The sequence below is a fragment of the Labrus bergylta genome, chromosome 1 (assembly GCF_963930695.1).
Source record: "Labrus bergylta chromosome 1, fLabBer1.1, whole genome shotgun sequence".
Classification (NCBI taxonomy): Eukaryota; Metazoa; Chordata; class Actinopteri; order Labriformes; family Labridae; genus Labrus; species Labrus bergylta.
Genome location: NC_089195.1, coordinates 32,366,581 through 32,438,669, shown reverse-complemented (window position 1 = coordinate 32,438,669; position 72,089 = coordinate 32,366,581). Strand labels below are relative to the sequence as shown.

General features: G+C 37.5%; 2 protein-coding genes across 2 annotated transcripts; both read left to right on the top strand.

Annotated features, from left to right (window-relative positions):
* Window positions 1-14,932: 14,932 nt before the first annotated feature.
* On the top strand, window positions 14,933-23,624 carry LOC136180341 (titin-like). The gene is made up of 4 exons (XM_065959379.1): window positions 14,933-15,632; window positions 19,047-19,172; window positions 21,664-21,692; window positions 22,407-23,624. Exons 1-3 carry the CDS (start codon window positions 14,948-14,950, stop codon window positions 21,684-21,686), a joined length of 834 nt encoding a protein of 277 aa, XP_065815451.1. The 5' UTR covers window positions 14,933-14,947; the 3' UTR covers window positions 21,687-21,692; window positions 22,407-23,624.
* A 22,572-nt stretch (window positions 23,625-46,196) lies between these two features.
* On the top strand, window positions 46,197-52,129 carry LOC136179066 (CD276 antigen homolog). Its single transcript, XM_065954112.1, has 6 exons — window positions 46,197-46,260; window positions 46,339-46,680; window positions 47,178-47,489; window positions 49,376-49,489; window positions 50,120-50,167; window positions 50,874-52,129. The coding sequence occupies exons 1-6, from the start codon at window positions 46,197-46,199 to the stop codon at window positions 50,906-50,908; spliced, it is 915 nt and encodes a 304-aa protein (XP_065810184.1). The 3' UTR covers window positions 50,909-52,129.
* The last annotated feature ends 19,960 nt before the right edge of the window (window positions 52,130-72,089 follow it).

The following is a 72,089-nucleotide window of genomic DNA, read 5'->3' as shown; positions in this document are numbered from 1 at the left end:
ACAAAATCAAGACACCACAACCAAATCAAGACAACACAACCAAATCAAGACACCATAACTAAATCAAGACACCACAACCAAATCAAGACACCATTAGTAATCAAAAAATCATAACTAAATCAAGACATAATAACCAAATCAAGACACCATAACCAAATCAAGACATCATAACTAAATCAAGACAACACAACCAAATCAAGACAACACAACCAAAGACAACACAACAAAATCAAGACAACACAACCAAATCAAGACATCATAACTAAATCAAGACATCATAACCAAATCAAGACAACATAACCAAATCAAGACACCATAACTAAATCAAGACACCACAACCAAATCAAGACACCATAACCAAATCAAGACATCATAACTAAATCAAGACACCAAAACTAAATCAAGACACCACAACCAAATCAAGACACCATAACCAAATCAAGACATCATAACTAAATCAAGACATCATAACCAAATCAAGACAACACAACCAAAGACATCATAACCAAATCAAGACACCATAACCAAATCAAGACATCATAACTAAATCAAGACAACACAACCAAAGACAACACAACCAAATCAAGACAACACAACCAAATCAAGACACCACAACCAAATCAAGACAACACAACCAAATCGAGACACCATAACTAAATCAAGACACCACAACCAAATCAAGACACCATAACCAAATCAAGACGTCATAACTAAATCAAGACATCATAACCAAATCAAGACACCATAACCAAATCAAGACATCATAACTAAATCAAGACAACACAACCAAAGACACCACAACCAAATCAAGACAACACAACCAAATCAAGACACCATAACTAAATCAAGACACCAAAACCAAATTAAGACAACACAACCAAATCAAGACACCATAACTAAATCAAGACACCACAACCAAATCATAACATCATAACCAAATCAAGACATCATAACCAAATCAAGACACCATAACCAAATCAAGACATCATAACTAAATCAGGACATCATAACCAAAACAAGACACCATAACTAAAGACAACACAACCAAATCAAGACAACACAACCAAAGACAACACAACCAAATCAAGACAACACAACCAAATCAAGACACCATAACTAAATCAAGACACCACAACCAAATCAGGACACCATAACCAAATCAAGACACCATAACTAAATCAAGACACCACAACCAAATCAAGACACCATAACCAAATAAAGACATCATAACCAAATCAAGACAACACAACCAAATCAAGACAACACAACCAAAGCAAGACAACACAACCAAAGACAACACAACCAAATCAAGACAACACAACCAAATCAAGACAACACAACCAAATCAAGACACCATAACCAAATCAAGACATCATAACTAAATCAAGACAACACAACCAAATCAAGACAACACAACCAAAGACAACACAACCAAATCAAGACAACACAACCAAATCAAGACAACACAACTAAATCAAGACACCACAACCAAATCAAGACAACACAACCAAATCAAGACACCATAACTAAATCAAGACACCACAACCAAATCAAGACACCATAACCAAATCAAGACATCATAACTAAATCAAGATACCAAAACTAAATCAAGACACCACAACCAAATCAAGACACCATAACCAAATCAAGACATCATAACTAAATCAAGACATCATAACCAAATCAAGACAACACAACCAAAGACATCATAACTAAATCAAGACACCATAACCAAATCAAGACATCATAACTAAATCAAGACAACACAACCAAAGACAACACAACCAAATCAAGACAACACAACCAAATCAAGACAACACAACCAAATCAAGACACCACAACCAAATCAAGACAACACAACCAAATCAAGACACCACAACCAAATCAAGACAACACAACCAAATCAAGACACCATAACTAAATCAAGACACCACAACCAAATCAAGACACCATAACCAAATCAAGACGTCATAACTAAATCAAGACAACATAACCAACTGAAGACACCATAACCAAATCAAGACATCATAACTAAATCAAGACAACACAACCAAAGACACCACAACCAAATCAAGACAACACAACCAAATCAAGACACCATAACTAAATCAAGACACCAAAACCAAATTAAGACAACACAACCAAATCAAGACACCATAACTAAATCAAGACAACACAACCAAATCAAGACAACACAACCAAAGACAACACAACCAAATCAAGACAACACAACCAAATCAAGACACCATAACTAAATCAAGACACCACAACCAAATCAGGACACCATGACCAAATCAAGACACCATAACTAAATCAAGACACCACAACCAAATCAAGACACCATAACCAAATAAAGACATCATAACTAAATCAAGACATCATAACCAAATCAAGACAACACAACCAAAGACAACACAACCAAATCAAGACAACACAACCAAATCAAGACATCATAACTAAATCAAGACACCACAACCATAGACAACACAACCAAATCAAGACACCACAACCAAATCAACACAACACAACCAAAGACAACACAACCAAATCAAGACAACACAACCAAATCAAGACAACACAACCAAATCAAGACACCATAACCAAATCAAGACATCATAACTAAATCAAGACAACACAACCAAATCAAGACAACACAACCAAAGACAACACAACCGAATCAAGACAACACAACCAAATCAAGACAACACAACCAAATCAAGACAACACAACCAAATCAAGACACCATAACTAAATCAAGACACCACAACCAAATCAAGACAACACAACCAAATCAAGACACCATAACAAAATCAAGACACCACAACCAAATCAAGACACCATAAGTAATCAAAACATCATAACTAAATCAAGACATCATAACCAAATCAAGACACCATAACCAAATCAAGACATCATCACTAAATCAAGACAACACAACTAAATCAAGACAACACAACCAAAGACAACACAACCAAATCAAGACAACACAACCAAATCAAGACAACACAACCAAATCAAGACACCATAACTAAATCAAGACACCATAAGTAATCAAAACATCATAACTAAATCAAGACATCTTAACCAAATCAAGACACCATAACCAAATCAAGACATCATAACTAAATCAAGACAACACAACCAAATCAAGACAACACAACCAAAGACAACACAACAAAATCAAGACAACACAACAAATTCAAGACATCATAACTAAATCAAGACATCATAACCAAATCAAGACACCATAACCAAATCAAGACACCCTAACTAAATCAAGACACCACAACCAAATCAAGACACCATAACCAAATCAAGACATCATAACTAAATCAAGACACCATACCTAAATCAAGACACCACAACCAAATCAAGACACCATAACCAAATCAAGACATCATTACTAAATCAAGACATCATAACCAAATCAAGACAACACAACCAAAGACATCATAACTAAATCAAGACACCACAACCAAATCAAGACACCATAACTAAATCAAGACATCATAACTAAATCAAGACACCATAACCAAATCAAGACATCATAACTAAATCAAGACAACACAACCAAAGACAACACAACCAAATCAAGACAACACAACCAAATCAAGACAACACAACCAAATCAAGACACCATAACTAAATCAAGACACCACAACCAAATCAAGACACCAAAACCAAATCAAGACGTCATAACTAAATCAAGACATCAAAACCAAATCAAGACACCATAACCAAATCAAGACATCATAACTAAATCAAGACAACACAACCAAAGACAACACCACCAAATCAAGACAACACAACCAAATCAAGACACCATAACTAAATCAAGACACCAAAACCAAATCAAGACAACACAACCAAATCAAGACACCATAACTAAATCAAGACACCACAACCAAATCAAGGCATCATAACCAAATCAAGACAACACAACCAAAGACAACACAACCAAATCAAGACAACACAACCAAAGACAACACAACCAAATCAAGACAACACAACCAAATCAAGACATCATAACTAAATCAAGACACCACAACCAATGACAACAAAACCAAATCAAGACACCACAACTAAATCAACACACCACAACCAAAGACAACACAACCAAATCAAGACAACATAACCAAATCAAGACACCACAACCAAAGACAACACAACCAAATCAAGACACCACAACCAAATCAAGACACCACAACCAAATCAAGACAACACAACCAAATCAAGACACCACAACCAAAGACAACATAACCAAATCAAGACACCACAACCAAAGACAACACAACCAAATCAAGACACCACAACCAAATCAAGACAACACAACCAAATCAAGACACCACAACCAAAGTAAACATAACCAAATCAAGACAACACAACCAAATCAAGACACCACAACCAAATCAAGACAACATAACCAAATCAAGACACCACAACCAAAGACAACACAACCAAATCAAGACACCACAACCAAAGACAACACAACCAAATCAAGATAACACAACCAAATCAAGACACCACAACCAAATCAAGACAACATAACCAAATCAAGACACCACAACCAAAGACAACACAACCAAATCAAGGCACCACAACCAAAGACAACACAACCAAATCAAGACAACACAACCAAAGACAACACAACCAAATCACGACAACACAACCAAATCAAGACACCATAACGAAATCAAGACACCATAACCAAATCAAGACACCATAACCAAATCAAGACATAATAACTAAATCAAGACACCATAACTAAATCAAGACACCACAACCAAATCAAGACACCATAACCAAATCAAGACATCATAACTAAATCAAGACATCATAACCAAATCAAGACAACACAACCAAAGACATCATAACTAAATCAGGACAGCACAACCAAATCAAGACACCATAACTAAATCAAGACATCATAACTAAATCAAGACACCACAACCAAAGACAACACAACCAAATCAAGACACCACAACCAAATCAAGACACCACAACCAAAGACAACACAACCAAATCAAGACACCACAACCAAATCAAGACACCACAACCAAATCAAGACACCACAACCAAATCAAGACAACACAACCAAATCAAGACACCACAACCAAAGACAACACAACCAAATCAAGGCACCACAACCAAAGACAACACAACCAAATCAAGGCACCACAACCAAAGACAACACAACCAAATCAAGGCACCACAACCAAAGACAACACAACCAAATCAAGACAACACAACCAAATCAAGACATCATAACTAAATCAAGACACCACAACCATAGACAACACAACCAAATCAAGACACCACAACCAAATCAACACAACACAACACAACCAAAGACAACACAACCAAATCAAGACAACACAACCAAATCAAGACAACACAACCAAATCAAGACACCATAACCAAATCAAGACATCATAACTAAATCAAGACAACACAACCAAATCAAGACAACACAACCAAAGACAACACAACCGAATCAAGACAACACAACCAAATCAAGACAACACAACCAAATCAAGACAACACAACCAAATCAAGACACCATAACTAAATCAAGACACCACAACCAAATCAAGACAACATAACCAAATCAAGACACCATAACAAAATCAAGACACCACAACCAAATCAAGACACCATAAGTAATCAAAACATCATAACTAAATCAAGACATCATAACCAAATCAAGACACCATAACCAAATCAAGACAGCATCACTAAATCAAGACAACATAACTAAATCAAGACAACACAACCAAAGACAACACAACCAAATCAAGACAACACAACCAAATCAAGACACCACAACCAAATCAAGACAACACAACCAAATCAAGACACCATAACTAAATCAAGACACCACAACCAAATCAAGACACCATAAGTAATCAAAACATCATAACTAAATCAAGACATCTTAACCAAATCAAGACACCATAACCAAATCAAGACATCATAACTAAATCAAGACAACACAACCAAATCAAGACAACACAACCAAAGACAACACAACAAAATCAAGACAACACAACAAAATCAAGACATCATAACTAAATCAAGACATCATAACCAAATCAAGACACCATAACCAAATCAAGACACCATAACTAAATCAAGACACCACAACCAAATCAAGACACCATAACCAAATCAAGACATCATAACTAAATCAAGACACCATACCTAAATCAAGACACCACAACCAAATCAAGACACCATAACCAAATCAAGACATCATTACTAAATCAAGACATCATAACCAAATCAAGACAACACAACCAAAGACATCATAACTAAATCAAGACACCACAACCAAATCAAGACACCATAACTAGATCAAGACATCATAACTAAATCAAGACACCATAACCAAATCAAGACATCATAACTAAATCAAGACAACACAACCAAAGACAACACAACCAAATCAAGACAACACAACCAAATCAAGACACCATAACTAAATCAAGACATCATAACTAAATCAAGACAACACAACCAAAGACAACACCACCAAATCAAGACAACACAACCAAATCAAGACACCATAACTAAATCAAGACACCACAACCAAATCAAGACACCATAACCAAATCAAGACGTCATAACTAAATCAAGACATCAAAACCAAATCAAGACACCATAACCAAATCAAGACATCATAACTAAATCAAGACAACACAACCAAAGACAACACCACCAAATCAAGACAACACAACCAAATCAAGACACCATAACTAAATCAAGACACCACAACCAAATCAAGACAACACAACCAAATCAAGACACCATAACTAAATCAAGACACCACAACCAAATCAAGGCATCATAACCAAATCAAGACAACACAACCAAAGACAACACAACCAAATCAAGACAACACAACCAAAGACAACACAACCAAATCAAGACAACACAACCAAATCAAGACATCATAACTAAATCAAGACACCACAACCAAAGACAACAAAACCAAATCAAGACACCACAACTAAATCAACACACCACAACCAAAGACAACACAACCAAATCAAGACAACATAACCAAATCAAGACACCACAACCAAAGACAACACAACCAAATCAAGACACCACAACCAAATCAAGACACCACAACCAAATCAAGACAACACAACCAAATCAAGACACCACAACCAAAGACAACATAACCAAATCAAGACACCACAACCAAAGACAACACAACCAAATCAAGACACCACAACCAAATCAAGACAACACAACCAAATCAAGACACCACAACCAAAGTAAACATAACCAAATCAAGACAACACAACCAAATCAAGACACCACAACCAAATCAAGACAACATAACCAAATCAAGACACCACAACCAAAGACAACACAACCAAATCAAGACACCACAACCAAAGACAACACAACCAAATCAAGACAACACAACCAAATCAAGACACCACAAACAAATCAAGACAACATAACCAAATCAAGACACCACAACCAAAGACAACACAACCAAATCAAGGCACCACAACCAAAGACAACACAACCAAATCAAGACAACACAACCAAAGACAACACAACCAAATCAAGACAACACAACCAAATCAAGACACCATAACTAAATCAAGACACCATAACCAAATCAAGACACCATAACCAAATCAAGACATAATAACTAAATCAAGACACCATAACTAAATCAAGACACCACAACCAAATCAAGACACCATAACCAAATCAAGGCATCATAACTAAATCAAGACATCATAACCAAATCAAGACAACACAACCAAAGACATCATAACTAAATCAGGACACCACAACCAAATCAAGACACCATAACTAAATCAAGACATCATAACTAAATCAAGACACCACAACCAAAGACAACACAACCAAATCAAGACACCACAACCAAATCAAGACACCACAACCAAAGACAACACAACCAAATCAAGACACCACAACCAAATCAAGACACCACAACCAAATCAAGACACCACAACCAAATCAAGACAACACAACCAAATCAAGACACCACAACCAAAGACAACACAACCAAATCAAGGCACCACAACCAAAGACAACACAACCAAATCAAGGCACCACAACCAAAGACAACACAACCAAATCAAGGCACCACAACCAAAGACAACACAACCAAATCAAGGCACCACAACCAAATCAAGACACCACAACCAAATCAAGACAACATAACCAAATCAAGACACCACAACCAAAGACAACACAACCAAATCAAGGCACCACAACCAAAGACAACACAACCAAATCAAGACAACACAACCAAAGACAACACAACCAAATCAAGACAACACAACCAAATCAAGACACCATAACTAAATCAAGACACCACAACCAAATCAAGACACCATAACCAAATCAAGACATCATAACTAAATCAAGACACCATAACTAAATCAAGACACCATAACCAAATCAAGACATCATAACTAAATCAAGACAACACAACCAAAGACAACACAACCAAATCAAGACAACACAACCAAATCAAGACACCATAACTAAATCAAGACACCACAACCAAATCAAGACAACACAACCAAATCAAGACACCATAACTAAATCAAGACACCACAACCAAATCAAGACATCATAACTAAATCAAGACATCATTACCAAATCAAGACACCATAACCAAATCAAGACATCATAACTAAATCAAGACATCATGTGGTCAAATCAAGACACCATAACCAAAGACAACACAACCAAATCAAGACAACACAACCAAAGACAACACAACCAAATCAAGATACCATAACTAAATCAAGACACCACAACCAAATCAAGACACCATAACCAAATCAAGACATCATAACTAAATCAAGACACCACAACCAAATCAAGACACCATAACCAAATCAAGACACCATAACTAAATCAAGACACCACAACCAAATCAAGACACCATAACCAAATCAAGACATCATAACTAAATCAAGACATCATAACCAAATCAAGACAACACAACCAAAGACAACTCAACCAAATCAAGACAACACAACCAAATCAAGACACCATAACCAAATCAAGACACCACAACCAAAGACAACACAACCAAATCAAGACACCACAACCAAAGACAACATAACCAAATCAAGACAACACAACCAAAGACAACACAACCAAATCAAGACAACATAACCAAATCAAGACATCATAACTAAATCAAGACATCATAACTAAATCAAGACACCATAACCAAATCAAGACAACACAACCAAATCAAGACAACACAACCAAATCAAGACATCATAACTAAATCAAGACAACACAACCAAATCAAGACACCACAACCAAATCAAGACAACACAACCAAATCAAGACACCACAACCAAATCAAGACAACACAACCAAAGACAACACAACCAAATCAAGACAACACAACCAAATCAAGACATCATAACTAAATCCAGACATCATAACCAAATCAAGACACAACAACCAAAGACAACATAACCAAATCAAGACAACACAACCAAATCAAGACACCACAACCAAATCAAGACAACATAACCAAATCAAGACACCACAACCAAATCAAGAGAACACAACCAAAGACAACACAACCAAATCAAGACAACACAACCAAATCAAGACAACACAACCAAAGACACCATAACCAAATCAAGACAACATAACCATATCAAGACACCACAACCAAAGACAACACAACCAAATCAAGACACCACAACCAAATCAAGACACCACAACCAAAGACAACACAACCAAATCAAGACACCACAACCAAAGACAACATAACCAAATCAAGACACCACAACCAAAGACAACACAACCAAATCAAGACATCACAACCAAATCAAGACACCACAACCAAATCAAGACAACACAACCAAATCAAGACAACATAACCAAAGACAACATAACCAAATCAAGACACCACAACCAAAGACAACACAACCAAATCAAGACACCACAACCAAATCAAGACAACACAACCAAATCAAGACACCACAACCAAAGACAACATAACCAAATCAAGACAACACAACCAAATCAAGACACCACAACCAAATCAAGACAACATAACCAAATCAAGACACCACAACCAAAGACAACACAACCAAATCAAGGCACCACAACCAAAGACAACACAACCAAATCAAGACAACACAACCAAATCAAGACACCACAACCAAATCAAGACAACATAACCAAATCAAGACACCACAACCAAAGACAACACAACCAAATCAAGGCACCACAACCAAAGACAACACAACCAAATCAAGACAACATAACCTAATTATTATTGATGATGATGGTAGTGACGATGGTTTTTGTTTGATAACGATGACTTATAAGATGGTTTCTATATTGATTGAGCTCCCAAGAACAGCTGTCAATGTTGTGCTTTGCCTCTGTGCACTGCCTGTCAGCATTAGTGTCCGATCTGATTTAAAGCTGTTAATTTGCATTTACTGACATTGTTTTCCTCCTCTCTAGATCCTCGCTTTTGTTTTACTTACTCTCTGATGTATGTTGCTTTGGATAAAAGTGTCTGCTAAATAAACTGTAGAATTGTAGAAATGCATTCAACACAATCAAATACAGCAAAATAAAGGCAATCTACAAATGATAGACAATACTGACACAATAACCACATGCAGCCAATACATCAAAATGCAAGGAAAAGGCATTACCATCTACAGGCAATCCAGCCACAGACAATAGAACATAGCTAAATGTATTTTCAAACAAAAAGGTTGTGAGTTTGGTTATATGTTGTCATTTTTCTTAGAATAGATTATATGAATGGAGAATCCGAAGGGGACTATTATCTTTGGAGGCAGGGCAATGTTGATCAGACGCTAAATGCTCATCAGACTAAAGCCAGTGGGTGTACAAGTGATTTTGATGCCTGCGAAAGGTTTAACCATCTGCAATCTTTTCTATTGATGATCTAGTTATGGTGTCTTGATTTGGTTGTGGTGTCTTGATGTAGTTATGGTGTCTTGATTTGGTTGTGGTGTCTTGATTTGGTTGTGGTGTCTTGATTTGGTTATGGTGTCTTGATTTGGTTGTGGTGTCTTGATTTAGCTATGGTGTCTTGATTTGGTTGTGGTGTCTTGATTTGGTTATGGTGTCTTGATTTAGTTATGGTGTCTTGATTTGTTTGTGATGTTTGGTTGGTTGACTTTGTTGATGGTTATTTTCTGCAGCAATTGTTTTCTTAAAGCTCCTGTGAGGTAAGAGGTCAAACTTTGTCTCCAGGGGATGCTTAAGTGTGAGACAAAGGTTTTTAGTTGCAAGATGTTAAGCTCTCAGGTTCGCAGTCAGTTTGTCTAAACGTGGAAATCGTCCTTTGTAATTAGCATTTAAAACTCAAATGTCATTATATATAATGAGGTAAAATAAGTGTATAAAGACGTTTTTTATAAACATGTCTGCATGATTGTTATCCTAATTTACCTTACACACATTTACGCCATCATAAGAATTGTTTTGTATCCCAGCTCCATTGGTTGCCTGATAAATCATTCAACAAAAATAGCTATTGTAGCTTTTTTTTTTAACACTTTATCATACTTAGGGTATTATAAAAACTATCCCTTCATCCAGTGTATCCTCTGGAGTAACTAGGGTTCTTCTTAAAAGCAGGAGATATGGTGACGACACACCATCTTTATATGAGTGAAATACATTAAAAAACTACAACAGGCTGTATGGCCGATATACAAATAGACTATATGAAGTATGTTTAATTTCTAAGAACTCAAGGTTATATATATCAATACTGTTTTTTAGATCATTAATATTTCACAACTGATGTCAAGACAATGCTTTAATTTTTTAGAATGAAATAGAAACAATGTCATAGGTGACAATATTGTTGAAAGCAACGGGTTGACTCTGAGTGTCATCATATAAATCATATACAAGATAGAAAATATGAGACAAAATGTATTAGAAATAACTATAAAATGTTTAATTATATATATATTACAGAATACAATTATATTGTGTCTTGTTGTTAAGTCTTAATCAATTGTTTGTGGCCACCTCCTCCTACATACACATTCATAGGGCCCCATTGTACCAGGTCGCCCTGAAATCCTGGCTGCACTAGTTTCCTGTTAGGGGCTGGTGACAGCATAGGGTCAAGTGAGAAGTCACATAACTTGCTTTTATGTTGAGATAACAGTCTAAAGAAGATAAAAATGACATATTTTTGTATCCTTACTTAAAAAATGACAGACTTTGATATACATACCTTTTGAATTTTTCTTTCAATTTTCAATTTCCACCTAAACTACATGTGTGTTTAAGTGTGAAAAATTCAAAAAATGAAAATAGTATTGATAAAAACTTTGCATAATTGTAACTAATAACTATCTGTGAACATCCTGTCCATATTTGGTGAAATTCTGATTCTGATTCCCAGAGATACGTGTGATAAGGCTAGAGCTGTCACTTTTGGAGAAGCCCTAATTTGACCTGTTTTCGTTTTTTGGTAAGATGCATAAAACATCCAAAAAAAGTTATTTTGCAGTAAAATATTTTTATACAACAATCCGTTTCATAAACTAGACATGTTCAAGTTATGAAAAAATATGGTCGTGCTTTGTTCTACCTCGGGTAGGGGTCTCTCAACTTTTAGGGGCCCAAGTTCCTCTACTATAAGGGCCTGATTTACTAAGCTCCCAAGTAAAGAGTACTAAATTGCGTGTTCACTCCAAAAGTTTGCACGTTTGGTTGGTGGGCGTTTTGCGGGTGATCTACTAAGATTTGCGCGAATGACATCAGGTGCAAACCTTGTGGAGGCGGTAATATTTAAGTTAGTTTTTTTGCGTGTTCTACTGGTTTACATCACGGAGCGTTTGGACAGAAAGCAGGATGACTGCAAGCGCAAAATAGGTATTAGTGGGAGAGGCAAATAAACGCACAATACTTTCGAGTTATAGCAGATAAATCTCAATATTACAAAGAATATTTTGGTTATAAGAAAACCTCGGCATTAAACAGGGCCTCTCTTTTCTTCCCTTCATCTTAAGAATGAAGTGTCATACATTGCGCAGGAGGTGTGAGCTGTGTCCTCTGTGGCACGGACGCTCTACACTCGCCGTTGTTGCGCACCGGACAGCTGGCCAGCGCTGTGTCTGATCGGATATAAATGCCCTAGAAAGAGGTATCGAAGACGGGGGTACAAACAGAGGTAAGGTCCCCCAATCCAAGCGTCCTACAGAGTGCTCAGCAGCGGGCTTTAGAGGAAGGAGACGAGCGCATTATGGAGAGGAGCGCACCGGAGGGGGCGAGCTGGGGGAGAGACGCGCGACCCGAGCAAAAGGAAATATAAAAAAAATGTAATGTTGGCGAAAAGAGGGAAATAGGAAGACATAAATGTCAATGTTGAAATTCTATACAATGCAGAGGCTGTGAATGTTCAGTTTTGTTTGGCTATATGGCAACAATAGCCTGTAGTTTAATCAAGGTGTTCCTCTTCCTTAACGATTAGAATATTGAATCAAATTAAAAAATGAATGCATGCCATTTATTTTTCTGTCATTTGAAAGATGTAAACACTGTGATGTTGCGGCCTTCTTGACCTCTGAATTTCCATGCCAAAAATGCATTTTTGTCCTCCTCCTGGTCATTTTTCTCATCCTCTGCCATTGTCGTTCGGTTGTGTGGAAAGTGCTCTCGCGCACTGCCTTGCAGCGCACCTGCGTACATAATGCCACCTGCTTCTGCATCCGCACAGTGCAACCTGCGTGTAGTGCCGTAAAGTAATCCCTACCGGCAATCCTTTGTTTGAGAAAGTAACTGTATTCAGAATACACCAATTTAAACTGTAACTAAAACGGAATACAATTACTCTTATTTTGTATTTTAAATACGTAACGCCGTTACATGTAATCCGTTACTTCCCAACCCTGCCGACACCACATGAATGCAGCATAAAGCATTCAATTATTTTACTTTCATTTCAGGTAAAGGAACATGGCCTCCGCTGGTTTTCTGCTCTTAACGCTCGCTGTCCTCAACAGTGCATGGAGTTCACAGAGTATTGGTAAGATCCTCCGTCATATGGAGTTTGAAATATTTGATTCTTCTTGGTATTCATGTGATTCTTTCTTCACAGCCTTTGTGAAAATTCACTGCAAGACTCAAAACATCGGACAGTATGAGCAGGAGTCACGACTTGACTGTGTAATCCACTACTCGGGAGAAGTAAAAGATCCTGAAATCATGTTGGTAACTTGGAGTAGAGAGGGGGTTGAAGAACCTGTACTTAAATACGACCAAGGAAAACTAACATCGTTGCCTGGATATTCATTTGCTGAACCGTCCTGGAACAACAAGAACGTGAACGTATCCCTGCTCATTCACAAAACTGCTGTTAAGGACGAGGGAGTTTATACATGTTATGTGTGCACAGACGGTGGTTTTAACACCAACCAAACCAGACTGAACGTCACAGGTGAGCTCTAAGATAAAACTTTGTCTCAGCTTTTTGGCACACACACACACACACACACACACACACACACACACACACACACACACACACACACACACACACACACATCATTTTGAGGGAATGATTTATCTCTGAAGCAGCCCCTGAGAGCTCATTTTTCTGTCTGTTTGTGTAAACATTTATAAGATTAAAGACAGAAGATGGACTGCAGGAAAGATGTAAAAGTGAGCTAGATGGAATGTAGATTGTGTGGAGAACGGGAGACTTTCCTTCCCCATCAGTCTGGTATTTACCTTCAACAGAGACTGTTCAATGTTTGCTCGGTGTCTTTGCTACTTTCTGTTTCTTTATGACATATAAGATGTCTGCTGTCATAAAGTACATTTGCTTATCACACATCAAATATCAGTGGTAAAATAATAGTGTGATGATTGATGTCGAGGGTTGAAGTTCAGATTAATAATCATGTTTCATCTCCATCTTCTCCTTCAAGCCAAATACGGAGTGCCAACTATTCAGCCTCAACCTCAGGACATTGATCTCGACACCAACGGTTCCCTGACATGCAAGTCCACCGGCTACCCAAAAGGCCGACTCAGCTGGTTTGATAAAGACAACAAGCCTTGGTTAGAGCAACCCGAGGTGAAGGTGCTGAAGACAGAGAATGGTCTGTTTACCCTCTCAAGTACGCTGAAAATACAGCGAGGATCTGCCTTCTCCAAGTACACCTGCAAAGTGTTCAACGCCAGAGGAGACGAAGAGGCGGAGGAATCTTTCATCAGTGGAGGAAGTTCACAGAGTCATGCTCAGTCCTCTGTGGAAATTCACTGCAAGACTCAAAATGTTGGACAGTATGACCAGCAGTCACGACTTGACTGTGTAATCCACCATGCTGAAGACCTAGAAGATCCTGAAATCGTGGTGGTAACTTGGAGTAGAGAGGGGGTTGAAGAACCCATACTTAAATACGAAAATGGAAAACTTACATCATTGCCTGGATATTCATTTGCTGAACCGTCCTGGAACAACAAGAACGTGAACGTATCCCTGCTCATTCACAAAACTGCTGTTAAGGACGAGGGAGATTATACATGTCATGTGTTCACAAACAGTGGTTTTAACACCAACCACACCAGACTGAACGTCACAGGTGAGCTCTAAGATAAAGCTTTGTCTCAGCTTTTTGGCACACACACACACACACACACACACACACACACACACACACACACACACACACACATATGGATCATTTTGAGGAAATGATTAATCTCCGAAGCAGCCCCTGAGAGCTCATTTTTTAAGTCATGAGTTGTGTGCGTCTGTGTAAACATTTATAAGATCTACTTAAAGACAGAAGATGGACTGCAGGAAAGATGTAATAGTGAGCTAGATTGAATGTAGATTGTGTCGAGAACTAGGGACTTTCCTTCCCCATCAGGCTGGTATTTCAATCAATCAATCTTTATTTGTATAGCGCCAATTCATAACAAGTGCTATCTTGAGACACTTTACAAAAAGCAGGTAAAAGAGCTTACTCTTTGCTATATTACAAAGACCCCGCTTAATCCGTCATGAGCACTTCCCGTAGTACATTTAGAAACTGCAAGTACCTCGAGCAGGCCTGATAGTCGAAGGCTCTACCTCCCATCGTACAATTAGAGACTTTTGGTACCACGATCAGGCCTGATAACCGAAGGCTCTACCTCCCATCGTACAATTAGATACTTTTGGTACCACGCTCAGGCCTGATAATCGAAGGCTCTACCTCCCATCGTACAATTAGATACTTTTGGTACCACGCTCAGGCCTGATAATCGAAGGCTCTACCTCCCATCGTACAATTAGAGACTTTTGGTAACACGATCAGGCCTGATAACCGAGGGCTCTACCTCCCATCGTACAATTAGATACTTTTGGTACCACGCTCAGGCCTGATAATCGAAGGCTCTACCTCCCATCGTACAATTAGAGACTTTTGGTACCACGATCAGGCCTGATAATCGAAGGCTCTACCTCCCATCGTACAATTAGAGACTTTTGGTACCACGCTCAGGCCTGATAATCGAAGGCTCTACCTCCCATAGTACATTTAGAGACTGTAGGTACCACATGCAGACCTGATAACCGAGGGCTCTACCTCCCGTAGTACATTTAGATAATGTTCACTGTTTGCTCTGTGTCTTTGCTACTTTCTGTTTCTCTATGACAAATAAGATGTCTGCTTTCATTAAGTACATTTGTCCTGCTTATCACACATCAAATATCAGTGGTAAAATAATAGTGTGATGATTGATGTCGAGGGTTGAAGTTCAGATTAATAATCATGTTTCATCTCCATGTTCTCCTTCAAGCCAAATACGGAGAGCTTACTTTTCAGTCGCAATCTCAGAACATTGATCTCATCACGAACGGTTCCCTGACATGCAAGTCCACCGGCTACCCAAAAGGCCGACTCAGCTGGTTTGACAAAGACAATAATGCTTTGTTAGATCAAAATGGTCTGTTTACCCTTTTAAGCACGCTGAATATACAGCGAGGATCCGCCTTGTCCAAGTACACCTGCAAAGTGTTCAACGCCAGAGTAGACGAAGAGGCGAGGAATTCTTTCATCAGTGCAGGAATTTCATGAAATATTTGATTCTTCTTGGCTATATTACATAGACCCCGCTTAATCCATCATGAGCACTTACCGTTGTACATTTAGAAACTGCAGGTACCACGAGCAGGCCTGATAGTCGAAGGCTCTACCTCCCATCGTACAATTAGAGACCATGGAGAACTTACACCATTGCCTGGCTATTCATTTGCTGCTGAGCGATCCTGGAACAACAAGAACGTGAACATATCCCTGCTCATTCACAAAAATGCTGTTAAGGACGAGGGAGTTTATACATGTTATGTGTCCACAGACAGTGGTTTTAACAAGAACCACACCAGACTGAACGTCACAGGTAATATGATAAATATATGATAAAACTCAAAATGTGACATCAAAAATCTGAATTCAAGCCATATTTTTTGGGGGGTTGGCTTTAAAGGAACATAGTGAATAGACAGTGTGTAGCGTGGTTACTATAGTAATATGTTTTTGTATAGTAAAGAGTCTGCTCCGTTGTTTAGTGGCCGAGGCAGAGGAAGAAACAAAAGCGAAGGAGAGAAGATGATGAAGAGGTTTTAAGGCGAGGGATTAGAAATGGAAATGAAAGAAAAGTCAAAGCATGGACGGTTAAGGTGAAGGTCAAAGATGAGCCATTCATCATGGCCTTTTCTTCAAATGCTCAAACGTTACCAACGTGCTCCCGTGTTAAGAAAGTTCTGCTTTACAAATCTGGGAGGAAACAGAGAGGAAACATTCAAATTTCTTCAAAAAAAGAGAATTAAGTCTAAAGTTGCGGTTTGAAGAACTAACAAGAGGAAACGAGACAAATCGGCCCGCAAAGAATGTTACTAGCAGCCTGATGCAAATCAGTTCAAATAGTACGCCCTTGGCAAATCAATTAGCCAATAATATTTAGGTTATTTTGGGATTGGCACCAGGGGTGGCCAATCAGATTTCAAGGGGGGGCCCACGCCAACCCTTTTTAGACACGCCCCTGTTTGTAGGCGACTATAAATGTCGAAGATGGAAACTGTGTGAGTCTGACACAAACTCAAAACACAGAATCAGGCTGCCAGAAGCTCAATAAAGACGTTCCTGAAATACGACATATTTCTATAAATCAAGATGTTAAAGAAGGGTGAATATTCAGCGTTATCAAATCGGATTTGCAGGTGTTTGTTTGTTTCTAGAATATGAAGAACCTGGGTGAACCTTAGGGCTTATTTGGCAGCACCCTTGATTTGAACACTAACTGTTATTTTAACCATGAGAGCTGAGTCCAAAGAGCAAAATATCCCCAGGAGTGTTCATGCAGGGAAAAGAAAATCTTGGCAGCTCAGACTGAACTTGTGAACATTAAACCACAACAAGGCTGAAGCTTCCTTAAAAAAACAAGTCGGAGCAACTTTCCCTCCCACGTTGCTTCAGTTTTGTTTCCTTCCATCTTGTAAGACATCAATAAGTCTCCAAGTGTGACCCAGTACTTTCTCTAAACCATGGGGGGGTCAAGCTTCTTGATTTCATGAAAGTTTTGATCCATTGTTCATACTCTTTGACGGGAAAACTCATGAACTGGTTCGTTGATATCTGTGCAGTGACCTTAGCCGAGCTGTTACAAGTCCCCACATCTGCTGAATGCAGTAAACGGTCACTTATCATCAGCTGATTAATATCTGTTTTACAGTCGACAGTCGCGCGTTTGCAACACCAAAATCCCCTCCAGGCGTTGTCTTTACTTTCTACTTTGTCTGGGAGGGCAGATCATTAACTCAGACCCCCCCCTCCCCCTGTAGAGAGAAAGAGAAAGTGAATGTTTGCAGCTAAAAGTATCACAGGGGGAATTTCCCACCACTGCATGACACGCCAACCTGGTTCCAAATATCTTCTTCTATGTTCTATCTTTGTATCCATGTGAAGTATTACATCTGTAACTTTTTATTTTCTTCTATTTGATTTTTTCAGGGCTGGGACAAGACACCAAAGACTCAAACATGATTTTGGCCACCATGATAGTGGCTTCTGTGTTGGTCGTCGGGTCTCTGATCGTGGGGTCTCTAGTGTTGCTACTTTACAAAAGACGATCTTGGCGTGAGTACCATTAAATATATATCTGTATATTTTACATGGCAGCTTGAATCCAAAAACTGACCATTGAAAATGCATTCCTGTTTATTTAACATTTAGCCATCTTAACTTTAAATCTCTTGAAATTCAAAATTGTATTAATATATTGAAACCTATGTCATTTTGCACCAGAGGAGGATGTTGGATGCTGTCCTGCATCCTGGACTTTGCAAATGCATTGTTGTAACACCTTAAAGGGGACATATTGTGTTATGAAAAGTCCACTTGTACAGTGTTTTTGAACATATATTTGGGTAACCTGAGTTTCTACTGACCCACAAAATGTGAAATAAACCCATCCAGTCCTTTGTTTGTGGTCTGCATAAGTCTTATAACACAGAGAAAAATGCTCTGTTTCAAATGTGCTCTCCTTGCGATGTCACAGTGGGATTCTGGTAAAATATAAATAAAACCCTCCCCTAATATCTCCACACATGGACTCCACCCCCAGACTAAAACAAAACTTTAGCGCAGGTCGGCCATTTTTATTCTCTCTACAGAGGAGTGATGTCTACGGGGAAAACTCAGCGGGGGCTTATTACATTTAAAGAGACACACACACCAAAACGGAGCGTTCTGAGAGAGCTGTTTTATACAGGGTCACAAACCTCCTCTGGTGCTTGATTCATGTTATATTTTGACCAAAGCACAGCACAGATGTTTCATTTAGACCACAGGGGACTGTTTGAAAAGGTGGATGGGGGGGGGGCGGGGGGGGGGGGGGGGGCTAATATGTCCTCTTTAAAGTACCATTATCAAGCACGAAACGGATCACTCACACTACTAGTCAAAGCGAACTGGCCTTTGTGGTCAAACGTGCTTGCCTAGTGTGAGTGTGCCCTTTGTTTCCTGTCAGAGCCAAAAGGAAATAAATACTCCTGACAATGGATAACACGGGGACTTTTAAAGGTGGACAAACCTGATCAGCACTTGGCATGCAGCCACGTTATGCACGCTGGGAAAGTACGCTCTCCTTTGTTGTCGGGTTGGGTTCATTAGTGTATTTACTATAAATGTGACGTTTGTTTTTAACAGTAGAGTGAGGACATGAGCTTTGTTTTAAAAAAAACGGCGGTCAACTGAAGTAGATGTTTGCAGTGAGGGAGCGTTCACTTTTATTTTTCCTTCTGTGTTCCATTTCTTGATGCACAAAATGGATCACTCACACTTCTAGTCAAAGCGAACTGGCCTTTGTGGTCAAACGTGCTTGCCTAGTGTGAGTGTGCCCTTTGTTTCCTGTCAGAGCCAAAAGGAAATAAATACTCCTGACAATGGATAACACGAGAACTTTTGAAGGTGTCAGACACTAATTTTTGTCCCGAGTTTGTCTACAAACCCCCCAATTAAGAGAAAAGTCAATCCACTTTTCAGAAAGTGTGTGCTCAAACAGGCCGTTTGTAGATTTTCCCGTCATGACATCACAAAGGGCAGTAGCCCCTCCCCCAGGTGGGTGACACTCCCACAGCTAGGTGTTTGTTCTGCCCTCTGAGTCTGCCTTCTCACCGTAAACAATAGGACATGGAGCGAGAAAGCCCGAGCCACCCAAGCCCTTCCAGAGAGGGGGCGTGGTCAGACACAGCTCATTTACATATTTAAAGGTACAGACACAGAAACAGCCTGTTCTGAGCAGGGCTGAAATAGAGGGGTTTATAGACATGATCAAATACAGGATCAGAGTGGATTTAGAACATGAAACTTCACACATGTTTTGAGGAGCTCTGAGACTTAAACTGGTTGAAGAGGAGGACAATATGTCACCTTTAAAACCCGCCTCAGCTCCAGCTCTCAGATTGATCAGAGTGGACTTAGAACAAGAACATCACAACTTTCACCGTAGTCTACCTTAGGGTAGCTAGTAGGAGTGTAAACCCACACAAAGCAAAAACAGAAAGCTGTAGAGAAACTGCACGTTGTGGACTTGGCTGAACACAAGAGAAATCATTACGCAGGTAGACATTTTAAACCTCTTAAATCAGACTGTGTCTTTAATAGCTTGAGGGTTTTTTTTTTTTTTTAATTCAACGAGGCGATGTGGGGCCTCCTGGGCTATATCTTCTGAAACATCATGTAACCAAATAACTCACCACAAATAGGTTTCACATGTCATTCCGAGGCCTGTCCATGCATGTCCTCCTGCCTTGTTTTCAACTGTTGATAACTTCTGTCACATAACAACTTACATGTACAACCATCGGTGTTCTAACTGGGCTCCAGGTGTTTGATGGGCTCCCTTTAGTGTCTGATTTATGAGTTGGCTGTGTAGGGTGATGTCAATAAATTTACATGGTGTTGTTTTTACAGCCCATTGTCCTCCACCATAATTATATATTGGGTTTTTTCCAGGTGACCATCAAGTCATGATACACATGGAGGAAGATGAGTCTCGAGAACGTCTTTGTGTTTAAAGTCACGATTTAATCTTCATTCACACTCTAACATTTCATCTGTTTTTCAGGATGGATGTTCAAGAAAGTCTGACTACAGGTAAATATAATTCAAACATTTGAGTTGGATTGTCACTTTTTAAACGTCAATATAATTCTAGTAAGAATTAGACGACATTAAAAAAAAAAGTTTCGATACCTAGTCCCAAGTGCACAATTTTGGTTGAATTTCCATTTTTTATTGCCAAAAATGTACAAGCAAACTCCTGCACATTGTCTGAAATTGCACATAATACATTGGCAGCAATGTGTTTGTGCAATTTAGACAGTCACCACTTCTGCTGTCTGTTTGTTAGACATAAAAAATCATCACATCTTCAAGACACACGAGTGTGAATTTGAATGAGCCATTGCAGCTTTGTGTTCAAAATATTAGGGCTTCAACACTTGCCACCTGCCAGAGCCCATTTTTCTCCACATCCGAGTAAGCTGATGTGAAAACGCAGCAGGATATAATCAGGAGAATTCAGCTCAAGCCAATAGGAGGGGGGGAGTGACGTTTATATACTGTGACTGCTGCACCGTGCATATAGATTTTCAGGCAGATGTGAAAACAGCTTGTGACTGAAGGTCTTTAGTTTTTATTAAAGCTTCAATACTTTTTGATACAATGCATCATTAAGGATTCTCAGATTGTCTTATTTTAAAACAAGTGGCATCAAAAACTGTTGCAAATTCAGACAACCAAACATGGTAATAAGTTTGTTACTAACCCTCCCTTTTCCTTTCTTTTTCTCTTCATCTCTCTGTGCAGGAGAAGCCAAGACCACTCTTACTGACGACCACTGAAATCAACACTTCTTGTTTGCTTGAACCTGCATCAGCATTTTAACTTTTCCTAATGCAAACATCCATGTACATAACCAAGTAAAGCTGTGATTTAACAGAAACTGTAAGCGCTTTGTTCACCCTTAATCTACCTGTCTACTTAATCTCTAGGAGTAAAAGGGGTCCAGGTCAGGCTCTGTTGTCTTAAAGTAACCACATTGGGAACCGTTCCGACACCACGGAGTCTCTGATGTTGATTTATGGAGGACAAAAGTGTATAATGTGATGATTTAGCCCACGCAATAACTGTAGCTTTTGGCAGCTTATCAGCCTCCTTCTTACTCCCTCTTCACATTCCATGTCTTTAGTGAAGGGTTAGAATCATGAAATACTTTTAATTCGTGTGTGTGTGTGTGTGTGTGTGTGTGTGTGTGTGTGTGTGTATTTTAAGGAAATGCAACTATTTCCTGCCAACGTTTCTTTTATTCATATATGTTGTGCTAGGAGGGGTTAGAGGCATAAAAACAGGCGTGCTTGCTGTTGCCATGGTGCTTTCAGACACTCTCTGCCAGTCTGCGCGGGCGCAATCAGGAGAACAAAAAAGTTTGGGAATTTCATTCACTGTGTGAGAGTATGTAGTCATAAGACAAACATTTCAGTAATGCCAGACATCCATCAAACTGGTCGGAGGCAACAGAGCAGGCTGTGATAGGCCCTTTTTTTGAGGTTTGGTTTATTTAACTTTTTTCACAACCGAGTTCTCAGAGAAACCGCCTCACATGCCTTTAAAATCTTGAATTCTGATCAAGCCTGCGTGTCAAGCTCGAGCCTGTCAGACCAAATATTCTCTACTGTACTGAAGACAAGCCAAAAGTGGAAAACAAAACTCCTAATCAATCATAAATGTGAATGATTAACTGTTCTGTAGCACACAGTTAATCATTGACCTGGTTGGAGAAAAAGCAGTTTATGAAGTTTATGAGTTTATGAAATCAACGACAAACGTCCTTACACTACTGTCAGTCATTCAGATTCTGTGTGTCGTGAAAATTAGGTTTATATACATGTATGTGTTTGTAAAATGAACTGTATACTCTTTTAATTATTTTTTTATCGTGTTTTTTAGCACTAGCACCTTGTACAAACTGTGAATTGTGATTGTATGGTAATAAAACAAAGTCTAAATAAAAAAAACATAAAACAGCCCTGTGATAAAGTTTCATGTTGTGTGTCATGAAGGATAGCTCTTGTTTAATGAAAATAAAAAATACATTCAGGCAAAAGTGGTGCAGCTGTCGATGTAGTTGTTGATGACGATGTATTAAAGGTCACACATTATCCAAAATACAATTAAACACTAATGTGTCTCTAGGCCGTCTACAAACCACCCCCCAGTTATGAGAAAAGTCCATCCTCTAAGTCTTTTGCCTGCTCCACTTTTCAGAAAATATGTGCATGAAAATGTGTGCTCAAACAGGCCATTTTGGAGATTTTCCCTTCATGACATCACAAAGGGCAGTAACCCCTCCCCCAGGTGGGTGCTTAAAGCTGTTTGTTTGCACTTACTGACGTCGTTTCGTCCCCTCTAGATCCTCACTTGTCTTGTTCTTACTCCCTGATGTTCGTCAGGGAGCCCCGTGTGAAAACATCTGCACACTCTCTGATATTCTACTTCGCACCGCTCCTCTCTCGGTTGGTGGCATGTTGTCTTGTTTTGGCCCGTTTCCATTTTCATCTTCTTCCCTTATATGTTCATCTGATGACAGAGCAACTTATCGCCACACAAGATCTGATTTATTCATGACCTGTCAAAGCATTCATCACACTTCCTCGTTCTCTTCACTTTCTTTAAAACCGACTCATAAGCGCACTAAAGCACCAAATGTTCATGTGATTGCAGCACTATTTGATCTCTCTGGTTATGGATGTCTCTTAAGCTGTTTTCACACAGGACAGCCTGCCAACTGAAATCCATCTGAGTTGCATTTTCAGTGAGTCCGACTCGATAATGCAGGATTTCCCAATCTTGGGGTACCACATGGAGTCCAAATGGGGTCCCCTGAAATTTCAAATTATTGACCAAAATAAAATATATAAATAATATGCCTTAATTAAGCTACAAGACGGTATCCAGTTCCTTGTAGCACATGCTAAAAACGATCCAGCATTGTAAAATACAAGCTCACCTGGCTGTACACATCAGACACTGAGAAACATAAAATCCCCCTTTGTGCACCAATCTCACCCCGGCCTGTCTGCCCCGGTCTCAAGCAAAAAGCTCTATGTGTTTTGGATGTCTGTGGTCCCCAGAGCTTTGTGAAGTCAAACTGAGCTCACAATCCATTAAAGGTTGGGAACCACGGCATATAATGACAGATTCTGCCTTTATATTAATGCTGTGGTTAATTGGACGTATTCAAAGTATCAATAAACGAGTAGACAAGAACACACTGCCACGAATAAAGCAGCTTCATGATGTGCACATGGATCCTTGGTTGTCACTGGCCGGGTAATATGAATAAATGTGAGCTAAGATGAGCTGGGATCTTTTTAACTAAAAATTCCAAAAAATCAGGATATGGCTGAATTTGTTTGTTTTTCATATCAGCATTAAATACCTTCCTCATCATATCAGTATCACTTTCCTCCAGATCAAACTTCAATAAGTCAAGATTCAATTCCAGTAAATCATTATAGACTGGAATGCTGCCATCAACTGGACAAACAGCAACACAACAGGTTGATGATCATAACAGAGCTCACTATATGATGCTGTTTTTTAGTAGAGCATTTTTTTATTTACTATTTGTTTTAAACAGACAAAAGTCATTTCAATGGAAACCTGAGCTGTAGTTTCCACGTTTCAAGGACAATATGAGCATGTAAACAATAAGGTTCCTTTTCCAGTTTGCCATAATCCAAATAAATCACTTTGCTGTTGACTTAAATCATTCCCACAATGGTCAACAGAATACCAAGTTTAAAATCTGCTCTAGATATCTCCAACAGTTACTGTTTCCGTTTGGTTTGTTGGTTCTGCCTGCATCTAAATCCAGCCTGCAGAACAAGTGAGATAAGCTCCTGTTGTGGTGAACAGAGAAAGAAGAATGCTTCCATAAATAGAACTGATCCAGATCAGCTCTGTTGAAATAAAGTCCACTTTCTGACAAAGAGTACTGCCGTGCAGACAACACAAGTTTTCAAAGTATTACCCGTAGCATAAACAACATTCATTCATTTCTGTTGTTGTTGCTGCTGCTCTGTTTGTCTCTGTCTGTCTTTTTCTTTCCATCTGTCTGTCTATCTCACTTTACAAGCCCAACACCATTGTGACAGATGGCCCCTCAACCAAGCAGAAACCTCTGGTGTCGAAAAATGTGGGAAAAAAAAGTGTCCACTAGAGGCTGGCTGCAGAAGCACGAGAAGTCACATACACACCCCATTTTAAAAACGCTACAGTATAAATAAACATGTTTTCAACCTGGTTTAAATAACTAAATAGGTCTGGTTAGCTCATGTCTCGATCGGCACACACTGTAAGATGGGTGATTTTTTTTAACAACTCAGCTGTTTTGATTTTATGAAGGATAAGCGTTATTCAAAATAAGGAGCGTAGCTGAGCTAGATGACAAGCGGACACGGTGTAACAGTTTGTCAGGAGGCTTAAAATCCGCCTCAGCTCGTTAGGTTGAATGAAAGTTAGGCTGAGACGTGATTTCCAGCATGGAGACCGCCATCAGTGGGATTCCAGCGCCCCCTGCAGGAACAGATGGGTGAAATCACTCAGGCTTCGTATATTCATATTTACAGTGTACGAGTTCAACATGAGTCTGGTCCTTTTCGAGGTTTCTTTCTGTTTTCTTGCCACTATAACTTTGCTAAATGTTGCTTAGCGCTCCTACACGTTGCTTTGCAGGATGCACGCCGGAGCTGTTGGAGCCTTGCTCACGGGCAGTACTCGGGTAGTGACCTGGCACCTCTCCAGCTTCCATATTTTGGTCTTCACCAGGACTTGAACCAGCGACCCTTCAGGTTCCCAAACCAAGTCTCCACAGACTGAGCTACTGCCGCCCCAAAGAGTTTTGGAGTGGCGGCTGCTGCGGGAGCCTCCCTCAGTAATTTTTTGACTTTTTTAAATTATTTTTTGTGACTCATAAAAATCCCATCACTTTGACTTTAAGGTGTTTTATGTGCTTTATTGGGTCCATTTGTAGGTTGTTGTTGTTGGCCCCTTAGGTCTTAGTTGACACAGCAGACAGCCAGCAGCCTCCTTCTGTCAATCTTTGATAGCTTTGATTTTGAGTTTAACCACAATGCATCCTTCTTGTCATGAATAAAGAAAGCTTTGAAGACCAAAGCTCTTCTTTTGTTTTGTTGCTGTTTTGTGCCCCATGTGGCCACTTGAAGACGTGCAGTTGTTTTGCACTTCCTGTTAGCTTCACTGTTAGCTTGTTAGGTTACTGCTCGATATGTTGTCATAATTGTTTCAAAGAAAACCTGTAAAGCATGTGCATGTTTTCATGAAGTGTTTTTCTGTAAAACATGAAGTGTGCAATGCACGAGCATTCACACTAATACAAATATTTATAAAATACATAGATGATATTTATGTGTCCTCATGAGGCACAAAGCTGGAATCAACAGGAGAGGAGTGAGAGCAGATGAGGGCTAGAGTCTGTTGAAAGTATTTGAGGACACCTGGTGGACAGCTCGGGCATGGCAGGTTATGGGGAGGAGGAGGAGATTAATTAGGGGCCTAGGAGAAGGGAGCAGTCTGTTTTCAGAAAGGTGCTTGGAGCTCTGAAGAATATGCTTAAAATCACAGCAACGCTGTAATTCTATATCCTTTATTTTCCTCCTTTACAATGGAAGCCTCAGAGCTTCAGTTCAGACGATTACCAGAAGAGGGCAGCATTGGAGGACAGCATACACTCTCTTGCAGGAAGTGCAGATGGATGGATAGCACTTGTGCAGAATCTTCAAAGACACTTCTGGACCCTTAATTGACACAAAATATTTCCTTGGTAATAACAAAGTGTTTTTCCAGTCAATGCCAGCGTACAGATTATTCCAAACATAGATGCAGGTTTACTACAGGTGTCCCTCTGAACTATTTCTCTTGTACATTAGTTATTAGTTTTAACACTTAGAAAAGAATCAGAACAGATTTTGGCCCAAGGCCTCATTCAGATTGTCATATATATATATTTTTTTCATGTTAGCAAGGGCTGAAAAATATTCCTAAAATAGAAAATGTTCTGTACAATGTATGTTTTTTCTTTTTTTTTCGACTGCTTTTACTATTTTCCACATTTTTTGTCAACTATGAAAATAAACCTATGCATCATTTTTGCAAACAAGCGGACTGTTGTTTCACCATTCAATAACCTGAGCTTAATACAGAATTTACAAAAAAATGAACCACATTATTTGTTAACAGGCTTGATTCTGAGAAAACAAATTTAAAAAAAAAGTAGAATGAAGAAATCTAAGTATTTGATTCCCTTTTAATAAAGGGTTTCTTTTGCTAGCCTTTTGATTGTGATCTACAAAGCCTTACTATTTTTTTTTTAAATAATGAGAAGACAATAGTCTTTCCCTGTAATTAGTTATTGTGTATTTACCTTATTCTTGGAAGATAAAGATAAAGATAAAGATAAAGATAAAAATAAAGATAAACTTTATTGATCCCCCGTGGGGGAAATTTGTGCATTACAGCAGCTCCAGAAAACAAGGGACAGGAATATACTTATAAAAAATAAAAACAGAAGTTAAAAACAGATCAAACATATTTACATCATTTAAATAAAAAAATACAATAATGTAAAAAAAATACAATAATGTAAAAAAAATACAATAATGTAAAAAAATAATGTAGTGCAGTGACCAATTTTAACAAACCCAATATTGTTTAGAAAAGTCACTTGAGGGATGAATGTGGAAGCTTTCTGACGCGTGCTTAGCTCGAAGAAATGAACACAGTCCATTGATGATTTGATTTGGATATTTCAATCCATTTCTTTTTAAACACTTCTTATCAAATAAAGGAAAATAAGACGAACCACTGTTTATAAATAAAACAAACAAATCCGCGTTGGATGCGTTTAACTCCGACAGGCTGACACGGTAAAAAAAAACTGTTTGCCTCCATTCAATCACCTGTCCCACCTCACCTGGAGCCTTGCCTTAACCACAGCATCCGCCCAGGCTACACATAGTGCCCAGTAGAGGGCCAACACACACAAGCACAAGGAAAATAGCATCACACAAAACAAACACCTCATTTGGCTCCAACAAGTAGCATGAGTGCAAGATCATTTATTGTGATTGGTTGTACATTGTCGAAGGTCTATGATGCTCCAACCTTATCTGGCCAATTTTACCTGACTTCACCCTATATGATGAAACAGCACATCTTCTCCTTTTCAGATTACACTAAGCTGCTGTCGCCTTTCCTCCCTGCTCCTCTAGAAGTGGACTTTCTCCCGCAGAGCTCGAAAAAACTGCCAAATGCTTTATTGACTGCGGTCAAACCAGCCGCTCCTCGAGTTTACATGGTGAAGTGAGCCGCCCCTAAATATGAAGTGCCCACGTATTCTGATCTTTATGGTAAATGCTCCGGACTGGAGGCTTACTTCACCATGTAAACTCGAGGAGCGGCTGACTTGACCGCAGTCAATAAAGCATTTGGCAGTTTTTAGAGAACGATCTAATTACTGCCTTCTTATGCAAGTACACAAAACACCAATGTGGTAAATTTTGTCCTGCAACCCTAGTGGTGCCAATACATTTATGGACTAAATGGTAGGCTGCTGGCATGTTCCACCACTAGTGGATTGTTTTTAATTCTGCCAAATGTGCTTTCCTTCATCATTCAGCATTCATTTTGCCACTTGTTAAACTCTAATAGTAGAGGAACAAACCCCCCAACAAGGCTTTAGTTTTCGAGATACCCTTACCTGAGGTAGAACAAAGCACGACCATATTTTTTCATAACTTGAACATGTCTAGTTTATGAAACGGATTGTTGTATAAAAATATTTTACTGCAAAATAACTTTTTTTGGATGTTTTATGCATCTTACCAAAAAACGAAAATAGGTCAAATTAGGGCTTCTCCAAAAGGGACAGCTCTAGCCTTATCACATGTATCTCTGGGAATCAGAATCAGAATTTCACAAAATATGGACAGGATGTTCACAGATAGTTATTAGTTACAATTATGCAAAGTTTTTATCAATACTATTTTCATTTTTTGAATTTTTCACACTTAAACACACATGTAGTTTAGGCGGAAATTGAAAATTGAAACAAAAATTCAAAAGGTATGTATATCAAAGTCTGTCATTTTTTAAGTAAGGACACCAAACATTAAAATATGTCATTTGTATCTTCTTTAGACTGTTATCTCAACATAAAAGCAAGTTATGTGACTTCTCACTTGACCCTATGCTGTCACCAGCCCCAAACAGGAAACTAGTGCAGCCAGGATTTCAGGGCGACCTGGTACAATGGGGCCCTATGGATGTGTATGTGGGAGGAGGTGGCCACAAACAATAGATTAAGACTCAACAACAAGACACAATATAATTGTATTCTGTAATATATATATAATTAAACATTTTATAGTTATTTCTAATACATTTTGTCTCATATTTTCTATCTTGATGATTTATATGATGACACTCAACCCTCTGCTTTCAACAATATTATCACCTATGACATTGTTTCTATTTCATTCTAAAAAATTAAAGCATTGTCTTGACATCAGTTGTGAAATATTAATGATCTAAAAAACAGTATTGATATATATAACCCTGAGTTCTTAGAAATTAAACATACTTCATATAGTCTATTTGTATATCGGCCATACAGCCTGTTGTAGTTTTTTAATGTATTTCACTCATATAAAGATGGTGTGTCGTCACCATATCTCCTGCTTTTAAGAAGAACCCTAGTTACTCCAGAGGATACACTGGATGAAGGGATTGTTTTTATAATACCCTAAGTATGATAAAGTGTTAAAAAAAAGAAGCTACAATAGCTATTTTTGTTGAATGATTTATCAGGCAACCAATGGAGCTGGGATACAAAACAATTCTTATGATGGCGTAAATGTGTGTAAGGTAAATTAGGATAACAATCATGCAGACATGTTTATAAAAAACGTCTTTATACACTTATTTTACCTCATTATATATAATGACATTTGAGTTTTAAATGCTAATTACAAAGGATGATTTCCACTTAAGACAATATGGCTGTGAACCTGAGAGCTTAACACCGTACAACTAAAAACCTTTGTGTCACACTAAGCATCCCCTGGAGACAAAGTTTGACCTCTTATCTCTTCGCTGATCTTGTCCTGTGCTTGTGTAAGTTGTGTTTACTGATGAAAAATCTCCTTCTGCCAAGTTTGAACCGTCAAATATATCCCTAACTCTGAATCTTGGCTGTAGAAAATGACAGCAACCCGCTGAAAGCAGTAACGAATAAGAATAACTTCACAGAAGAAAATATATTCTATCTTAAGGTCTTGTTTGTTTTTGTAAACCATTTCACGATATCAGTATAAGTTTAAGTGAGCTCCATAACCAACAAAAACAATCCTCCCAGGAGCTTTAAAAAAAAAACAGCTGCTGCAGAAAATAACCATCAACAAAGTCAACAAACCAAACAAAGATAACATAACCAAATCAAGACATCATAACCAAATCAAGACAACACAACCAAATCAAGACATAATAACCAAATCAAGACAACACAACCAAATCAAGACAACACAACCAAATCAAGACATAATAACCAAATCAAGACAACACAACCAAATCAAGACACCACAACCAAATCAAGACATCATAACTAAATCAAGACAACACAACCAAATCAAGACAACACAACAAAATCAAGACACCACAACCAAATCAAGACATCATAACTAAATCAAGACAACACAACCAAATCAAGACAACACAACCAAATCAAGACAACACAACCAAAGACAACACAACCAAATCAAGACACCACAACCAAATCAAGACATCATAACTAAATCAAGACAACACAACCAAATAAAGACAACACAACCAAATCAAGACAACACAACCAAATCAAGACAACACAACCAAATCAAGACATCATAACTAAATCAAGACAACACAACCAAATAAAGACAACACAACCAAATCAAGACAACACAACCAAATCAAGACAACACAACCAAATCAAGACAACACAACCAAATCAAGACATCATAACTAAATCAAGACAACACAACCAAATAAAGACAACACAACCAAATCAAGACAACACAACCAAATCAAGACAACACAACCAAATCAAGACATCATAACTAAATCAAGACACCACAACCAAATCAAGACACCACAACCAAATCAAGACAACACAACCAAATCAAGACAACACAACCAAATCAAGACATCATAACTAAATCAAGACAACACAACCAAATCAAGACACCACAACCAAATCAAGACATCATAACTAAATCAAGACAACACAACCAAATCAAGACAACACAACCAAATCAAGACACCACAACCAAATCAAGACAACACAACCAAATCAAGACAACACAACCAAATCAAGACATCATAACTAAATCAAAACAACACAACCAAATAAAGACAACACAACCAAATCAAGACAACACAACCAAATCAAGACATCATAACTAAATCAAGACAACACAACCAAATCAAGACACCACAACCAAATCAAGACATCATAACTAAATCAAGACAACACAACCAAATCAAGACAACACAACCAAATCAAGACAACACAACCAAATCAAGACATCATAACTAAATCAAGACAACACAACCAAATCAAGACAACACAACCAAATCAAGACAACACAACCAAATCAAGACACCACAACCAAATCAAGACATCATAACTAAATCAAGACAACACAACCAAATAAAGACAACACAACCAAATCAAGACAACACAACCAAATCAAGACAACACAACCAAATCAAGACATCATAACTAAATCAAGACAACACAACCAAATAAAGACAACACAACCAAATCAAGACAACACAACCAAATCAAGACAACACAACCAAATCAAGACATCATAACTAAATCAAGACAACACAACCAAATAAAGACAACACAACCAAATCAAGACAACACAACCAAATCAAGACAACACAACCAAATCAAGACACCACAACCAAATCAAGACACCACAACCAAATCAAGACATCATAACTAAATCAAGACAACACAACCAAATCAAGACATCATAACTAAATCAAGACAACACAACCAAATCAAGACAACACAACCAAATCAAGACAACACAACCAAATCAAGACACCACAACCAAATCAAGACAACACAACCAAATCAAGACATCATAACTAAATCAAGACAACACAACCAAATCAAGACACCACAACCAAATCAAGACAACACAACCAAATCAAGACAACACAACCAAATCAAGACATCATAACTAAATCAAGACAACACAACCAAATAAAGACAACACAACCAAATCAAGACAACACAACCAAATCAAGACAACACAACTAAATCAAGACACCACAACCAAATCAAGACACCACAACCAAATCAAGACATCATAACTAAATCAAGACAACACAACCAAATCAAGACAACACAACCAAATCAAGACAACACAACCAAATCAAGACATCATAACTAAATCAAGACAACACAACCAAATCAAGACAACACAACCAAATCAAGACAACACAACCAAATCAAGACACCACAACCAAATCAAGACATCATAACTAAATCAAGACAACACAACCAAATAAAGACAACACAACCAAATCAAGACAACACAACCAAATCAAGACAACACAACCAAATCAAGACATCATAACTAAATCAAGACAACACAACCAAATCAAGACATCATAACCAAATCAAGACAACACAACCAAAGACAACACAACCAAATCAAGACACCACAACCAAAGACAACACAACCACAGACAACACAACCAAATCAAGACAACACAACCAAATCAAGACATCATAACTAAATCAAGACAACACAACCAAATCAAGACATCATAACTAAATCAAGACAACACAACCAAATCAAGACAACACAACCAAATCAAGACAACACAACCAAATCAAGACATCATAACTAAATCAAGACAACACAACCAAATCAAGACACCACAACCAAATCAAGACAACACAACAGAATCAAGACAACACAACCAAATCAAGACATCATAACTAAATCAAGACAACACAACCAAATAAAGACAACACAACCAAATCAAGACAACACAACCAAATCAAGACAACACAACCAAATCAAGACATCATAACTAAATCAAGACACCACAACCAAATCAAGACACCACAACCAAATCAAGACATCATAACTAAATCAAGACAACACAACCAAATCAAGACAACACAACCAAATCAAGACAACACAACCAAATCAAGACATCATAACTAAATCAAGACAACACAACCAAATCAAGACAACACAACCAAATCAAGACAACACAACCAAATCAAGACACCACAACCAAATCAAGACATCATAACTAAATCAAGACAACACAACCAAATAAAGACAACACAACCAAATCAAGACAACACAACCAAATCAAGACAACACAACCAAATCAAGACATCATAACTAAATCAAGACAACACAACCAAATAAAGACATCATAACCAAATCAAGACAACACAACCAAAGACAACACAACCAAATCAAGACATCATAACTAAATCAAGACAACACAACCAAATCAAGGCACCACAACCAAAGACAACACAACCAAATCAAGACAACATAACCAAATCAAGACAACACAACCAAAGACAACACAACCAAAGACAACACAACCAAATCAAGACACCACAACCAAATCAAGACAACATAACCAAATCAAGACACCACAACCAAAGACAACATAACTAAATCAAATACAACACAACCAAATCAAGGCACCACAACCAAAGACAACACAACCAAATCAAGAGAACATAACCAAATCAAGACAACACAACCAAAGACAACACAACCAAATCAAGACAACATAACCAAAGACAACACAACCACAGACAACACAACCAAATCAAGACAACATAACCAAATGAAGACAACACAACCAAAGACAACACAACCAAATCAAGACAACATAACCAAATCAAGACATCATAACTAAATCAAGACAACACAACCAAAGATAACACAACCAAATCAAGACAACACAACCAAAGACAACACAACCAAATCAAGACACCACAACCAAAGACAACACAACCAAAGACAACACAACCAAATCAAGACAACACAACCAAATCAAGACAACATAACCAAATCAAGACAACACAACCAAATCAAGGCACCACAACCAAAGACAACACAACCAAATCAAGACAACACAACCAAAGACAACACAACCAAATCAAGACAACATAACCAAATCAAGACAACACAACCAAAGACAACACAACCAAATTAAGACAACATAACCAAATCAAGACAACATAACCAAAGACAACACAACCAAATCAAGACATCATAACTAAATCAAGACAACACAACCAAATCAAGGCACCACAACCAAAGACAACACAACCAAATCAAGACAACATAACCAAATCAAGAGAACACAACCAAAGACAACACAACCAAATCAAGACAACATAACCAAATCAAGACAACACAACCAAAGACAACACAACCAAATCAAGACAACATAACCAAATCAAGACAACACAACCAAAGACAACACAACCAAATCAAGACAACATAACCAAATCAAGACAACACAACCAAAGACAACACAACCAAATCAAGACAACACAACAAAATCCAACACAACCAAAGACAACACAACCAAATCAAGACAACACAACCAAATCAAGACACCACAACCAAAGACAACACAACCAAATCAAGACAACATAACCAAATCAAGACAACATAACCAAATCAAGACAACACAACCAAATCAAGACAACATAACCAAATCAAGACAACACAACCAAATCAAGACAACACAACCAAATCAAGGCACCACAACCAAAGACAACACAACCAAATCAAGACAGCACAACCAAATCAAGACAACATAACCAAATCAAGACAACACAACCAAAGACAACACAACCAAATCAAGACAACACAACCAAATCAAGACAACACAACCAAAGACAACACAACCAAATCAAGACAACACAACCAAATCAAGACACCACAACCAAATCAAGACAACACAACCAAAGACAACATAACTAAATCAAATACAACACAACCAAATCAAGGCACCACAACCAAAGACAACACAACCAAATCAAGAGAACATAACCAAATCAAGACAACACAACCAAAGACAACACAACCAAATCAAGACAACATAACCAAATGAAGACAACACAACCAAAGACAACATAACCAAATCAAGACAACACAACCAAAGACAACACAACCAAATCAAGACAACACAACCAAATCAAGACAACACAACCAAATCAAGACACCACAACCAAATCAAGACATCATAACTAAATCAAGACAACACAACCAAATAAAGACAACACAACCAAATCAAGACAACACAACCAAATCAAGACAACACAACCAAATCAAGACATCATAACTAAATCAAGACAACACAACCAAATAAAGACATCATAACCAAATCAAGACAACACAACCAAAGACAACACAACCAAATCAAGACATCATAACTAAATCAAGACAACACAACCAAATCAAGGCACCACAACCAAAGACAACACAACCAAATCAAGACAACATAACCAAATCAAGACAACACAACCAAAGACAACACAACCAAAGACAACACAACCAAATCAAGACACCACAACCAAATCAAGACAACATAACCAAATCAAGACACCACAACCAAAGACAACATAACTAAATCAAATACAACACAACCAAATCAAGGCACCACAACCAAAGACAACACAACCAAATCAAGAGAACATAACCAAATCAAGACAACACAACCAAAGACAACACAACCAAATCAAGACAACATAACCAAAGACAACACAACCACAGACAACACAACCAAATGAAGACAACATAACCAAATGAAGACAACACAACCAAAGACAACACAACCAAATCAAGACAACATAACCAAATCAAGACATCATAACTAAATCAAGACAACACAACCAAAGATAACACAACCAAATCAAGACAACACAACCAAAGACAACACAACCAAATCAAGACACCACAACCAAAGACAACACAACCAAAGACAACACAACCAAATCAAGACAACACAACCAAATCAAGACAACATAACCAAATCAAGACAACACAACCAAATCAAGGCACCACAACCAAAGACAACACAACCAAATCAAGACAACACAACCAAAGACAACACAACCAAATCAAGACAACATAACCAAATCAAGACAACACAACCAAAGACAACACAACCAAATTAAGACAACATAACCAAATCAAGACAACATAACCAAAGACAACACAACCAAATCAAGACATCATAACTAAATCAAGACAACACAACCAAATCAAGGCACCACAACCAAAGACAACACAACCAAATCAAGACAACATAACCAAATCAAGAGAACACAACCAAAGACAACACAACCAAATCAAGACAACATAACCAAATCAAGACAACACAACCAAAGACAACACAACCAAATCAAGACAACATAACCAAATCAAGACAACACAACCAAAGACAACACAACCAAATCAAGACAACATAACCAAATCAAGACAACACAACCAAAGACAACACAACCAAATCAAGACAACACAACAAAATCCAACACAACCAAAGACAACACAACCAAATCAAGACAACACAACCAAATCAAGACACCACAACCAAAGACAACACAACCAAATCAAGACAACATAACCAAATCAAGACAACATAACCAAATCAAGACAACACAACCAAATCAAGACAACATAACCAAATCAAGACAACACAACCAAATCAAGACAACACAACCAAATCAAGGCACCACAACCAAAGACAACACAACCAAATCAAGACAGCACAACCAAATCAAGACAACATAACCAAATCAAGACAACACAACCAAAGACAACACAACCAAATCAAGACAACACAACCAAATCAAGACAACACAACCAAAGACAACACAACCAAATCAAGACAACACAACCAAATCAAGACACCACAACCAAATCAAGACAACACAACCAAAGACAACATAACTAAATCAAATACAACACAACCAAATCAAGGCACCACAACCAAAGACAACACAACCAAATCAAGAGAACATAACCAAATCAAGACAACACAACCAAAGACAACACAACCAAATCAAGACAACATAACCAAATGAAGACAACACAACCAAAGACAACATAACCAAATCAAGACAACACAACCAAAGACAACACAACCAAATCAAGACAACATAACCAAATCAAGACAACACAACCAAAGACAACACAACCAAATCAAGACAACACAACAAAATCCAACACAACCAAAGACAACACAACCAAATCAAGACAACATAACCAAATCAAGACAACACAACCAAAGACAACATAACCAAATCAAGACAACACAACAAAATCCAACACAACCAAATACAACACAACCAAATCAAGACAACACAACCAAATCCAACACAACCAAATACAACACAACCAAATCAAGACAACACAACCAAAGACAACACAAACAAATCAAGACAACATAACCAAATCAAGACACCACAACCAAAGACAACACAACCAAATCAAGACAACACAACCAAAGACAACACAACCAAATCAAGACAACACAACCAAATCAAGACAACACAACCAAATCAAGACAACACAACCAAATCAAGACATCATAACTAAATCAAGACACCACAACCAAATCAAGACACCACAACCAAATCAAGACAACACAACCAAATCAAGACAACACAACCAAATCAAGACATCATAACTAAATCAAGACAACACAACCAAATCAAGACACCACAACCAAATCAAGACATCATAACTAAATCAAGACAACACAACCAAATCAAGACAACACAACCAAATCAAGACACCACAACCAAATCAAGACAACACAACCAAATCAAGACAACACAACCAAATCAAGACATCATAACTAAATCAAAACAACACAACCAAATAAAGACAACACAACCAAATCAAGACAACACAACCAAATCAAGACATCATAACTAAATCAAGACAACACAACCAAATCAAGACACCACAACCAAATCAAGACATCATAACTAAATCAAGACAACACAACCAAATCAAGACAACACAACCAAATCAAGACAACACAACCAAATCAAGACATCATAACTAAATCAAGACAACACAACCAAATCAAGACAACACAACCAAATCAAGACAACACAACCAAATCAAGACACCACAACCAAATCAAGACATCATAACTAAATCAAGACAACACAACCAAATAAAGACAACACAACCAAATCAAGACAACACAACCAAATCAAGACAACACAACCAAATCAAGACATCATAACTAAATCAAGACAACACAACCAAATAAAGACAACACAACCAAATCAAGACAACACAACCAAATCAAGACAACACAACCAAATCAAGACATCATAACTAAATCAAGACAACACAACCAAATAAAGACAACACAACCAAATCAAGACAACACAACCAAATCAAGACAACACAACCAAATCAAGACATCATAACTAAATCAAGACACCACAACCAAATCAAGACACCACAACCAAATCAAGACATCATAACTAAATCAAGACAACACAACCAAATCAAGACAACATAACCAAAGACAACACAACCAAATCAAGACATCATAACTAAATCAAGACAACACAACCAAATCAAGGCACCACAACCAAAGACAACACAACCAAATCAAGACAACATAACCAAATCAAGAGAACACAACCAAAGACAACACAACCAAATCAAGACAACATAACCAAATCAAGACAACACAACCAAAGACAACACAACCAAATCAAGACAACATAACCAAATCAAGACAACACAACCAAAGACAACACAACCAAAGACAACACAACCAAATCAAGACACCACAACCAAATCAAGACAACATAACCAAATCAAGACACCACAACCAAAGACAACATAACTAAATCAAATACAACACAACCAAATCAAGGCACCACAACCAAAGACAACACAACCAAATCAAGAGAACATAACCAAATCAAGACAACACAACCAAAGACAACACAACCAAATCAAGACAACATAACCAAATGAAGACAACACAACCAAAGACAACATAACCAAATCAAGACAACACAACCAAAGACAACACAACCAAATCAAGACAACACAACCAAATCAAGACATCATAACTAAATCAAGACAACACAACCAAATCAAGACATCATAACCAAATCAAGACAACACAACCAAAGACAACACAACCAAATCAAGACACCACAACCAAAGACAACACAACCACAGACAACACAACCAAATCAAGACAACACAACCAAATCAAGACATCATAACTAAATCAAGACAACACAACCAAATCAAGACATCATAACTAAATCAAGACAACACAACCAAATCAAGACAACACAACCAAATCAAGACAACACAACCAAATCAAGACATCATAACTAAATCAAGACAACACAACCAAATCAAGACACCACAACCAAATCAAGACAACACAACCAAATCAAGACAACACAACCAAATCAAGACATCATAACTAAATCAAGACAACACAACCAAATAAAGACAACACAACCAAATCAAGACAACACAACCAAATCAAGACAACACAACCAAATCAAGACATCATAACTAAATCAAGACACCACAACCAAATCAAGACACCACAACCAAATCAAGACATCATAACTAAATCAAGACAACACAACCAAATCAAGACAACACAACCAAATCAAGACAACACAACCAAATCAAGACATCATAACTAAATCAAGACAACACAACCAAATCAAGACAACACAACCAAATCAAGACAACACAACCAAATCAAGACACCACAACCAAATCAAGACATCATAACTAAATCAAGACAACACAACCAAATAAAGACAACACAACCAAATCAAGACAACACAACCAAATCAAGACAACACAACCAAATCAAGACATCATAACTAAATCAAGACAACACAACCAAATCAAGACATCATAACCAAATCAAGACAACACAACCAAAGACAACACAACCAAATCAAGACACCACAACCAAAGACAACACAACCACAGACAACACAACCAAATCAAGACAACATAACCAAATGAAGACAACACAACCAAAGACAACACAACCAAATCAAGACAACATAACCAAATCAAGACATCATAACTAAATCAAGACAACACAACCAAAGATAACACAACCAAATCAAGACAACACAACCAAAGACAACACAACCAAATCAAGACACCACAACCAAAGACAACACAACCAAAGACAACACAACCAAATCAAGACAACACAACCAAATCAAGACAACATAACCAAATCAAGACAACACAACCAAATCAAGGCACCACAACCAAAGACAACACAACCAAATCAAGACAACACAACCAAAGACAACACAACCAAATCAAGACAACATAACCAAATCAAGACAACACAACCAAAGACAACACAACCAAATTAAGACAACATAACCAAATCAAGACAACATAACCAAAGACAACACAACCAAATCAAGACATCATAACTAAATCAAGACAACACAACCAAATCAAGGCACCACAACCAAAGACAACACAACCAAATCAAGACAACATAACCAAATCAAGAGAACACAACCAAAGACAACACAACCAAATCAAGACAACATAACCAAATCAAGACAACACAACCAAAGACAACACAACCAAATCAAGACAACATAACCAAATCAAGACAACACAACCAAAGACAACACAACCAAATCAAGACAACATAACCAAATCAAGACAACACAACCAAAGACAACACAACCAAATCAAGACAACACAACAAAATCCAACACAACCAAAGACAACACAACCAAATCAAGACAACACAACCAAATCAAGACACCACAACCAAAGACAACACAACCAAATCAAGACAACATAACCAAATCAAGACAACATAACCAAATCAAGACAACACAACCAAATCAAGACAACATAACCAAATCAAGACAACACAACCAAATCAAGACAACACAACCAAATCAAGGCACCACAACCAAAGACAACACAACCAAATCAAGACAGCACAACCAAATCAAGACAACATAACCAAATCAAGACAACACAACCAAAGACAACACAACCAAATCAAGACAACACAACCAAATCAAGACAACACAACCAAAGACAACACAACCAAATCAAGACACCACAACCAAATCAAGACAACATAACCAAATCAAGACACCACAACCAAAGACAACATAACTAAATCAAATACAACACAACCAAATCAAGGCACCACAACCAAAGACAACACAACCAAATCAAGAGAACATAACCAAATCAAGACAACACAACCAAAGACAACACAACCAAATCAAGACAACATAACCAAATGAAGACAACACAACCAAAGACAACATAACCAAATCAAGACAACACAACCAAAGACAACACAACCAAATCAAGACAACATAACCAAATCAAGACAACACAACCAAAGACAACACAACCAAATCAAGACAACACAACAAAATCCAACACAACCAAAGACAACACAACCAAATCAAGACAACATAACCAAATCAAGACAACACAACCAAAGACAACATAACCAAATCAAGACAACACAACAAAATCCAACACAACCAAATACAACACAACCAAATCAAGACAACACAACCAAATCCAACACAACCAAATACAACACAACCAAATCAAGACAACACAACCAAAGACAACACAAACAAATCAAGACAACATAACCAAATCAAGACACCACAACCAAAGACAACACAACCAAATCAAGACAACACAACCAAAGACAACACAACCAAATCAAGACAACACAACCAAATCAAGGCACCACAACCAAAGACAACACAACCAAATCAAGACAACGTAACCTAATTATTATTGATGATGATAGTTTTTGTTTGATAACGACGACTTATAAGATGGTTTCTATACTGATTGTGCTTCCAAGAACTGCTGTCAATGTTGTGCTTTGCCTCTGTGCACTGCCTGTCAGCATTAGTGTCCGATCTGACTTAAAGCTGTTAATTTGCACATACTGACATCGTTTTCCTGCTCTCTAGATCCTCGCTTTTGTTTTACTTACTCTCTGATGTATGTTGCTTTGGATAAAAGTGTCTGCTATATAAATTGTAGAACTGTAGAAATGCATTCAACACAATCAAATACAGCAAAATAAAGGCAATCAACAAAAAGTAGACAATACTGACACAATAACCACATGCAGCCAATACATCAAAATGCAAGGAAAAGTCATTACCATCTACAGGCAATCCAGCCACAGACAATAGAACATAGCTAAATGTATTTTCAAACAAAAAGGTTGTGAGTTTGGTTATATGTTGTCATTTTTCTTAGAATAGATTATATGAATGGAGAATCCGAAGGGGACTATTATCTTTGGAGGCAGGGCAATGTTGATCAGACGCTAAATGCTCATCAGACTAAAGCCAGTGGGTGTACAAGTGATTTTGATGCCTGCGAAAGGTTTAACCATCTGCAATCTTTTCTATTGATGATCTAGTTGTGGTGTCTTGATTTGGTTATGGTGTCTTGATTTGGTTGTGTTGTCTTGATTTGGTTGTGGTGTCTTGATTTGGTTATGGTGTCTTGATTTAGTTATGGTGTCTTGATTTGGTTGTGTTGTCTTGATTTAGTTATGGTGTCTTGATTTGGTTGTGATGTTTGGTTGGTTGACTTTGTTGATGGTTATTTTCTGCAGCAATTGTTTTCTTAAAGCTCCTGTGAGGTAAGAGGTCAAACTTTGTCCCCAGGGGATGCTTAAGTGTGAGGCAAAGGTTTTTAGTTGCAAGATGTTAAGCTCTCAGGTTCGCAGTCAGTTTGTCTAAACATGGAAATCGTCCTTTGTAATTAGCATTTAAAACTCAAATGTCATTATATATAATGAGGTAAAATAAGTGTATAAAGACGTTTTTTATAAACATGTCTGCATGATTGTTATCCTAATTTACCTTACACACATTTACGCCATCATAAGAATTGTTTTGTATCCCAGCTCCATTGGTTGCCTGATAAATCATTCAACAAAAATAACTATTGTAGCTTTTTTTTTTAACACTTTATCATACTTAGGGTATTATAAAAACTATCCCTTCATCCAGTGTATCCTCTGGAGTAACTAGGGTTCTTCTTAAAAGAAGGAGATATGGTGACGACACACCATCTTTATATGAGTGAAATACATTAAAAAACTACAACAGGCTGTATGGCCGATATACAAATCGACTATATGAAGTATGTTTAATTTCTAAGAACTCAAGGTTATATATATCAATACTGTTTTTTAGATCATTAATATTTCACAACTGATGTCAAGACAATGCTTTAATTTTTTAGAATGAAATAGAAACAATGTCATAGGTGATAATATTGTTGAAAGCAGCGGGTTGACTCTGAGTGTCATCATATAAATCATATACAAGATAGAAAATATGAGACAAAATGTATTAGAAATAACTATAAAATGTTTAATTATATATATATTACAGAATACAATTATATTGTGTCTTGTTGTTAAGTCTTAATCTATTGTTTGTGGCCACCTCCTCCCACATACACATCCATAGGGCCCCATTGTACCAGGTCGCCCTGAAATCCTGGCTGCACTAGTTTCCTGTTAGGGGCTGGTGACAGCATAGGATCAAGTGAGAAGTCACATAACTTGCTTTTATGTTGAGATAACAGTCTAAAGAAGATAAAAATGACATATTTTAATGTTTGGTGTCCTTACTTAAAAAATGACAGACTTTGATATACATACCTTTTGAATATTTGTTTCAATTTTCAATTTCCGCCTAAACTACATGTGTGTTTAAGTGTGAAAATTTCAAAAAATGAAAATAGTATTGATAAAAACTTTGCATAATTGTAACTAATAACTATCTGTGAACATCCTGTCCATATTTTGTGAAATTCTGATTCTGATTCCCAGAGATACATGTGATAAGGCTAGAGCTGTCCCTTTTGGAGAAGCCCTAATTTGACCTGTTTTCGTTTTTTGGTAAGATGCATAAAACATCCAAAAAAAGTTATTTTGCAGTAAAATATTTTTATACAACAATCCGTTTCATAAACTAGACATGTTCAAGTTATGAAAAAATATGGTCGTGCTTTGTTCTACCTCGGGTAGGGGTCTCTCAACTTTTAGGGGCCCAAGTTCCTCTACTATAAGGGCCTGATTTAACTAAGCTCCCAAGTAAAGAGTACTAAATTGCGTGTTCACTCCAAAAGTTTGCACGTTTGGTTGGTGGGCGTTTTGCGGGTGATCTACTAAGATTTGCGCGAATGACATCAGGTGCAAACCTTGTGGAGGCGGTAATATTTAAGTTAGTTTTTTTGCGTGTTCTACTGGTTTACATCACGGAGCGTTTGGACAGAAAGCAGGATGACTGCAAGCGCAAAATAGGTATTAGTGGGAGAGGCAAATAAACGCACAATACTTTCGAGTTATAGCAGATAAATCTCAATATTACAAAGAATATTTTGGTTATAAGAAAACCTCGGCATTAAACAGGGCCTCTCTTTTCTTCCCTTCATCTTAAGAATGAAGTGTCATACATTGCGCAGGAGGTGTGAGCTGTGTCCTCTTTGGCACGGACGCTCTACACTCGCCGTTGTTGCGCACCGGACAGCTGGCCAGCGCTGTGTCTGATCGGATATAAATGCCCTGGAAAGAGGTATCGAAGACGGGGGTACAAACAGTGGTGAGGTCCCCCAATCCAAGCGTCCTACAGAGTGCTCAGCAGCGGGCTTTAGAGGAAGGAGACGAGCGCATTATGGAGAGGAGCGCACCGGAGGGGGCGAGCTGGGGGAGAGACGCACGACCCGAGAAAAAGGAAATATAAAAAATATATAATGTTGGCGAAAAGAGGGAAATAGGAAGACATAAATGTCAATGTTGAAATTCTATACAATGCAGAGGCTGTGAATGTTCAGTTTTGTTTGGCTATATGGCAACAATAGCCTGTAGTTTAATCAAGGTGTTCCTCTTCCTTAACGATTAGAATATTGAATCAAATTAAAAAATGAATGCATGCCATTTATTTTTCTGTCATTTGAAAGATGTAAACACTGTGATGTTGCGGCCTTCTTGACCTCTGAATTTCCATGCCAAAAATGCATTTTTGTCCTCCTCCTGGTCGTTTTTCTCATCCTCTGCCATTGTCGTTCGGTTGTGTGGAAAATGCTCTCGCGCACTGACTTGCAGCGCACCTGCGCACATAATGCCACCTGCTTCTGCATCCGCACAGTGCAACCTGCGTGTAGTGCCGTAAAGTAATCTCTACCGGCAATCCTTTGTTTGAGAAAGTAACTGTATTCAGAATACACCAATTTAAACTGGAACTAAAACGGAATACAATTACTCTTATTTTGTATTTTAAATACGTAACGCCGTTACATGTAATCCGTTACTTCCCAACCCTGCCGACACCACATGAATGCAGCATAAAGCATTCAATTATTTTACTTTCATTTCAGGTAAAGGAACATGGCCTCCGCTGGTTTTCTGCTCTTAACGCTCGCTGTCCTCAACAGTGCATGGAGTTCACAGAGTAAGTTTAAGATCCTCCGTCATATGGAGTTTGAAATATTTGATTCTTCTTGGTATTCATGTGATTCTTTCTTCACAGCCTTTGTGAAAATTCACTGCAAGACTCAAAACATCGGACAGTATGAGCAGGAGTCACGACTTGACTGTGTAATCCACTACTCTGAAGGAGAAGTAGAAGATCCTGAAATCATGTTGGTAACTTGGAGTAGAGAGGGGGTTGAAGAACCCATACTTAAATACGACCAAGGAAAACTTACATCGTTGCCTGGATATTCATTTGCTGAACCGTCCTGGAACAACAAGAACGTGAACGTATCCCTGCTCATTCACAAAACTGCTGTTAAGGACGAGGGAGTTTATATATGTTTTGTGACCACAGACAGTGGTTTTAACAAGAACCACACCAGACTGAGCGTCACAGGTGAGCTCTAAGATAAAACTTTGTCTCAGCTTTTTGGCACACACACACACACACACACACACACACACACACACACACACACACACACACACACACACACACACACACACATCATTTTGAGGGAATGATTTATCTCTGAAGCAGCCCCTGAGAGCTCATTTTTGTGTCTGTTTGTGTAAACATTTATAAGATTAAAGACAGAAGATGGACTGCAGGAAAGATGTAAAAGTGAGCTAGATGGAATGTAGATTGTGTGGAGAACGGGAGACTTTCCTTCCCCATCAGGCTGGTATTTACCTTCAACAGAGACTGTTCAATGTTTGCTCGGTGTCTTTGCTACTTTCTGTTTCTTTATGACATATAAGATGTCTGCTGTCATTAAGTACATTTGCTTATCACACATCAAATATCAGTGGTAAAATAATAGTGTGATGATTGATGTCGAGGGTTGAAGTTCAGATTAATAATCATGTTTCATCTCCATCTTCTCCTTCAAGCCAAATACGGAGTGCCAACTATTCAGCCTCAACCTCAGGACATTGGTCTCAACACCGACGGTTCCCTGACATGCAAGTCCACCGGCTACCCAAAAGGCCGACTCAGCTGGTTTGATAAAGACAACAAGCCTTGGTTAGACCAACCCGAGGTGGAGGTGCTGAAGACAGAGAATGGTCTGTTTATCCTCTCAAGCACGCTGAAAATACAGCGAGGATCCTCCTTCTCCCAGTACACCTGCAAAGTGTTCAACGCCAGAGGAGACGAAGAGGCGGAGGAATCCTTCAAAGTGCAGAACAAACCATCGGCCGGAGGTATCTGTTGTCGAGCACCACACATGATACTCGTTTCCTTCTTCACACAACAACCGGTACTTTTTGTCAGATTTCTTTTAGCTACAGTCACATGTTATGTCATGCAAAACATTTTTTTGAAGCAACACCGACGTCAATGCAGTTACGCAATCAGGTCTTCTTTTAGGATCGCTCAACTAAGAGGAACTTGAACCCAGGGGGCCGTCATAGAGGGAGGAACGCCAGGAGGATTTATCAGAAGTACAATTCAATTCAATTCAAAAAACTTTATTTGTCCCCGGGGGGCAATTCAAAGGCACACAGAGCAATAAATTAACAACAGTGCAAGTAAACGAAACATTTGAACCTAAATAGAAAGTGTCAATTTAAATAAAACTTAAAGCTTAAACTTAACTTAAAAACACAAAATATAAAAAAGTAGATATAAGTGGACAGTGATCGGACTAACAGATGTAAACAGAACTATATGCAGTAAACGAGAAATAAATATATATATACAGAACTATGTGCAAGTAGGCAAATACTAAATGATAAGTTATTAAGGTACATGGTGAATAATGGAACAGGGTACGATATGGACATAGATTTGATCTGAGGAAATGATTGAGGCCTAGCAATCAAAATCTTGTAACTGAAGACATGAATGATGGTGACTTGTAGGTTCCCTTTTTTTAAAATTTATTCATTCAGGTAGCCGGCCCGGCCTTATCTCACCCGTCAGCACAAACACTGAACAGTCCAGACTTTGCTGTACTCACTAAAGCTGTTTTCACATATGCACTCCAGATGATATCTAGATAATTGCAGGAGGACCGCTCCGGAGATTCTCCCGACCTAGCCGTTCACCAGGCACCACGGGGTGGCCAATCAGATTTCAAGGGGGGGCCCACGCCAACCCTTTTTAGACACGCCCCTGTTTGTAGGCGGCTATAGATGTCGAAGATGGAAACTGTGTGAGTCCGATACAAACTCAAAACACAGAATCAGGCTGCCAGAAGCTCAATAAAGACGTTCCTGAAATACGACATATTTCTATAAATCAAGATGTTAAAGAAGGGTGAATATTCAGCGTTATCAAATCGGATTTGCAGGTGTTTGTTTTTTTCTAGAAAATGAAGAACCTGGGTGAACCTTAGGGCTTATTTGGCAGCACCCTTGATTTGAACACTAACTGTTATTTTAACCATGAGAGCTGAGTCCAAAGAGCAAAATATCCCCAGGAGTGTTTTGATTATGCAGGGGAAAAGAAAATCTTGGCAGCTCAGACTGAACTTGTAAACATTAAACCACAAAGAGGCTGAAGCTTCCTTAAAAAAACAAGTCGGAGCAACTTTTCCTCCCACGTTGCTTCAGTTTTGTTTCCTTCCATCTTGTAAGACATCAATAAGTCTCCAAGTTTGACCCAATACTTTCTCTAAACCATGGGGGGGTCAAGCTTCTTGATTTCATGAAAGTTTTGATCCATTGTTCATACTCTTTGACAGGAAAACTCATGAACTGGTTCGTTGATATCTGTGCAGTGACCTTAGCCGAGCTGTTACAAGTCCCCACATCTGCTGAATGCAGTAAACGGTCACTTATCATCAGCTGATTAATATCTGTTTTGCAGTCGACAGTCGCGCGTTTTCAACACCAAAATCCCCTCCAGTCGTTGTCTTTACTTTCTACTTTGTCTGGGAGGGCAGATCATTAACTCAGACCCCCCCTCCCCCCCTAGAGAGAAAGAGAAAGTGAATGTTTGCAGCTAAAAGTATCACAGGGGGAATTTCCCACCACTGCATGACACGCCAACCTGGTTCCAAATATCTTCTTCTATGTTCTATCTTTATATCCATGTGAAGTATTACATCTGTAACTTTTTATTTTCTTCTATTTTATTTATTCAGGGCTGGGACAAGACGCCAAATACTCAAACATGATTTTGGACACCAAGATAGGGGCTCCTGTGTTGGTCGTCGGGTCTCTGATCTTGCTAGTGTTTTACAAAATACGATCTCAGCGTGAGTACCATTAAATATATATCTGTATATTCAACATGGCAGCCTGAATTCAAAAACTGACCATTGAAAATGCATTCTTGTTTATTTAACATTTAGCCATCTTAACTTTAAATCTCTTGAAATTCAAAATGGTATTAATATATTGAAACCTATGTCATTTTGCACCAGAGGAGGATGTTGGATGCTGTCCTGCATCCTGGACTTTGCAAATGCATTGTTGTAAGACCTTAAAGGGGACATACTGTGTTATGAAAAATCCTCTTCTACAGTGTTTTTGAACATTTCTTTGGGTAACCTGAGTGTCTACTGACCCACAAAATGTGAAATAAACCCATCCAGTCCTTTGTTTGTGGTCTGCATAAGTCTTACAACACAGAGAAAAATGCTCTGTTTCAAATGTGCTCTCCTTGCGATGTCACAGTGGGATTCTGGTAAAATATAAATAAAACCCTCCCCTGATATCTCCACACATGGACTCCACCCCCAGACTAAAACAAAACTTTAGCGCAGGTCGGCCATTTTTATTCTCTCTACAGAGGAGTGATGAGAAGATGAGTCTCGAGAACGTCTTTGTGTTTAAAGTCACGATTTAATCTTCATTCACACTCTGACATTTCATCTGTTTTTCAGAAGATGATCAGGAAACGGAGGGAGATGTTCAAGAAAGTCTGACTACAGGTAAATATAATTCAAACATTTGAGTTGGATTGTCACTTTTTAAACAATATAATTCTAGTAAGAATTAGACGACATTAAAAAAAAACAGTTTCGATACCTCGTCCCAAGTGCACAATTTTGGTTGAATTTCCATTTTTTATTGCCAAAAATGTACAGGCAAACTCCTGCACATTGTCTGAAATTGCACATAATACATTGGCAGCAATGTGTTTGTGCAATTTAGACAGTCACCACTTCTGCTGTCTGTTTGTTAGACATAAAAAACCATCACATCTTCATGACACATGAGTGTGAATTTGAATGAGCCATTGCAGCTTTGTGTTCAAAATATTAGGGCTTCAACACTTGCCACCTGCCAGATTTTTTTCCACAGCTGAGTGAGCTGATGTGAAAACACAGCAGGATATAATCAGGAGAATTCAGCTCAAGCCAATAGGAGGGGGGAGTGACGTTTATATACTGTGACTGCTGCACCGTGCATATAGATTTTCAGGCAGATGTGAAAACAGCTTGTGACTGAAGGTCTTTAGTTTTTATTAAAGCTTCAATACTTTTTGATATAATGCATCATTAAGGATTCTCAGATTGTCTTATTTTAAAACAAGTGGCATCAAAAACTGTTGCAAATTCAGACAACCAAACAAGGTAATAAGTTTGTTACTAACCCTCCCTCTTCCTTTCTTTTTCTCTTCATCTCTCTGTGCAGGAGAAACCAAGACCACTCTTACTGACGACCACTGAAATCAACACTTCTTGTTTGCTTGAGCCCGCATCAGCATTTTAACTTTTCCTAATGCAAACATCCATGTACATAACCAGGTAAAGCTTGTATCACTGTGATTTAACAGAAACTGCAAGCGCTTTGTTCACCCTTAATCTACCAAGTAAACAAGCTCCAATCAAGTTTAAAATGTCAACAAAGACTGATATATCGCTGACAACAGGAGTAAAAGGGGTCCAGGTCAGGCTCTGTTGTCTTAAAGTAACCACATTGGGAACCGTTCCGACACCACGGAGTCTCTGATGTTGATTTATGGAGGACAAAAGTGTATAATGTGATGATTTAGCCCACGCAATAACTGTAGCTTTTGGCAGCTTATCAGCCTCCTTCTTACTCCCTCTTCACGTTCCATGTCTTTAGTGAAGGGTTAGAATCATGCAATACTTTTAATTCGTGTTTGTGTGTGTGTGTGTGTGTATGTATTTTAAGAAAATGCAACTATTTCCTGCCAACGTTTCTTTTATTCATATATGTTGTGCTAGGAGGGGTTAGAGGCATAAAAACAGGCGTGCTTGCTGTTGCCATGGTGCTTTCAGACACTCTCTGCCAGTCTGCGCGGGCGCAATCAGGAGAACAAAAAAGTTTGGGAATTTCATTCACTGTGTTAGAGTATGCAGTCATAAGACAAACATTTCAGTAATGCCAGACATCCATCAAACTGGTCGGAGGCAACAGAGCAGGCTGTGATAGGCCCTTTTTTTGAGGTTTGGTTTATTTAACTTTTTTCACAACCGAGTTCTCAGAGAAACCGCCTCGCATGCCTTTAAAATCTTGAATTCTGATCGAGCCTGCGTGTCAAGCTCGAGCCTGTCAGACCAAATATTCTCTACTGTACTGAAGACAAGCCAAAAGTGGAAAACAAAACTCCTAATCAATCATGAATGTGAATGATTAACTGTTCTGTAACACACAGTTAATCATTGACCTGTTTGGAGAAAAAGCGTTTATGAAGTTTATGAGTTTATGAAATCAACGACAAACGTCCTTAAACTACTGTCAGTCATTCAGATTCTGTGTGTCGTGAAAATTAGGTTTATATACATGTATGTGTTTGTAAAATGAACTGTATACTCTTTTAATTATTTTTTTATCGTGTTTTTTAGCACTAGCACCTTGTACAAACTGTGAATTGTGATTGTATGGTAATAAAACAAAGTCTAAATAAAAAAAACATAAAACAACCCTGTGATAAAGTTTCATGTTGTGTGTCATGAAGGATAGCTCTTGTTTAATGAAAATAAAAAATACATTCAGGCAAAAGTGGTGCAGCTGTCGATGTAGTTGTTGATGACGATGTATTAAAGGTCACACATTATCCAAAATACAATTAAACACTAATGTGTCTCTAGGCCGTCTACACACCACCCCCCAGTTATGAGAAAAGTCCATCCTCTAAGTCTTTCACCTGCTCCACTTTTCAGAAAATGTGTGCTCAAACAGGCCGTTTTGGAGATTTTCCCTTCATGACATCACAAAGGGCAGTAACCCCTCCCCCAGGTGGGTGCTTAAAGCTGTTTGTTTGCACTTACTGACGTCGTTTCCTCCCCTCTAGATCCTCACTTGTCTTGTTCTTACTCCCTGATGTTCGTCAGGGAGCCCCGTGTGAAAACATCTGCACACTCTCTGATATTCTACTTCGCACCGCTCCTCTCTCGGTTGGTGGCATGTTGTCTTGTTTTGGCCCGTTTCCATTTTCATCTTCTTCCCTTATATGTTCATCTGATGACAGAGCAGCTTATCGCCACACAAGATCTGATTTATTCACGACCATTCAAAGCATTCATCACACTTCCTCGTTCTCTTCACTTTCTTTAAAACCGACTCATAAGCGCACTAAAGCACCAAATGTTCATGTGATTGCAGCACTATTTGATCTCTCTGGTTATGGATGTCTCTTAAGCTGTTTTCACACAGGACAGCCTGCCAACTGAAATCCATCTGAGTTGCATTTTCAGTGAGTCTGACTCGATAATGCAGGATTTTCCCAACCTTGGGGTACCGCATGGAGTCCAAATGGGGTCCCCTGAAATTTCAAATTATTGACCAAAATAAAATATATAAATAATATGCCTTAATTAAGCTACAAGACGGTATCCAGTTCCTTGTAGCACATGCTAAAAACAATCACACTTGCAGTATCTCGGTGTGTCTCATTCATGCGTGATGCGCCCAGCATCAAGCAAAAAGCTCTATGTGTTTTGGATGTCTGTGGTCCCCAGAGCTTTGTGAAGTCAAACTGAGCTCACAATCCATTAAAGGTTGGGAACCACGGCATATAATGACTGATTCTGCCTTTATATTAATGCTGTGGTTAATTGGACGTATTCAAAGTATCAATAAACGAGTAGACAAGAACACACTGGCACGAATAAAGCAGCTTCATGATGTGCACATGGATCCTCGGTTGTCACTGGCCGGGTAATATGAATAAATGTGAGCTAAGATGAGCTGGGATCTTTTTAACTAAAAATTCCAAAAAATCAGGATATGGCTGAATTTGTTTGTTTTTCATATCAGCATTAAATACCTTCCTCATCATATCATATCAGTATCACTTTCCTCCAGATCAAACTTCAATAAGTCAAGATTCAATTCCAGTAAATCATTATAGACTGGAATGCTGCCATCAACTGGACAAACAGCAACACAACAGGTTGATGATCATAACAGAGCTCACTATATGATGCTGTTTTTCAGTAGAGCATTTTTTTATTTACTATTTGTTTTAAACAGACAAAAGTCATTTCAATGGAAACCTGAGCTGTAGTTTCCACGTTTCAAGGACAATATGAACATGTAAACAATAAGGTTCCTTTTCCAGTTTGCCATAATCCAAATAAATCACTTTGCTGTTGATTTAAATCATTCCCACAATGGTCAACAGAATACCAAGTTTAAAATCTGCTCTAGATATCTCCTACAGTTACTGTTTCCGTTTGGTTTGTTGGTTCTGCCTGCATCTAAATCCAGCCTGCAGAACAAGTGAGATAAGCTCCTGTTGTGGTGAACAGAGAAAGAAGAATGCTTCCATAAATAGAACAGATCCAGATCAGCTCTGTTGAAATAAAGTCCATTTTCTGACAAAGAGTACTGCCGTGCAGACAACACAAGTTTTCAAAGTATTACCCGTAGCATAAACAACATTCATTCATTTCTGTTGTTGTTGCTGCTGCTCTGTTTGTCTCTGTCTGTCTTTTTCTTTCCATCTGTCTGTCTATCTCACTTTACAAGCCCAACACCATTGTGACAGATGGCCCCTCAACCAAGCAGAAACCTCTGGTGTCGAAAAATGTGGGAAAAAAAAGTGTCCACTAGAGGCTGGCTGCAGAAGCACCAGAAGTCACACACACACCCCATTTTAAAAACGCTACAGTATAAATAAACATGTTTTCAACCTGGTTTAAATAACTAAATAGGTCTGGTTAGCTCATGTCTCGATCGGCACACACTGTAAGAGGGGTGATTTTTTTTAACAACTCAGCTGTTTTGATTTTATGAAGGATAAGCGTTATTCAAAATAAGGAGCGTAGCTGACCTAAATGACAAGCGGACACGGTGCAACGGTTTGTCAGGAGGCTTAAAATCCGCCTCAGCTCGTTAGGTTGAATGAAAGTTAAGCTGAGACGTGATTTCCAGCATGGAGACCGCCATCAGTGGGATTCCAGCGCCCCCTGCAGGAACAGATGGATAAAATCACTCAGGCTTCGTATATTCATATTTACAGTGTACGAGTTCAACATGAGTCTGGTCCTTTTCGAGGTTTCTGTCTGTTTTCTTGCCACTATAACTTTGCTAAATGTTGCTTAGCGCTCCTACACGTTGCTCTGCAGGATGCACGCCGGAGCTGTTGGAGCCTTGCTCACGGGCAGTACTCGGGTAGTGACCTGGCACCTCTCCAGCTTCCATATTTTGGTCTTCACCAGGACTTGAACCAGCGACCCTTCAGGTTCCCAAACCAAGTCTCCACAGACTGAGCTACTGCCGCCCCAAAGAGTTTTGGAGTGGCGGCTGCTGCGGGAGCCTCCCTCAGTAATTTTTTGACTTTTTTAAATTCTTTTTTGTGACTCATAAAAATCCCATCACTTTGACTTTAAGGTGTTTTATGTGCTTTATTGGGTCCATTTGTAGGTTGTTGTTGTTGGCCCCTTAGGTCTTAGTTGACACAGCAGACAGCCAGCAGCCTTCATCTGTCAATCAAAGCGACTACGCCCCAGATCATGTATAACTGGTAGCTTTGATTTTGAGTTTAACCACAATGCATCCTTCTTGTCATGAATAAAGAAAGCTTTGAAGACCAAAGCTCTTCTTTTGTTTTGTTGCTGTTTTGTGCCCCATGTGGCCACTTGAAGAAGTGCAGTTGTTTTGCACTTCCTGTTAGCTTCACTGTTAGCTTGTTAGGTTACTGCTTGATATGTTGTCATAATTGTTTCAAAGAAAACCTGTAAAGCATGTGCATGTTTTCATGAAGTGTTTTTTTGTAAAACATGAAGTGTGCAATGCACGAGCATTCACACTAATACAAATAATTATAAAATACATAGATGATATTTATGTGTCCTCATGAGGCACAAAGCTGGAATCAACAGGAGAGGAGTGAGAGCAGGTGAGGGCTAGAGTCTGTTGAAAGTATTTGAGGACACCTGGTGGACAGCTCGGGCATGGCAGGTTATAGGAAGGAGGAGGAGATTAATTAGGGGCCTAGGAGAAGGGAGCAGTCTGTTTTCAGAAAGGTGCTTGGAGCTCTGAAGAATATGCTTAAAATCACAGCAACGCTGTAATTCTATATCCTTTATTTTCCTCCTTTACAATGGAAGCCTCAGAGCTTCAGTTCAGACGATTACCAGAAGAGGGCAGCATTGGAGGACAACATACACTCTCTTGCAGGAAGTGCAGATGGATGGATAGCACTTGTGCAGAATCTTCAAAGACACTTCTGGACCCTTAATTGACACAAAATATTTCCTTGGTAATAACAAAGTGTTTTTCCAGTCAATGCCAGTGTACAGATTATTCCAAACATAGATGCAGGTTTACTACAGGTGTCCCTCTGAACTATTTCTCTTGTACATTAGTTATTAGTTTTAACACTTAGAAAAGAATCAGAACAGATTTTGGCCCAAGGCCTCATTCAGATTGTCATATATATATATTTTTTTCATGTTAGCAAGGGCTGAAAAATATTCCTAAAATAGAAAATGTTCTGTACAATGTATGTTTTTTCTTTTTTTTCCGACTGCTTTTACTATTTTCCACATTTTTTGTCAACTATGAAAATAAACCTAGGCACAATTTTTGCAAACAAGCGGACTGTTGTTTCACCATTCAATAACCTGAGCTTAATACAGAATTTACAAAAAAATAAACCACATTATTTGTTAACAGGCTTGATTCTGAGAAAACAAATTTAAAAAAAAAGTAGAATGAAGAAATCTAAGTATTTGATTCCCTTTTAATAAAGGGTTTCTTTTGCTAGCCTTTTGATTGTGATCTACAAAGCCTTACTATTTTTTTTTTAAATAATGAGAAGACAATAGTCTTTCCCTGTAATTAGTTATTGTGTATTTACCTTATTCTTGGAAGATAAAGATAAAGATAAAGATAAAGATAAAAATAAAGATAAACTTTATTGATCCCCCGTGGGGGAAATTTGTGCATTACAGCAGCTCCAGAAAACAAGGGACAGGAATATACTTATAAAAAATAAAAATAGAAGTTAAAAACAGATCAAACATATTTACATCATTTAAATAAAAAAATACAATAATGTAAAAAAAATACAATAATGTAAAAAAATAATGTAGTGCAGTGACCAATTTTAACAAACCCAATATGGTTTAGAAAAGTCACTTGAGGGATGAATGTGGAAGCTTTCGGACGCGTGCTTAGCTCGAAGAAATGAACACAGTCCATTGATGATTTGATTTGGATATTTCAATCCATTTCTTTTTAAACACTTCTTATCAAATAAAGGAAAATAAGACGAACCACTGTTTATAAATAAAACAAACAAATCCGCGTTGGATGCGTTTAACTCCGACAGGCTGACACGGTAAAAAAAAACTGTTTGCCTCCATTCAATCACCTGTCCCACCTCACCTGGAGCCTTGCCTTAACCACAGCATCCGCCCAGGCTACACATAGTGCCCAGTAGAGGGCCAACACACACAAGTACAAGGAAAATAGCATCACACAAAACAAACACCTCATTTGGCTCCAACAAGTAGCATGAGTGCAAGATCATTTATTGTGATTGGTTGTACATTGTCGAAGGTCTATGATGCTCCAACCTTATCTGGCCAATTTTACCTGACTTCACCCTATATGATGAAACAGCACATCTTCTCCTTTTCAGATTACACTAAGCTGCTGTCGCCTTTTCTCCCTGCTCCTCTAGAAGTGGACTTTCTCCCGCAGAGCTCGAAAAAACTGCCAAATGCTTTATTGACTGCGGTCAAACCAGCCGCTCCTCGAGTTTACATGGTGAAGTGAGCCGCCCCTAAATATGAAGTGCCCACGTATTCTGATCTTTATGGTAAATGCTCCGGACTGGAGGCTTACTTCACCATGTAAACTCGAGGAGCGGCTGACTTGACCGCAGTCAATAAAGCATTTGGCAGTTTTTAGAGAACGATCTAATTACTGCCTTCTTATGCAAGTACACAAAACACCAATGTGGTCAATTTTGTCCTGCAACCCTAGTGGTGCCAATACATTTATGGACTAAATGGTAGGCTGCTGGCATGTTCCACCACTAGTGGATTGTTTTTAATTCTGCCAAATGTGCTTTCCTTCATCATTCAGCATTCATTTTGCCACTTGTTAAACTCTAATAGTAGAGGAACAAACCCCCCAACAAGGCTTTAGTTTTCGAGATACCCTTACCCGAGGTAGAACAAAGCACGGCCATATTTTTTCATAACTTGAACATGTCTAGTTTATGAAACGGATTGTTGTATAAAAATATTTTACTGCAAAATAACTTTTTTTGGATGTTTTATGCATCTTACCAAAAAACGAAAATTGATCAAATTAGGGCTTCTCCAAAAGGGACAGCTCTAGCCTTATCACATGTATCTCTAGGAATCAGAATTAGAATTTCACCAAATATGGACAGGATGTTCACAGATAGTTATTAGTTACAATTATGCAAAGTTTTTATCAATACTATATTCATTTTTTGAATTTTTCACATTTAAACACACATGTAGTTTAGGCGGAAATTGAAAATTGAAACAAAAATTCAAAAGGTATGTATATCAAAGTCTGTCATTTTTTAAGTAAGGACACCAAACATTCAAATATGTCATTTTTATCTTCTTTAGACTGTTATCTCAACATAAAAGCAAGTTATGTGACTTCTCACTTGACCCTATGCTGTCACCAGCCCCTAACAGGAAACTAGTGCAGCCAGGATTTCAGGGCGACCTGGTACAATGGGGCTCTATGGATGTGTATGTGGGAGGAGGTGGCCACAAACAATAGATTAAGACTCAACAACAAGACACAATATAATTGTATTCTGTAATATATATATATATAATTAAACATTTTATAGTTATTTCTAATACATTTTGTCTCATATTTTCTATCTTGTATATGATTTATATGATGACACTCAGAGTCAACCCGCTGCTTTCAACAATATTATAACCTATGACATTGTTCATAAAAAATTAAAGCATTGTCTTGACATCAGTTGTGAAATATTAATGATCTAAAAAACAGTATTGATATATATAACCTTGAGTTCTTAGAAATTAAACATACTTCATATAGTCTATTTGTATATCGGCCATACAGCCTGTTGTAGTTTTTTAATGTATTTCACTCATTGTTTTTATAATACCCTAAGTATGATAAAGTGTTAAAAATAAAAGCTACAATAGTTATTTTTGTTGAATGATTTATCAGGCAACCAATGGAGCTGGGATACAAAACAATTCTTATGATGGCGTAAATGTGTGTAAGGTAAATTAGGATAACAATCATGCAGACATGTTTATAAAAAACGTCTTTATACACTTATTTTACCTCATTATATATAATGACATTTAAGTTTTAAATGCTAATTACAAAGGACGATTTCCACTTAAGACAATATGGCTGTGAACCTGAGAGCTTAACACCGTACAACTAAAAACCTTTGTGTCACAAAGGTTTTCTGATAAAAAAATCTCCTTCTGCCAAGTATGAACCGTCAAATATATCCCTAACTCTGAATCTTGGCTGTAGAAAATGACACCAACCCGCTGAAAGCAGTAACGAATAAGAATAACTTCACAGAAGAAAATATATTCTATCTTAAGGTATTGTTTGTTTTTGTAAACCATTTCACGAAATCAATGTAAGTTTAAGTGAGCTCCATAACCAACCAAAACAATCCTCCCAGGAGCTTTAAGAAAACAACTGCTGCAGAAAATAACCATCAACAAAGTCAACCAAACAAACAAAGATAACACAACCAAATCAGGACAACATAACCAAATCAGGACAACACAACCAAATCAAGACACCATAACTAAATCAAGACAACACAACCAAATCAAGACATCATAACTAAATCAAGACAACATAACCAAATCAGGACAACATAACCAAAGACAACACAACCAAATCAAGACAACACAACCAAATCAAGAAACCACAACCAAATCAAGACAACACAACCAAATCAAGACACCACAACCAAATCAAGACACCATAACTAAATCAAGACATCATAACAAAATCAAGACAACACAACCAAATCAAGACAACACAACCAAAGACAACACAACCAAATCAAGACAACACAACCAAATCAAGACAACACAACCAAATCAAGACACCATAACCAAATCAAGACATCATAACTAAATCAAGACAACACAACCAAATCAAGACAACACAACCAAAGACAACACAACCAAATCAAGACAACACAACCAAATCAAGACAACACAACCAAATCAAGAAACCACAACCAAATCAAGACAACACAACCAAATCAAGACACCACAACCAAATCAAGACACCATAACTAAATCAAGACATCATAACAAAATCAAGACAACACAACCAAATCAAGACAACACAACCAAAGACAACACAACCAAATCAAGACAACACAACCAAATCAAGACAACACAACCAAATCAAGACACCATAACCAAATCAAGACATCATAACTAAATCAAGACAACACAACCAAATCAAGACAACACAACCAAAGACAACACAACCAAATCAAGACAACACAACCAAATCAAGACAACACAACCAAATCAAGACACCATAACTAAATCAAGACACCACAACCAAATCAAGACAACAGAACCAAATCAAGACACCATAAATAAATCAAGACACCACAACCAAATCAAGACACCATAAGTAATCAAAACATCATAACTAAATCAAGACAACATAACCAAATCAAGACACCATAACCAAATCAAGACATCATAACTAAATCAAGACAACACAACCAAATCAAGACAACACAACCAAAGACAACACAACAAAATCAAGACAACACAACCAAATCAAGACATCATAACTAAATCAAGACATCATACCTAAATCAAGACATCATAACTAAATCAAGACACCATAACCAAATCAAGACACCATAACTAAATCAAGACACCACAACCAAATCAAGACAACACAACCAAAGACAACACAACAAAATCAAGACAACACAACCAAATCAAGACATCATAACTGAATCAAGACACCATAACCAAATCAAGACATCATAACTAAATCAAGACAACACAACCAAAGACAACACAACCAAATCAAGACACCATAACAGATTCAAGACAACACAACCAAATCAAGACACCATAACTAAATCAAGACACCACAACCAAATCAAGACAACACAACCAAATCAAGACACCATAACTAAATCAAGACACCACAACCAAATCAAGACACCATAACCAAATCAAGACGTCATAACTAAATCAAGACATCATAACCAAATCAAGACACCATAACCAAATCAAGACATCATAACCAAATCAAGACAACACAACCAAAGACAACACAACCAAATCAAGACAACACAACCAAATCAAGACACCATAACTAAATCAAGACACCAAAACCAAATCAAGACAACACAACCAAATCAAGACAACACAACCAAATCAAGACAACACAACCAAATCAAGACACCATAACCAAATCAAGACATCATAACTAAATCAAGACAACACAACCAAATCAAGACAACACAACCAAAGACAACACAACCAAATCAAGACAACACAACCAAATCAAGACAACACAACCAAATCAAGACACCATAACTAAATCAACACACCACAACCAAATCAAGACAACACAACCAAATCAAGACACCACAACCAAATCAAGACACCATAACCAAATCAAGACGTCATAACTAAATCAAGACAACACAACCAAATCAAGACAACACAACCAAAGACAACACAACCAAAGACAACACAACCAAATCAAGACAACACAACCAAATCAAGACAACACAACCAAATCAAGACACCATAACTAAATCAAGACACCACAACCAAATCAAGACAACAGAACCAAATCAAGACACCACAACCAAATCAAGACACCATAAGTAATCAAAACATCATAACTAAATCAAGACATCATAACCAAATCAAGACACCATAACCAAATCAAGACATCATAACTAAATCAAGACAACACAACCAAATCAAGACAACACAACCAAAGACAACACAACAAAATCAAGACAACACAACCAAATCAAGACATCATAACTAAATCAAGACATCATAACTAAATCAAGACACCATAACTAAATCAAGACACCATAACAAAATCAAGACATCATAACTAAATCAAGACACCATAACTAAATCAAGACACCACAACCAAATCAAGACACCATAACCAAATCAAGACATCATAACTAAATCAAGACATCATAACCAAATCAAGACAACACAACCAAAGACGTCATAACTAAATCAAGACACCACAACCAAATCAAGACACCATAACTAAATCAAGACATCATAACTGAATCAAGACACCATAACCAAATCAAGACATCATAACTAAATCAAGACAACACAACCAAAGACAACACAACCAAATCAAGACACCATAACAGAATCAAGACAACACAACCAAATCAAGACACCATAACCAAATCAAGACGTCATACATAACTAAATCAAGACATCATAACCAAATCAAGACACCATAACCAAATCAAGACATCATAACTAAATCAAGACAACACAACCAAAGACAACACAACCAAATCAAGACAACACAACCAAATTTAGACACCATAACTAAATCAAGACACCAAAACCAAATCAAGACAACACAACCAAATCAAGACACCACAACCAAATCAAGACACCATAACTAAATCAAGACATCATTGCTAAATCAAGACAACACAACCAAATCAAGACAACACAACCAAATCAAGACAACACAACCAAATCAAGACACCATAACCAAATCAAGACATCATAACTAAATCAAGACAACACAACCAAATCAAGACAACACAACCAAAGACAACACAACCAAATCAAGACAACACAACCAAATCAAGACAACACAACCAAATAAAGACACCATAACTAAATCAACACACCACAACCAAATCAAGACAACACAACCAAATCAAGACACCATAACTAAATCAAGACACCACAACCAAGTCAAGACACCATAAGTAATCAAAACATCATAACTAAATCAAGACATCATAACCAAATCAAGACACCATAACCAAATAAAGACATCATAACTAAATCAAGACAACACAACCAAATCAAGACAACACAACCAAAGACAACACAACAAAATCAAGACAACACAACCAAATCAAGACATCATAACTAAATCAAGACATCATAACCAAATCAAGACACCATAACCAAATCAAGACACCATAACTAAATCAAGACACAACAACCAAATCAAGACACCATAACCAAATCAAGACATCAAAACTAAATCAAGACACCAAAACCAAATCAAGACACCACAACCAAATCAAGACACCATAACCAAATCAAGACATCATAACTAAATCAAGACATCATAACCAAATCAAGACAACACAACCAAAGACATCATAACTAAATCAAGACACCATAACCAAATCAAGACATCATAACTAAATCAAGACAACACAACCAAAGACAACACAACCAAATCAAGACAACACAACCAAATCAAGACAACACAACCAAATCAAGACACCACAACCAAATCGAGACACCATAACTAAATCAAGACACCACAACCAAATCAAGACACCATAACCAAATCAAGACGTCATAACTAAATCAAGACATCATAACCAAATCAAGACACCATAACCAAATCAAGACATCATAACTAAATCAAGACAACACAACCAAAGACACCACAACCAAATCAAGACAACACAACCAAATCAAGACACCATAACTAAATCAAGACACCAAAACCAAATTAAGACAACACAACCAAATCAAGACACCATAACTAAATCAAGACACCACAACCAAATCAAGACATCATAACCAAATCAAGACATCATAACCAAATCAAGACACCATAACCAAATCAAGACATCATAACTAAATCAGGACATCATAACCAAAACAAGACACCATAACTAAAGACAACACAACCAAATCAAGACAACACAACCAAAGACAACACAACCAAATCAAGACAACACAACCAAATCAAGACACCATAACTAAATCAAGACACCACAACCAAATCAGGACACCATAACCAAATCAAGACACCATAACTAAATCAAGACACCACAACCAAATCAAGACACCATTACCAAATAAAGACATCATAACTAAATCAAGACATCATAACCAAATCAAGACAACACAACCAAATCAAGACAACACAACCAAATCAAGACATAATAACTAAATCAAGACACCACAACCATAGACAACACAACCAAATCAAGACACCACAACCAAATGAAGACAACACAACCAAAGACAACACAACCAAAACAAGACAACACAACCAAATCAAGACAACACAACCAAATCAAGACACCATAACCAAATCAAGACATCATAACTAAATCAAGACAACACAACCAAAGACAACACAACCAAATCAAGACAACACAACCAAATCAAGACACCATAACTAAATCAAGACACCAAAACCAAATCAAGACAACACAACCAAATCAAGACACCACAACAAAATCAAGACAACACAACCAAATCAAGACACCACAACCAAATTAAGACACCATAACTAAATCAAGACATCATTGCTAAATCAAGACAACACAACCAAATCAAGACAACACAACCAAATCAAGACAACACAACCAAATCAAGACACCATAACCAAATCAAGACATCATAACTAAATCAAGACAACACAACCAAATCAAGACAACACAACCAAATCAAGACAACACAACCAAATCAAGACACCATAACTAAATCAACACACCACAACCAAATCAAGACAACACAACCAAATCAAGACACCATAACTAAATCAAGACACCACAACCAAGTCAAGACACCATAAGTAATCAAAACATCATAACTAAATCAAGACATCATAACCAAATCAAGACACCATAACCAAATAAAGACATCATAACTAAATCAAGACAACACAACCAAATCAAGACAACACAACCAAAGACAACACAACAAAATCAAGACAACACAACCAAATCAAGACATCATAACTAAATCAAGACATCATAACCAAATCAAGACACCATAACCAAATCAAGACACCATAACTAAATCAAGACACCATAACAAAATCAAGACATCATAACTAAATCAAGACACCATAACTAAATCAAGACACCAAAACCAAATCAAGACACCATAACCAAATCAAGACATCATAACTAAATCAAGACATCATAACCAAATCAAGACAACACAACCAAAGACGTCATAACTAAATCAAGACACCACAACCAAATCAAGACACCATAACTAAATCAAGACATCATAACTGAATCAAGACACCATAACCAAATCAAGACATCATAACTAAATCAAGACAACACAACCAAAGACAACACAACCAAATCAAGACACCATAACAGAATCAAGACAACACAACCAAATCAAGACACCATAACTAAATCAAGACACCACAACCAAATCAAGACAACACAACCAAATCAAGACACCATAACTAAATCAAGACACCACAACCAAATCAAGACACCATAACCAAATCAAGACGTCATACATAACTAAATCAAGACATCATAACCAAATCAAGACACCATAACCAAATCAAGACATCATAACTAAATCAAGACAACACAACCAAAGACAACACAACCAAATCAAGACAACACAACCAAATTTAGACACCATAACTAAATCAAGACACCAAAACCAAATCAAGACAACACAACCAAATCAAGACACCACAACAAAATCAAGACAACACAACCAAATCAAGACACCACAACCAAATCAAGACACCATAACTAAATCAAGACATCATTGCTAAATCAAGACAACACAACCAAATCAAGACAACACAACCAAATCAAGACAACACAACCAAATCAAGACACCATAACCAAATCAAGACATCATAACTAAATCAAGACAACACAACCAAATCAAGACAACACAACCAAAGACAACACAACCAAATCAAGACAACACAACCAAATCAAGACAACACAACCAAATCAAGACACCATAACTAAATCAACACACCACAACCAAATCAAGACAACACAACCAAATCAAGACACCATAACTAAATCAAGACACCACAACCAAGTCAAGACACCATAAGTAATCAAAACATCATAACTAAATCAAGACATCATAACCAAATCAAGACACCATAACCAAATAAAGACATCATAACTAAATCAAGACAACACAACCAAATCAAGACAACACAACCAAAGACAACACAACAAAATCAAGACAACACAACCAAATCAAGACATCATAACTAAATCAAGACATCATAACCAAATCAAGACACCATAACCAAATCAAGACACCATAACTAAATCAAGACACAACAACCAAATCAAGACACCATAACCAAATCAAGACATCAAAACTAAATCAAGACACCAAAACCAAATCAAGACACCACAACCAAATCAAGACACCATAACCAAATCAAGACATCATAACTAAATCAAGACATCATAACCAAATCAAGACAACACAACCAAAGACATCATAACTAAATCAAGACACCATAACCAAATCAAGACATCATAACTAAATCAAGACAACACAACCAAAGACAACACAACCAAATCAAGACAACACAACCAAATCAAGACAACTCAACCAAATCAAGACACCACAACCAAATCGAGACACCATAACTAAATCAAGACACCACAACCAAATCAGGACAACATAACCAAATCAAGACGTCATAACTAAATCAAGACATCATAACCAAATCAAGACACCATAACCAAATCAAGACATCATAACTAAATCAAGACAACACAACCAAAGACACCACAACCAAATCAAGACAACACAACCAAATCAAGACACCATAACTAAATCAAGACACCAAAACCAAATTAAGACAACACAACCAAATCAAGACACCATAACTAAATCAAGACACCACAACCAAATCAAGACATCATAACCAAATCAAGACATCATAACCAAATCAAGACACCATAACCAAATCAAGACATCATAACTAAATCAGGACATCATAACCAAAACAAGACACCATAACTAAAGACAACACAACCAAATCAAGACAACACAACCAAAGACAACACAACCAAATCAAGACAACACAACCAAATCAAGACACCATAACTAAATCAAGACACCACAACCAAATCAGGACACCATAACCAAATCAAGACACCATAACTAAATCAAGACACCACAACCAAATCAAGACACCATAACCAAATAAAGACATCATAACTAAATCAAGACATCATAACCAAATCAAGACAACACAACCAAATCAAGACAACACAACCAAATCAAGACATAATAACTAAATCAAGACACCACAACCATAGACAACACAACCAAATCAAGACACCACAACCAAATGAAGACAACACAACCAAAGACAACACAACCAAAACAAGACAACACAACCAAATCAAGACAACACAACCAAATCAAGACACCATAACCAAATCAAGACATCATAACTAAATCAAGACAACACAACCAAAGACAACACAACCAAATCAAGACAACACAACCAAATCAAGACACCATAACTAAATCAAGACACCAAAACCAAATCAAGACAACACAACCAAATCAAGACACCACAACAAAATCAAGACAACACAACCAAATCAAGACACCACAACCAAATCAAGACACCATTACTAAATCAAGACATCATTGCTAAATCAAGACAACACAACCAAATCAAGACAACACAACCAAATCAAGACAACACAACCAAATCAAGACACCATAACCAAATCAAGACATCATAACTAAATCAAGACAACACAACCAAATCAAGACAACACAACCAAAGACAACACAACCAAATCAAGACAACACAACCAAATCAAGACAACACAACCAAATCAAGACACCATAACTAAATCAACACACCACAACCAAATCAAGACAACACAACCAAATCAAGACACCATAACTAAATCAAGACACCACAACCAAGTCAAGACACCATTAGTAATCAAAACATCATAACTAAATCAAGACATCATAACCAAATCAAGACACCATAACCAAATAAAGACATCATAACTAAATCAAGACAACACAACCAAATCAAGACAACACAACCAAAGACAACACAACAAAATCAAGACAACACAACCAAATCAAGACATCATAACTAAATCAAGACATCATAACCAAATCAAAAACACCATAACCAAATCAAGACACCATAACTAAATCAAGACACAACAACCAAATCAAGACACCATAACCAAATCAAGACATCAAAACTAAATCAAGACACCAAAACCAAATCAAGACACCACAACCAAATCAAGACACCATAACCAAATCAAGACATCATAACTAAATCAAGACATCATAACCAAATCAAGACAACACAACCAAAGACATCATAACTAAATCAAGACACCATAACCAAATAAAGACATCATAACTAAATCAAGACAACACAACCAAAGACAACACAACCAAATCAAGACAACACAACCAAATCAAGACAACACAACCAAATCAAGACACCACAACCAAATCGAGACACAATAACTAAATCAAGACACCACAACCAAATCAAGACACCATAACCAAATCAAGACGTCATAACTAAATCAAGACATCATAACCAAATCAAGACACCATAACCAAATCAAGACATCATAACTAAATCAAGACAACACAACCAAAGACACCACAACCAAATCAAGACAACACAACCAAATCAAGACACCATAACTAAATCAAGACACCAAAACCAAATTAAGACAACACAACCAAATCAAGACACCATAACTAAATCAAGACACCACAACCAAATCAAGACATCATAACCAAATCAAGACATCATAACCAAATCAAGACACCATAACCAAATCAAGACATCATAACTAAATCAGGACATCATAACCAAAACAAGACACCATAACTAAAGACAACACAACCAAATCAAGACAACACAACCAAAGACAACACAACCAAATCAAGACAACACAACCAAATCAAGACACCATAACTAAATCAAGACACCACAACCAAATCAGGACACCATAACCAAATCAAGACACCATAACTAAATCAAGACACCACAACCAAATCAAGACACCATAACCAAATAAAGACATCATAACTAAATCAAGACATCATAACCAAATCAAGACAACACAACCAAATCAAGACAACACAACCAAATCAAGACATAATAACTAAATCAAGACACCACAACCATAGACAACACAACCAAACAAGACACCACAACCAAATGAAGACAACACAAGCAAAGACAACACAACCAAAACAGGACAACACAACCAAATAAAGACAACACAACCAAATCAAGACACCATAACCAAATCAAGACATCATAACTAAATCAAGACAACACAACCAAATCAAGACAACACAACCAAAGACAACACAACCAAATCAAGACAACACAACCAAATCAAGACAACACAACCAAATCAAGACAACACAAGTAAATCAAGACACCACAACCAAATCAAGACAACACAACCAAATCAAGACACCATAACAAAATCAAGACACCACAACCAAATCAAGACACCATAAGTAATCAAAACATCATAACTAAATCAAGACATCATAACCAAATCAAGACACCATAACTAAATCAAGACATCATAACTAAATCAAGACAACACAACCAAATCAAGACAACACAACCAAAGACAACACAACAAAATCAAGACAACACAACCAAATCAAGACATCATAACTAAATCAAGACATCATAACAAAATCAAGACACCATAACCAAATCAAGACACCATAACTAAATCAAGACACCACAACCAAATCAAGACACCATAACCAAATCAAGACATCATAACTAAATCAAGACACCAAAACTAAATCAAGACACCACAACCAAATCAAGACACCATAACCAAATCAAGACATCATAACTAAATCAAGACATCATAACCAAATCAAGACAACACAACCAAAGACATCATAACTAAATCAAGACACCATAACCAAATCAAGACACCATAACTAAATCAAGACAACACAACCAAAGACAACACAACCAAATCAAGACAACACAACCAAATCAAGACAACACAACCAAATCAAGACACCACAACCAAATCAAGACAACACAACCAAATCGAGACACCATAACTAAATCAAGACACCACAACCAAATCAAGACACCATAACCAAATCAAGACGTCATAACTAAATCAAGACATCATAACCAAATCAAGACACCATAACCAAATCAAGACATCATAACTAAATCAAGACAACACAACCAAAGACACCACAACCAAATCAAGACAACACAACCAAATCAAGACAACACAACCAAAGACAACACAACCAAATCAAGACAACACAACCAAATCAAGACACCATAACTAAATCAAGACACCACAACCAAATCAGGACATCATAACTAAATCAAGACAACACAACCAAAGACAACACAACCAAATCAAGACACCATAACTAAATCAAGACACCACAACCAAATCAGGACACCATGACCAAATCAAGACACCATAACTAAATCAAGACACCACAACCAAATCAAGACACCATAACCAAATAAAGACATCATAACTAAATCAAGACATCATGTGGTCAAATCAAGACACCATAACCAAAGACAACACAACAAAATCAAGACAACACAACCAAATCAACACATCATAACTAAATCAAGACATCATAACCAAATCAAGACACCATAACCAAATAAAGACATCATAACTAAATCAAGACATCATAACCAAATCAAGACAACACAACCAAAGACAACACAACCAAATCAAGACAACACAACCAAATCAAGACATCATAACTAAATCAAGACACCACAACCATAGACAACACAACCAAATCAAGACACCACAACCAAATCAACACAACACAACCAAAGACAACACAACCAAATCAAGACAACACAACCAAATCAAGACAACACAACCAAATCAAGACATCACAACCAAATCAAGACAACACAACCAAATCAAGACATCACAACCAAATCAAGACAACACAACCAAAGACAACACAACCGAATCAAGACAACACAACCAAATCAAGACAACACAACCAAATCAAGACAACACAACCAAATCAAGACACCATAACTAAATCAAGACACCACAACCAAATCAAGACAACACAACCAAATCAAGACACCATAACAAAATCAAGACACCACAACCAAATCAAGACAACACAACCAAATCAAGACACCATAACAAAATCAAGACACCACAACCAAATCAAGACACCATAAGTAATCAAAACATCATAACTAAATCAAGACATCATAACCAAATCAAGACACCATTACCAAATCAAGACATCATCACTAAATCAAGACAGCACAACTAAATCAAGACAACACAACCAAAGACAACACAACCAAATCAAGACAACACAACCAAATCAAGACACCACAACCAAATCAAGACAACACAACCAAATCAAGACACCGTAACTAAATCAAGACACCACAACCAAATCAAGACACCATTAGTAATCAAAAAATCATAACTAAATCAAGACATCATAACCAAATCAAGACACCATAACCAAATCAAGACATCATAACTAAATCAAGACAACACAACCAAATCAAAACAACACAACCAAAGACACCATAACTAAATCAAGACACCACAACCAAATCAAGACACCATAACCAAATCAAGACGTCATAACTAAATCAAGACATCATAACCAAATCAAGACACCATAACCAAATCAAGACATCATAACTAAATCAAGACAACACAACCAAAGACACCACAACCAAATCAAGACAACACAACCAAATCAAGACACCATAACTAAATCAAGACACCAAAACCAAATTAAGACAACACAACCAAATCAAGACACCATAACCAAATAAAGACATCATAACCAAATCAAGACAACACAACCAAATCAAGACAACACAACCAAAGACAACACAACCAAATCAAGACAACACAACCAAATCAAGACACCATAACTAAATCAAGACACCACAACCAAATCAGGACACCATGACCAAATCAAGACACCATAACTAAATCAAGACACCACAACCAAATCAAGACACCATAACCAAATAAAGACATCATAACTAAATCAAGACATCATGTGGTCAAATCAAGACACCATAACCAAAGACAACACAACAAAATCAAGACAACACAACCAAATCAACACATCATAACTAAATCAAGACATCATAACCAAATCAAGACACCATAACCAAATAAAGACATCATAACTAAATCAAGACATCATAACCAAATCAAGACAACACAACCAAAGACAACACAACCAAATCAAGACAACACAACCAAATCAAGACATCATAACTAAATCAAGACACCACAACCATAGACAACACAACCAAATCAAGACACCACAACCAAATCAACACAACACAACCAAAGACAACACAACCAAATCAAGACAA

Excerpts from the sequence above, each read along its gene's own strand:
- LOC136180341 (XM_065959379.1), top strand. The coding sequence starts at position 14,948 with ATGTTTCATCTCCATCTTCTCCTTCAAGCCAAATACGGAGTGCCAACT. Across the intron at positions 15,633-19,046 it reads CACCAGACTGAACGTCACAG|GGCTGGGACAAGACACCAAA; the intron begins GTGAGCTCTAAG and ends TGATTTTTTCAG. Across the intron at positions 19,173-21,663 it reads TTACAAAAGACGATCTTGGC|GATGGATGTTCAAGAAAGTC; the intron begins GTGAGTACCATT and ends TCTGTTTTTCAG.
- LOC136179066 (XM_065954112.1), top strand. The coding sequence starts at position 46,197 with ATGGCCTCCGCTGGTTTTCTGCTCTTAACGCTCGCTGTCCTCAACAGT. Across the intron at positions 46,261-46,338 it reads CAGTGCATGGAGTTCACAGA|CCTTTGTGAAAATTCACTGC; the intron begins GTAAGTTTAAGA and ends CTTTCTTCACAG. Across the intron at positions 46,681-47,177 it reads CACCAGACTGAGCGTCACAG|CCAAATACGGAGTGCCAACT; the intron begins GTGAGCTCTAAG and ends TTCTCCTTCAAG.